The sequence below is a fragment of the Cupressus sempervirens genome, chromosome 10 (genome assembly GCF_028749045.1).
Source record: "Cupressus sempervirens isolate cs-2001-9-10 chromosome 10, ASM2874904v1, whole genome shotgun sequence".
NCBI classification, from domain to species: domain Eukaryota; kingdom Viridiplantae; phylum Streptophyta; class Pinopsida; order Cupressales; family Cupressaceae; genus Cupressus; species Cupressus sempervirens.
In genome coordinates, this window is record NC_143127.1 from 760,797,882 (window position 1) to 760,869,970 (window position 72,089).

A 72,089-nucleotide genomic window follows, 5' to 3' on the forward strand; every position below is an offset into this window, starting at 1 on the left:
CCTAATTAAAGACCTCTAACAAAAATGCAAACTTGTTGCATTTTTCAGCTCCACTTGATGTTGTATGCATATGAATTGAGATTGCATATTGAACTATGGCATGCCTCTGCATTGCCTAAAATTAAGAGATTCACACAGTTAGTTGTCATGCAATCATAGGTTAATATTGAGATTCACCTGGTTTTGAGAATAGTTTAATATTCTCTACTAATTAGGGCCAACCACATGAAGGTGGAAGCTCATTTTGCCCCACCCTCCCCCCAACATCTAAATACACCATTAACATATAAAATCTTTAAGAAAGGATCAATCTTTAAAGTACCTAGAAGTTGGGATACTCTCAGGGGAAGTCCATCTTCATTGCTCACGAGCAATTCATCACAATTCTTTAGTGTTCCCATACATCTAGCATGGGTGAATCCAAGAATGTCCTCATCACCTCCTACATAAAATGAATCCAATATTATAAAATGCCCCCTAAGAAATAATAGTTCAAGTGAAATAAACACATGAAAAATGAGAGAGAAATAGATGAATCTACTTACCAATGGGCATTGCCATTGCATCTGAGGCCATGCTACATGTTGCTGACATTGCAATCGACATTACCTCTTCAGTTGGGTTTCTTGTGGCTTAGGGACATAAAGAGAAGATATGGTGCAATGAAGGAAATGTCATAATTTTTGTTTCATTTATGCCTTATCATTTTGATTTTGTTCAAGGGAAGCCCGTCAATACTAATAGAAAACAACAATGCACTTTCTAAGAGTTTACAATTGTTCAACAAAATTAATGTTTTACAAGAAAATGCACTTTAAGAATAGTTAGCTCAAAATAAAGAACATGGTCTTGAAATAGTGCAGAAAGTGCTTGGCATGAGAGGTTCACAAGTGAGGGTGTTGACCAATCTTGAAAACTTGAATGTTGAAATGAAAGCTATCAAGGATCAAACACCTATGCCAAAGTAACAACACAATTTGAAGTTGATTTAAGATATGGTAGGGAAAATATTCAGAAGTTTGATCAAAATTTAAGGCACAAGAGAGAGTTGGTGGTAATTTACTAGAAGGAGAAGGAGAGACTTTAGAAAGAGACTGTACGATAGAAACAATAGCTAGAAAATATAGAGGATATTATGGGAGCACTAGATAGAATCCAAAAAAGTGTTGCAGTAGGTACTATGACATTGGAATCACTTGCAAGTGTCTTTGAGAATTTACAACCCAAATATCTGGAGGACTACAAGTTGTGCAATTTGTCATGTATTGCATCTGCATTTTCTATGCCATTGCTTATAAGAGTGTTTCAAGGTTGGGAACTACTTCAACATCCTTTGCATGGTTTAGAGGTAATGTCGTTATGGTAGAGGCTTCTGAAAAGGAATGACCCTCATGATTATGGCATTTACACTGAAGAAAAACTTGCTTCTTCAACTCCATACACTCAACTCTTCACTAAAGTTATTCTTATACTAGTGAGAATAATTGCTAGAAATTCCTAGGAGCCAAGGGATGTTGAACCTATGCTATGTTTTCTAGAGACATGGGAGAAGTTACTACTAGATTGAGTAATTCATAACATTTTGGATCATATAGTGATGCCCAAATTAATAGCAACAATAAATACTTGGGATCCTCGCAAGGAGACTGTACCACTACATGCATGGTTACATCGTTGACTTCCATTATTAGGCCAGCATATGGAGCCTTTATATCCAACCATTTGTTATAAGTTGGGGAATGTGCTTCATGTCTAGCATGCAAGTGATGCATCTACATATGCAATTTTATCACCTTGGAAAATTGCATTTGATCCTGCTAGCTGAGAACAAATGATTGTTCATTTTATTGTACCTAATCTGATGACTGTTCTACATGAATTTGTAATCAACTGAGCTAATCATCAACTAGAGAAATTCAATTGGGTTATGGCTTTTTTCTTTCTAAAAATATATGCTAAGATATGTTTTTGAAAAATTTATGGCAAACTCTGCCCATTTTTCCCAGTCTACATCATTTTGGTGTAGGATCTTGAGGTAAGTCACTTAGCATAGGTTGAGTGAGTTTTATCATTTTATTATTTGGATTATGGAATATGTATGCAGTTGCATCAATTCTTCTATTGTGTTAAGATGTAATAAGCACCTTAAAAAAATCTCTCTATATATATACATACATACATACATAGACACACACATATGTGTATGTGTGTATATATACATATACATATACATAAAGAGAAGCTTATCTAATCACTTACTGAGGGGATTTAAAGAGATACATGTTTAGAAGGAAAATAAAAGAACATTTACATAGGTACCTCTTCTCCCCTTGAAGAAAATTGTAGAGGCACAATACAACAATGAAATCATAGAGCAAGGACATGAAGATCACAAGGGCATGAAAATGAAATGTAGAGATCATAAGGGCATGACAATAGAATAAAATGATCACAAGGGCATGACAATGAAATCCTAGATCTCCATTGATCTCCACCAAGGGCACGACAATGAAATGCAAAGATCACAAGGGCATGACAATGAAATGCAACGATCACAAGGGCATGACAACAAAATCATATATCTCCACTAATCTCCACCAATGTTCAGAACTCTCCACTTTCATTTGGAGCTCTTCACCCTCTTTCATGCGTAACTCTCCACAATCGATCTAAAAAAATGTGGAATGATTAATGTCATGTTTTCTTTTCTATTTTTATAATCACGTTGACATTGCAGTTATGAAACCAACGTTAGTATAATGACATCGTCATACACAATTGCAAAAAAAACATAAAAATCACAAACAAATCACACCGCCATCACAAATTACCATCACAATTTGACCCCAAATATTGAAGTGAGTTCAAGCATATTTTCCACCTTGGGTTTCTTGCTTCTGGATGTCTCACCTAAGCATTTACTTATCATGTGATTTACTAGCACAATCACTAGAACTATACTCCTCTTTTTATTGGTTGATAGGTCAAACTAGTTGGGTGCAAAGGAATCACCTTTAGATGGTGGGGTTTGACTAATTGGAGTGTTTGAGCTTAGGGTATTTGCACCATCGATTGTCTATTGAGTGTTATAGTTTATAGTGTTTCTTGGAGTTTTAGCAGTGGATTCTATTATTGGCTCACTTTCACGTAGCTCCTTGTTGAGATTAATAATCACTATTTACTAAACCTTTTTCCTCTTGCTACATGAGTGAGTAACCCTAGATGAATTCTGAACTTGAATTGATCTCTAAATAGGAGGTTCAACTTCAGGTTTAGACTCTACATTACCTATAAGGTGACATGCGATAGTTTGATCAGTATAAGGAAGGGGTAGATTTGAACTAGAACTAGCAGAGCCTTTTTGAGGACTCTGCCCAATTCATCCTAATTTTGATTTCTTCTTCTTGGTGAGCAATTTTTTAGTCTTGTCAAAAATAGGAGAGACCTAGTCTACAAGTCATCTTGCTCTAGCCTATCCTTATCCAATTCAAGTATAGGGAAAGCTTCATCTTTTTTAGGAAATGATGGGTCAACAACTGGTGACATCCATTTGTAAATTGAATTCTTAAATATGCTTCAAGGTGAACCTAAACCACCACCTCTTCCTTACTTCATAGTCATCTTCACAGTCTACCCAAAAATCTTCTAATTGTGGCACATAAGAGAAATGATGATGTAGGTTGAATTGAACTTGTGGAAAACCCTTGCTATGAAACTTATCTCAAGCAACATAAGGAGACAAGTTCATAGTTTGTAGTTTGACTTCTAGGCCAAAAGAATCTTGGATACTTTTGCAACAATGGTGGCCAAGTTCTATTGGGAAAACATAGTCAGAACCTCTTCTTGCTTTACAAATTTTGTCCACCTCTTCTATTTATTTGCACACTTCAATTAGCATGTAACCGTCCAAACAATATATGGGCATCTTTAGGGGTTCACCTCTCTAACCTTTGACTCTTAGATATGTAAATTTATGGAACTGGGTGAAAAAGATACCATAGATTGCAATGAGTTGAACCACTTCTTCTGATAACCTATTATTTTCCTTACCCTATAATTCAAAGACTAATTTTGCTAATCAAGTATCTTGAACCCTCCTAAAATATTTAGGGTTCTTCTTCCTCTACAACAAGGGATAGTAGTCATAAATTTCCATATTACAAGTCTAGTCTTTGTGAGGCAAACCTTTCCATTATCTGGAACAAGCCAAGATGTAGAACAAATAGGAGGATATATAAAAGCCAACAATTCTAGATACTTGTGAAAGATTTTCATATAGTCTATCTTCTATGATTTCTGGCCAATCAATATATTTTCCTTCATCCAGAATGGTTTGAATGAAAAATTACACCAATTTTCCCAATGGATGACATGTTGGTTTCCTTTTATCATGTTGAGGAGAATGATGATGTCTCAAATCTCAGGGATCATATGATCTTGTGCTAAGAGTCATGGAATGCTTGAGTTTCCTCTCTCTGGTTTAGCCAACCAGTTCTTAGAAATAGTGTTGTTAAAGTCTTGGGTAGTGGTGGTGAACTAGGCATAGGATAGGTTGATGGTCCAGTCTTCATATACTTCATGAGGTGGGATTTTCTGGGCACCCATCACTGCCACTCAATTCATATAGACTAGGATTTCTCTACTATGTGTCCTAATACACCTTTCTATGCTATCATACTTGTCCATGCATTCCAAAACTAATTATGGATAGAGAATTGCTTTAGGAAAACCCCCAACATATACTAATCCACTCAAGGAAACTTTCTCAAAAATTGACCTAGGTTTAGCCTTAAATCTTTCCACTACTTTCTCAATCTCCTCTTTTGCAAGGGAAGTGTCTCCTAATTCTGGCAGGAAACTAGTTAAGAGTGATGGTTTGTTTTCTTTGGGCAGTTTGGGGCACAATGTAACCATACAATAACTACATGCTTTCAAACTTGCATACAATGAAAATAAGAAAGAAAAGAAACTAGACGAGTTATTTCACTGCTAGAGGAAAGAAAAAAAGTATCTCTTAGAGGAGTAAGAAAGAAGCTCACAATGCAGACTACACAGAAAATCCTCTACAGGAACACTAAATTGTTATTTCCTTTTATCTTTAGAAGAAAAAATAGCTCTTACCTCAAGTACTCATGGTGAGATAATCAAAAAAGGATTTTTGTAGGATTTTAAACCTAGAGAGCATGTTGTAGAATGATAGGGAAAGTGCTAATGTAACATGGTGTGTTTTACTCATTAATGAGTACTTCAATCTCGACATGTACCAAATCTTGCCCCGATGTCATTTTTACCAATGATTATTGAATGCATGTCCTTTTCCCACTTTTAGAAAGTAAATGAGTATCTGTACTACCACCCATCTTTAGCAACTAGCTTTATTTTAAGCTTACAAACCTTGAACTCTTGAACAATGAGCATTTGGTTCAAGGTTCAAGTTAAGTTTTTCGTGAATGTATTGGGATGAAATGCTCATGACTGACTAAAACCTGAGAAAAACTTGCTTAGTATTGAACTTTGAACCTAAACCAACATAAAAAATTGTTCAAGGTTCAACATTGAAAAGAGCATCGTGATCCACTAGACGTCACAGGACAAACCATGCTTAAGTAAAAGGTGGCATAGGCCTTTGAGCCTTGAACCTTTGAACCAAATGGTTCAAGGTTCAAGTTTAAGGTTTAGACAGACCATATGCGACCTAAACATCCAACAATAGGTAGATTGACTTTGAACCTTTTGAACTTTGAACTTGCTACTTCAGATTCAACTTCAAGACAATTTTCAAAGATGAGAAAAATTTAAAGGTTAATTCTAAAATGTGGGTAACACACACACACACAACCATATATATATATATATTCAAGATTATAATTTAAACTATTTAGTAATTGAAGTTTTAGAAATTCTAAATCTAACAAAGTAATTTCATTTTATTAGACTATACCATGGAGTTTCTTAATAGAGATGTGACAGGGACAAGTTTCATAGAAGAGACCAAGAGCTTAGGTGGGGATGCAACATTATTATACAAAATATGGCAAATTGAAATCTTAAAGGAAAAATCTACTATGACATCTATGCAAGTGAGACAAACTAGCTATCATGAAGTGTTGGCCCACACACATGTGAATATATTGGGGGGAAGGGTAGATCAGTATATCCTATATAACTTCAACTTTTCACACTTGTCCATCTTCACACTGGTCTATATATGTTAATGCTATTTATAACTTAACAGGCTAGGATTAAGAAAAAACAATAAAGACAAACACAACATGACATAACACATGCATTTATCTCGTGGCAATCCAACTAGGGTGAAAACAACAGCATGTGAGAGGATCCTCACAAAGTTTGCACTCTCTTGAAGTGTGCTCGGTCAAGATCGTATCTCTATTAGAAGATTACAAGAACACTATTAGGAGCCAATTTCTTAAGGGATTTAGATAAGACTTGTGAAATTCTTTCTTGGTTAAGAGCAGCCTGGTTAAAGGACTTCTAAACACAAAACTAATGTGCCACCCTAGGGGATTCAATATAAAGAACTTGTTGAAATCCACCCTTGACAACATTTATTGTTATAGTGTTTAGAAAAGAACTGGGGGATTGATCTAATCAAAATAGCTACTTTACTTAGCTTTTATATAGATCACTTTGATGCTCCTTGGATATTTCTACAACTTTTCTTTGGTATCCCTCATCTTTACAACTCAAACACGATCACTTACATGCTTGGCTTTGCTAGGTACTACACACTTTGTCACTTGTGTTGATTGGGCACATTGGCTTCTCCTCAACACACTATCTCTCTTGCTCTATTTGTGACTTCTCAATGTCACACTTGTCACCTTGAGATTATACTTAGCTCAACTCTATGGTTCTTTTGCTATTCACTCTACAATCCAATCTTTTTCCTTGAAGAAACATTCTTTTATATAGTCTTTATGTGCTTTGCTTTGAAACCCTAATCTACAAATCAAAAATTTGAATTTTTAAGCCTATACCTAGCTTGATCTCTTGTTAATTTTATTCGCCATTCTTGTCAAATGTATCATGTACAAACAAAGGTCATAGAATGTTCTATGACTATGATGACTTTCTCTACCATAAATATTTCAAATTTGAATTCTTTTATTTTTCCTCGATGTGATAACACCTTTACCATCAAATGCAATGATGAGTGTGTTCTACCTACTTCATGACACAGTAGTCATGGGTATCTTTCTATTAGATTCCTCTTGCTAACTAGGCTTAACCTTTCTGCATGACTACTAACCACACCACCTTACCTACATACTTGTCATCATTTTTCATATGCTTATTCACTTACATGACTTCGTCTAAGTGGTTGTCCTTTATTAGTACTTCTACTTGGCTTTTCCTTTTCATTCCTCTAATCACCCTTGTGAACTAGAGTCACACATTTGTGTTCAATGTGCTTTACCAGTGCTAGCTTCATACTGGTTGATGTCCCTTCTTCACCTTGATATCAATGACAACTTAGTCATAATTGAGCACACTAGTAACTCCATTGTTTAGTCTTTAGAGTTTAGACAATTATGCCAACAAAATGTCGTAATCAATTTATAGTTGTATGTGTCATATAACAAGTAAGATGACCCAACAACAACTACTTCACCAGTGTTGGTTTCCCTAGTTAACAAATAATGATGTTATGAGTTCTCTATGTATATGATTTTATTTATTGTTCAACATTATTGGTTTACTTTCTTATGCAAGTTATAAAGTAATTAACAATATCCAATTGTGGGAAAAAATTTGTAGAATGTTGATTCAACCCCCCTCTCAGTATTATCTATTTCTAACAATTGGTATTAGAGAAAAGTTACTCAAAAGGGGCTTAACAACTTGAGTAAGATCATTATGGATCTAGAACAGTTGAAGAGAAATCTTGAAGAAATTCTTGAGCAAATTGATTTTCTTACTAAAGAAAGAGATAACTTGAAAGATAGGTATGAAGATGCAAAAGTTTACATTGGAAAACTAAAAGACAAGATTGATGATCTGAGATCTAGGAAGGAATCAAAAGAACATATTAGTGACAATGATGAAATAGGGACTCTTAAGAAAGAAAATGAGATCTTGAAGCATGATTTGAAAATTGTTGAACTTAAGTTGAGTATGAAGAAAGATGACTCTAAGATTGAACCAGATCTAAAATCTGAGAATGTAGACCTAAGATCCCAGTTGTCTCAAGTAACATCTGAACTGGATTCTATTAAGATAGAGCATGTAGAATTAGAAAAGTACAATACTATTGTGAAAAGGAGAATTGACACAAGCTAAACAATAGTTAGAGAAGCTTTATTCCAGTAGTGAGAAAATTGATGAACAAATATTTTACCAAAGATCTTCTTATGATAAGATAGACCTTGGATACCTTATTGGAGAAAAGTTAGTCAAGAAAATTGAAGTTAGGACAAAACCATATCTAGTTGTTGAGACCCCTAAGCCTAAAGAAACTAACCAGAGTAGGATAGAATCAAGTGTATCCACAGAAGTACCAAAGGAATATAGCAAACCAATCTATTTGAGAATCAAGATGAACCTAAGAAAACATAACACTCGCCTAAGGAAGTTAGACATGAATTTAGAGGTAGATGTTTTATATGCAACGAAGTTGGTCATATAAAGAGATATTGCACAGGTAAGTTGTTTAAACTTATAACTAATTTCTATTGTTATAATTGTCATGGTTATGGTCATAAAGCAGTAGATTGTAAGAATCCTAAGTTTGATAGTAGTAATGGAAATAGTAGAATGTTTAGGAACACTAACCCTACAAGTAATGAAAGAGGGAAATCACAAATCAAATCCAATGATGATGAAAGACCTAATGGAGGAAGGAACTAGGTTGTATGTTACAAATAAAATAATACTGGACATATTGCAAGGAATTGCACAACACCTGATAGTCAGAATGGAACCAATTAGAGAAGGAATGCACTTGTATGTCAATTATGCAAGAATTTTGGACACACAACAAAGTTTTGTAGAATGGATAGAAGAAATTTCAACATGAATCCTAATTAAAGAAGGAACAATAATAGAAATGACAAAAGAAATGACAATGGCGGTGATAACAATACAAGAACTTTGATGGTAATCTAAAGTAGATTATGAAGATAAAGTGGATACGCATTTTATGCAAAGTTAAATTTGAAATGATTTAAGGATTGCAAACAAGATTGTTAGTACCATTTGTTCATGTAAAGAGTTTGGAGCATTTGTGAACGATTTGACAACAAATTGTGAGCGAATTGAAACATCTAAAAGTGTGAAGTTGCAGAAGCCCTAGTATGTGATAACTAAGGTATTTTACAAAGCTTTTAGTTGCAATTTTTAATATAAATAGTTAGCATTATGGAAACCCAATCAGTAAGTGATATTAGTGAGAGATCAATGTACAAGTTTAAGAAGCACCCGTTTGTTTCACTTATTGATGATCCTTTGGGAGAATTTTCTCAAATCTCACCTAATGTACTTCACATAGAAGATGTGAGAAGATACATTCATTATAAATTTGAGAGTATTGGTGATGAAGACATTCACAAGGATTTAGAAATTATGTACAATGGAGACCTAACCCTTAAACTTGAGTACGCATACTTGAATGAGATGAACCTAATCAAGTATATGTTTTATACAAAATTCGATAATCATGAGTGGAGTAGGATTTTCTTGAGTAGAGTACATGATGAAATATTCTAGGTAGGTGATATACCCATTGTAATTGACGATGACTTGATTCATAAGGTCACTGGACTAAGTATAAATGATAGAAATGTCAGGAAGATTGTTGAGACAAACTTAAAAACAAAGTTTGATGGAAGACATATGAAGGTTGACCTAATTGAAAACATTGGAGTTAGAGTGTTGAGCAATATTACTGGACATAAGCTCAATCATAGTTCAAGGCTAGATTTTATGCTGACAAGATTTCTACATGCAACATATGTGATGGTTGTTGATAAGGCAATAGTAAATATATGTGAAATTGTCAGAGTGCAGTTGTTGGACAACATTGCTAAGCTAAAGAAATCTAAGAATGCAATTTTTAGATTTGAATCTTTATTGACACATTTGTTTTTCTATGCAACCAAGCAATTTCCTAGAATGACAAATTGGGATAGTAATGAATGTACTATGAAGATGGTCACCCAATATTACAGGGCCAAACTTGAAGATGTCAGAGACAAAGACATTGATAGAATGATGAAGAATTTTCAAGTAGAAATGAAGAAGAGATACAAAATCCCTCCTGCTATTGTAAAAAAGTATAAGGATGAAATATGTTTTATCGTAGAAACTGATACAACCTATATGGAGGTAGTAGAACCAAGAGTAAAATTTATAGAACCTATGGGCTATGAAATGAGTGAAGAACTCATTGAAGGTTATACAAAGATAATATTGCAATCAAAGAGAGATATAGAATGTCCTACATGGGGGACACATGATGAAAAGATGAAGGAAGTTCACTTTGAACTTCATGGCAAATAAATCAAGAAGAATGTGGAGAAAAGGATAGAATCCATTCTCAAGGAATCAGGTGTGACAAGACAAGAATTTGATGAGATCAAAGGTATAGCTTTGGAAATTGAAGGCCAATGGACAATCAAAATTATTGGTAGCTACTCCTATTGCCATTGCAAGACCTTCTGAAGGAGTTACAGTAGTAGGATCTACTTCACAAATACCTACTACACCCTATGCAATAGTTGTGCAAGTTTAACCAGTCAAGGAGCATCTTGGACAACATAAGAGAAATTTGATGAACATGTGATAATAGTAACATCTGTGCAAAGGAAGTACGAGAGATTGGTAAAGGTAAAGCAAAAACCTACACCATCCCTTAGAAAGAGGACCAAGCAAACCACCAATGGTCTAGGAAAGAGAAGGAAAACATTGTAGATCAATGAGTCTAATGAATCTGAGGAAGAAACCTAAAGAAAAAGTCGTGGAATAGGTAGTTGGTGAAGGAAGAATACCATCTAGTAAGAAATCCTAGAAACCTAAGGTTGAAAATTTGAATATGTAGATTATTGAGATTGATAATTTTGTTTAGTTAAATAAGTATTACAGTTTGTACAGTAACATGGATAGAAGCCAGTTATAAAAAAATGCTAAACGGGAATATGATTCTAAAGAATAAAAGGTTTGATAACATTCAGAATAAAATTCCAAAAGACTTGTACAATAGACTACTTAATAAGAAAGGAAGAGTTATAGAGGAAGATATGATGTTAAGAACAAATATGATTAAGAGATTGTGTGATGTTAGCACTGATGAAGATATGGAAAGGATTTTGAACAATATTGAGCCTTTGTTGAGGAATAAAAGAAGAACAATTCTTCTTATGGGAGGAAATTATGAAGAAGTAAATAAGGGAACTGAGGGATCCATAGTTAGTTATATGAATTTTATGCCAAAAGCCACTAAAGAAAGTGTGCAGCTAGAAAGTGCAAGTCCTATGTACATTGAGGCCAATACACCTACTGATGATGAAGAAGAGGTCAAGGAATCTTAGAAAATTAACTCACCTCCACAGATAGTTATTAATACTGAATCCATGCAAGTGGATAGTACTCATATAACTGTAGATGCTAAAGAGAATCCTTTTGCAGAATATGAGACCAACATTGTTGACAATATTACTGCTTATTCCATCTCAGATGAAGAGGATGAAAGTGCAAAAAAGAAGAAGATAGAGGAAGTGAAAAGGAAGAAGGAAGACAAGAGAAAAGAAGAAGAAAGAAGGAAAGAGCAAGAAAGGAAGAAAGTAGAAGAGGAGAAAAAGAAAGATGAGGAAGAAAGAATGAAAGAAGAAGAGAAGGAGAAGAAAAGTCAAGAGGAATAGAAGAATTGAACTAAAAGTAGTCACATCCATTCCAACAACTACCCCAACAACAACTAATATATTTCCTATAGTATCTGATGAGGATGATGATCAAAAAGGTATAATGACCCCTTTAAGCAAGTTACTGAAGAAGAACAAGTTTGTGAAGACTTTAGAGAGAACATTAGTAGAAGCTTTGGAAAGAATGTAGAAGACACTACATATCACTGTCACAGAACCAGATATTCAGAGGAAGGCAAAATAGATGATGAGATCTTTTGATGCAAAATTCACCACTTTGTCTAATATTGCCTCAGTTCAAGCTTAGAATAAGCATGATGCATCATTGTTTGATATAGTATGCACTAATGTCAGGAATGACTTACAAACCCTGAATGTTTGCATAAAGGAGTTGAGGAAGAGCTTAGATGAAGGGAAGCAATTGTATGGACAATGCACATTGTCATACAATTACTTATCAGATTTTGATATCTAGATCAAAGGTAGAATGAGTGATCTTCAAACACTCACAATCAAATTATAGCAACCTAACGCAAGTATTGAAGGCATTCAAGCTGAAATGGAGATAGTTCACAATGCTATCAGAGGCGTTGAATTTGAAAAGAAGAAGGTAATAAAGAGATTCTCTATTCTTAGAGAATATGTGTCTCCTAAAGTTATGATTTTGTAGAGGCAATTGGAGGAATGTCTTGTAGCTAAGGCATCCTATGACAAATTTTCCTTTACTGACTTGAGTACAGTTGAAGTTGCATCTTATGCACTTTGCGCACTTATCAATATATTTGATACAATTAAAGAGAATTGGAAGAAGGATCTTGAAAAGATGAAACTTGGTTTTGCAGACTGTATATCAAGAATTTCAAGTTGATTAGAGGAAGGTAACACAATTTTGTCTTATTGTTTTGACACCTTTGTCATTGATGTCAAAGGGGGAGAAGAATGTAAAGGAAAATTGTATAGAAGATGCATATACATGTAAGGGGGAGCTTAGCTATGTATGTAGGAAATCATTGTAATGGAGTGATATGGAATGTAATGCTCAACCAAAACTTGAATAAAATTTTGAAGGTAAATTTTAGTAGTTAATTTTGTATTTATTGTTGTTTTGTATGACATCATTTTGGGACTTTGCAAATTTTCCCAAATGTTGCCATCAATGTCAAAGGGGGAGATTGTTGGCAATATGGCTAAGTAAAGTGTTAGAAAATTATCTAAGTATTGGATAGTTTGCAACAACACACAAAGAGATTTGATAAGTATGGATGACAAAGTTCAAGTTAGCCCATGCATAGTTAAGAATTGATAGACAACAGTATCATGATGACATATGTCAATACCTAGATCTGTACCGATAGTACAACGACAATTATAGAGGAATTACCAGTATAGGTATTTAACAAAACACAACAAAGCATGACAATATAACTAATTGTATGGCTTAAGGAATTATTTTGTTAACAAAATAATTACTTAGCCATGATGGGCCAACATCTTAGATGTTAACCACAGAGTTATTTTATATTGAGCCAAGCGTGTGGAAGCTTTAAGGCTAACTAATCAAGAGTCTTGTTAATTTGCAAGGTATAAGTAAAAATCATATCTTGCGTAGATAATGAGCAAGTAACATGTGATGCGAGCTATTTGTGAAGGAAGTTTATATGATATGTGAGATTTGGTGTATAATCAGAGGATTCACAAAGTGCAGCAGTATGATAATATTGTATGTATATCTACACTTGTGAAGAAACTCATTTGTATATTGCATGTTAAGGCAGTGGGCTATTCTTGCATACATTGTATTTGATCTACCAACTCCTAACAGGGTTGAGGCTTTTCACAAGGCCTAGTCCTCTAACAAGTACTCGATATGCTATATGTACTTGATAGACTCTTAACAGGAACAATATCCATAACAAGATTCTTTTATTTAGTGGATCATCTTGTGGGTATCATCCCCACCGGGGTTTTCCCTTGGCCAGGATTTCCCTAGTTAACAAATAATGGTGTTATGAGTTCTCTATGTGTATGGTTTTATTTATTGTTCAATATTATTGGTTTACTTTCTTATGCAAGTTATAAAGTAATTAACAATATCCAGTCATTAGCAAAAGTTTGTAGAATACATATTCACCCCACCTCTCAGTATTATCTATTTCTAGTAGGGAGGATATCTCCCTTAAACCTCCAACTCCCTAAATTGAGAAATACTCGTTAGAGACACCTTTTTAAAAAGAGAAACACCCAAAGATTTATAATTTAATAATTAGAATTTCTCTTAAATCCTAAGTATAATAATTTTATTTTATCTCCAAGATTTTAGTTTTAGAACTTTTAATAAGTAGGAGGTATTTTCCACAAGTCAAATTCTATCGGATCAACTTTGTAGTAATTTGAGTCAAACTCATTGACACATGTTTCATTAGTAGTGGCTTAGAAGAACCCATCTCTCATGAGAATGACATGAACACTCAACAGTCATTGCTCTAGGTGATGCTCACAAAGATGAAGCCCAAAAAGGTGAAGCATTGAGACTTTTCAAGGAGTACTCATTGACCCATTTTTCATAAGTAGTTTACAAGACCCATCTCTCACAAGAATGAATTGAACGCTTAACACTCATTGCATCTAAGTGACACTCACACATGTAAAATACTAAGACTTCTCGAGAAGTTGAGTTAAACTCATTGACCCATATTTCACAAGCAATGGTTTACAAGAACCCATCTCTAATGAGAATGAATTGAACACTTAGCACTCATTGTATCTAGCTGGTGCTCATAGAGAACATTTAACACTCATTATATCTAGGCGGTGCTCATAGAGGAGAAGCACCAAAACTTCATAGGAAGTTGATTCAAACTCATTAACCCATGCTTGATTCACAAGAGCCATCTCTCATAGGAATGAATTAAACACTTACACTCATTACATTTTTAGGGTCCATCTGGTTTGTGGAATTGTAAAAATCGAGATTTCTACAGTTCTTGATTTAGCCAAATCAAGGTTTTGCAAATCTTCATTCTTATTTTTTGGATTTTACTTGAACGGTTTGTTTCAATCGGAAGATGAGTGGGAAGACACATTTTTATGCGTAAGTTTGGAGTTGTAGGTAGACTCCAAAAAGTAGTCCAATTTATTAATTTTACACTCCTCAAAAAGTATAACCAGGTTTTGATTTTCAATTCCTACTTGCTAGTAGGAAGTCTGAAAACTTGGTTTTGAGACAAAATTAGAAGTCTAGTATTCTAATTCCACTTTCCAATTTTGAAATAAACGCAAAAAAATTGAAATCGAGATTTTGAAAAAGCCAATTCATATCGTCTTCCACAAACCAAAGGAACCCTTAAATTATGATTATAAATAAGAAGTACAACATACATAAATCAATAAGTTTGACTAAATTAGTGTATAGTTGAATGTTATTGACTTGATAGAAAACAATTTATGACTTTTTCAACTCTATAGAAGTTAACATTATGAGTTGACAAACCGTAGTCAAAGCATCCCAAAACTAAACGAGAAAAATGTGTGGTGTGCCGTTGCGTTCGACCACGCCCGAATCTTATAGTTCTCCCACCGAACAGGAGGACAATCTTAGTCAAAGACGTGGCCGGTGGAATCTCCAGTAAAATAGGAGTATATTAAGTTTGGACTGCCTACGCTCTAGCAAGCAAAAGCTTTGCAGACAGCTGATTTCCTAATATTGTCTTGCAATGGCAGGGTTACTAAAATCTCACTTTCTTGACACCAGAAGTCTTAAAACTTATTGTTTGGCCCCTCGAATTCCTTCCCGCCCAGTCTCTGTAAGATCCGAACAGGCCACTCCCCAGGTGAAATTCCCCGATGATTTAGTTGCAGAAAATAATGGAAGGCAGCGATATTATCCTGGCGGCGGTTCTGGGGTTTCAAGGGTTTCAGTCAGTAGTGATAATAATAAGGATGCAAAAATTATGTTACCGCCTCGTCTATGCACTCTCAGAGCTTTTGGAAAGAGCGCTGATGGCATGGTGAGGGCAGAGCCCGACAGTATGTCCAGCTTTTTTACGTCTCTTGCCGCCAGCATCGAGCATTCTAACAAAATTAAAGACTGGGAGATTCTTTCAGGTCGCATGGCAATGGTTAGTTAATTTGTTTTCCTTTTAGTATTTTTGGGCTACTTGGCAGAAATTCATAAGATTTTCCTTACTTTGTTTTGGTTTTTGAGTGTCGATTACCGAGATTCATTCAAATTTCCCATTTTTCTTTTGGTTGTAAGTGTCAATTTACCGTGATTCGTTCAAGTTTTCCTTCTTTTCTTTTGGTTGCTCGTATTAATTGATCGATACTCCTTCAAAAAAATTCCGCATTTTCTGGCTTTTTTATTTTTTATTTTTATATTTTTCTAAGAACTGCATATAAATTGTGTAAACCGCAAACTTGCTGGGCTCTAGAACATTTAGAAAGATAATTTGTTTAGGGATCTCAATATAAAGTCACACGATTTGTCTATGAAGTATATTTTTCGGAAAGTTCAGTCCATACATCTTTTTGGATCTTAGGCTTATATAGCTTTTACTTAGTAATAGCATCAGAAGCCATGCTACTATTTCAAATAGATAAGCGAAAAATAGAAATAATGGTAAAGCCTTACACAATCATTACCATTACAAGTCTTATTGCACTTTCAGGACAGATCATTTTCTTGAACTTTTTATTTTCCCTCGTAACTGCCTTTAGGCATTTCCCCCGAAAACTGCCATATAGAAGAATTTCCTTGATGCTTCTTGTTGATGCTGATTTCATTTGCACTAACTGCAAAACTCTAAGCGGGGACAGGAGCCAAATTGTGGTTGCTAATGTTTCTACCATTATTCCCCAGTAACATAAATATTCTCATTGTGTGGAAAACTCCTGCATTTGATGGTGAATTTTTTTCCAATTAGTGCTGTCGATCATGAAAACTGTAGCATCCATAGAGTAGCATGCTTAGGCTGGGGTCCCATGGATGCCAGCTTCCTTAAAAATAGAGTTGCACCCGCTGAAAATTTAGGAAAATTGTAATATGAGCGGTCCTATGAATTTTGTAGTGAGAAGTTTTAGCTTCTAAGTTTAAGGAAAACATTTCTAAATTTTATATATTGGTAATTTTTTTGTAAATTTTGATGAGAGTAAAGTGTATCATTTTTTGACAAGTTGCTTTCACACACTCAAAATAAGAGGCCTAAAAAAGTGGGGTTCCTATTTTGAAGGAAAAGATTCTAATTAATCCTGTAGCCCCCCAAAAATAATTCTTATGGGACTTCTGCGACCTAAAAAATAGACTTGTAGTCCCCCATCATGAGACCCCTGCCTTAGATATACACAATTACTCCAATACTCCTTATTGGAGTCAGGATTTGACTTGCTTTGGCAGGGTTCTTTTCTATTTGGTATATTCTTAGGAATCTTGGCTAGCTTGATTTTTGTAGCCTTCAAAGTGTTTATATTTTTTGAAGTCAATAGAGAATCTGTCGTGAATAGCATCAATCCTGTTGTGCTATACTATCTTCCCTCCTGTAAAATATGAGTATATTAAGGTTGGATTGCCTATGCTGCACCAAGCAAGTTTTGGAGACAGCTGATTTCTGGCTCTGTCTTGCAATGGCAGGGTTACTGAAATCTCAGCTTCTTACCACCAGAAACCGTAAATCTTATTGTTGCCCCCCTGAATTCCATCTGTGCCAGTCTCTGTAAGATTTGAACTGGGCACTCCTCAGATAAAATCTTCTGATGATTTAGCTGCAGATAATACTGGAAGGGCGTTGTATTATCCTGGTGGTGGTTCTAGTTTCTAGGGGTTCAGTCAGAAGTGATAATAAGAAGGATGTGAAAATTATGTTTCTGCATCATTTATGCACTCTCAGAGCTTTTGGTAAGATCGCTGACAGCATGGTGAGGGCAGAGCCTGGCATGTGTCCAGCTTTTTCACATTGCTGGCTGCCAGCACTGAGCATTCCAACAAAATCAAATATTGGGAGATTGTTTCAGCTTGAATTGCTATGGTCAGTTATTTTATTTTCCTTTTACCATTTTGCGTTACTTGGCAAAATTCATCAGAAATTCTTTCTTTTCTTTTGGTTTTAACTTTTAAGTGTCAATAAACTGAGATTCATTCAAGTTTTCCATTTTTTTTGGTTTTGGTTATAAGTTTCAATTTAAAGCTATCAGATTTCCTTCTCTTCTTTTGGTTGTTCATATCAATTTACCGACAGTCATTTTATGTTCTCATTTACTTGGTTTGTTATATTTTATTTTTTTCTAGGACCTGCTTTTAAATTGTGTAAACTGCATACTTCCTGCGATCTGGAATATTTAGAAAGATAATTTGTTTAAACATCTTAATATAGATTCATATAATTTAAAGTATATTTTTATATTTTGGAAAGTTGAGTCCATACATCATTTTAGATCTTAGGCTTATATGGCTTTGGCTTCGTAAAAGCATCAGAACCCATGTTATTATTTCAAATAGGTTAGTATATAAGAGAAATAATACTAAAGTCTTACACAATCATTACCATTACAAGTCTTATTGCACTTTCAGAGCAGATCATTTTCTTGAATTCTATATTTACTCTTGCAACTGCTTTTAGACATTCTCCCCAAAAAATGCAATATAGAAGAGTTTCCTTGATGCTTCTTGTCGATGCTGTTTTCATTTGTACTAGTTGCAATAATTCAAGTGGATACATGAGCTAAAATGTGGTAGCTAACATTTCTATCATTATTCGCGAGTAACACAAATACTTTCACTGTGTGAAAAACTGCTGTGTTTGATGGTGGAAAATATTTCAATGAGGGCTGTTGATCATAAAAACTGTAGCTACCACAGAGTAACATGCTTAGATATACATAGCTACTCCTTATTGGAGTCGGGGTTTGATATGGTTTATTTGTACAAACCTTGGGTGGGGTTTCTTCATCTGGTGTAATTTCAGTCAGCATTTTGTCCAGCTTGATTTGTGTTGCCTTTCAATTGTTTATGCTTTTTGAAGTCAATTGAGAATCAGTCATGAATTCCCACCCCAAGGTGACTAGCTAGGATAACCTCTTCCAATCCTCCTCGAAAGGCAGGGTGCACAAATCTTCAAGTGAGTGCACACCTCCAAGTCAATAAAAGAGGCAACAAACTAGGAGAAGATATCTCAATCGACTCTTACTGTGTCCAATGAAACCATGAAATTTACACCCAGAACCATGTTAATGGCCACCAACATCAAGCTGTTAGGCACCAAAAACACTGCCTTTAATCTCTGCTGCGTAATTTCCTCTGGTACCGCATTCGCACCCTGCAGCTCAGATTCAGGTCCAGATTAGCATTTGGGTTCGCTGCGGATCCGGGCAAGGTCCAGATTTCGGACTGTGGGTCGGTCCAGGCCTTTGGTGGCACGAACTTGGACAAACCCCGGAGGAGCCGCAGCAGTAGGGTCCAAAAAATGAAATAAAACAACTTAAGATAATGATTTTTAAAAATATTTTTAATGTAACCGTAGAAGGAGCCTAATAAAAAATATTTCACTCATCTAATCTCTCATTTACTCTCTCATTTTGGTGTGCCCATTTTCCAAGTTTTAAGAGAAGGTTGTAGAGATTGTTTGTTCCAATGATCAGGATCTAGATATAGTTGCAGCCGGGGATGAAGCCATTGATCCCTCATTGTTTGATGACCCATTTGACTCTTATACCGTGATCGTTGATGAACTATTAAACACTTGCCATTTATCATTATATTTCAAACTTTATTATTTGATGAACTACTCTTTGTTTTGAAATTTCATTTTGCAATTTAGTAATTCAATGTATGAGTTTCTTACAATCATGAACATAGATTAATGAATGGGTATTTAATGTTTATCTTTGACATTTGGAATTGATCAATGAGCAAGCACCATATATTCATACTATGAAATGACTAAGTTTTGCAGTAATGCACATTTCTCTTTTTTTTTTCTATATATAATGCAAACACACACACACACACACACACACACACACACACACACTCACGAACCCAAATGGGAATTGTTTTTTTTGCCCGAACCCATGAACCTGAACTCGAACCTGAATCCGTCCCCAAACCGGAATTGCTATCTTACGTAATTTCCCCCAAGAAGGACATCTACCACTTTAGGCACGTGAGCCTTATAGGCATATCAAGCTTGACCATGTTCACCCTCCAACATTGCATCATTTTGAAATGCCATTTTATTGTTTGGGCCATAGGATTTAAAGCCTCTCGATAGTGTCATTTTGCAGACTCAATGTACCTAGTTGGTACAATTTTGAGAATCAATGACAATCCATTAAAGTAAATTCACCTTGGGTGCTGTAATGGGCACCCCGGAATGTCCCAAAAACTAAATCAAATTGCTGAAAGGAATTATGTCAAACAGTTTGCATTCAACCTCTTATTTCTCCATTTAATGTTTTAAACCCCTTATAACTCCAGAAATCAAACGTTTATTTGTTTGTTGTGTTTTGTGCATGGAATTGGTATCATACAACATAAACAAGAAAGAAACTACAATAATATGCAAAGTGGAAATGAACTGCTGCCAATAAAATGTTATTTTCAGAATTCATAAAACCAAATACATGGCAGATTTATCAACTAACTAATTACTTCAGCATTATTGACATAATACTCCAGCGCATGCTTTCGAACTTGCTGCTATAGTACTTTGTCCTTCAATCAGTCCACTACCTTCGTAATATCATTCCCTCAAAGCGGCATAAGCGTCGACAAGTAGTGAAGAAGATATGAGCAAAATACCAAATCTGCCTGTAGCTGGAAATGCAACTAAACTGCCTGCTAATGAAGCCGATAACAAAGAATTCCAAAGGCCAAACCCCAAGGGAATGACGTCTAGAATGTTACAAGAGAGGATAAACGTCCTCAAATGCCAAGAACAGAGCTGCAACTCACACACCAATTTCTTCTCATATTCAACCTGTCTAATGAAGTCACAAATGCTTCCTTTTATTCTATTCCCAAGGGTCCGCTCAACTCATATGGGCAATGTGGGATAAAAGATGTGTAATATATAAAACATATATTAAAATACCCCTTATGTCTCCCTTGGGTACACATCACCATAAAATAAATATTAAAGTAACACTTTAATATTTTACAATTAAATTAGACATTACTTTAATAAAACTTTAGGCATTAAAATGTATTAGCAATCGGACTCCGAATAATGTGAGTGATAGCTCATCGGAAAGCTCACTGAGGAGTATCGAATCCAATCACCAAAATTGACCTGCACTGTGTCCTGCCGACTTACTAAAAATAGTAAGTATGCCTGAAACTGAGTAAATCAACTTCGTTTTGGCCCAAACTGGAAATGACTAGGCCAAAACACTCCAGGATCCCATTAAACCCTTCGTTAGCCCTCGGGATCATGTAGAACAAGGGTAACGCACACACACTTGGTCAACTGCTAAAATGGGGACATTACAGTCCGCCCCCCTTGAAATTGTTTGTCCTCAAGCAATCTCAGTCCAGCCTGTTGAATAACCTGCTCACTCTCCCATGTAGAATCTTCCTCCGGTAGGTCTTTCCATCTGACCAAATACTCCTTCACTATCCTGTTTCTAAGCTTCCTCTCTTTGGTGTCCAAAATAGCCTCGGGTACTAACACAAGCTTCCCCTCCTCATCCAAAGGGGGTAAATCTGCAGAAGGCACTACACTCTGACCAATGGCTTTCTTAAGCCTAGACACATGAAACACATTGTGCACTCGATTGCCCTCTGGAAGCTCAAGCTCATAGGCGACTTTGCCCACTTTGCGAATCACCCTGTAGGGACCATAAAATCTAGGTTTCAACTTTTCAGCTCCGCTCTTCTTGAGCGATGACTGTCTATATGGTTGTAGCCTCAAGTAAACCATATCCCCTACCTCGAAGCTACGCTCTATTCGGTGCTGATCAGCATACAATTTCTATTGATTCTGGGCCTGTTGTATATTCTCTTTGAGCACTTTCAGGATGTCCTGACTATCCTGCAATAAGTTTTTGGCTTTGGGCACTATACTATCCCCCAAAACTAAATCCATGAAGCTAGGTGCTTCATAACCATAGAGTGCCATGAAAGGAGTCATCTTGATGGACATATGATAAGTGGTGTTATAACAATACTCTCCCATATGCAACCATCTGATCCAAGCCTTTTGTTGTGTAGTTACATAGTTCCTCAAATATCCTTCCGCTCATTTATTCACAATCTCTGTTTGCCCATCTGTTTGCGGATGATAACTAGTGCTAGGTGTAAGATCTGTACCACACAACCTAAACAACTCTTGCCAAAAAACACTCATAAACTTACTATCCCGGTCGCTGACAATGAATCTGGGCAGCCCATGTAACCTGAATATCTCCCTAAAGAAAAGATCTGCCACCTGTGCTGCTGTGTAAGTGGACGGAATAGCAAAGAAGTGAGCAAACTTCGTCAAGCGGTCCACCGCCACATAGATGCAATCCCTTCCCTGCACTTGTGGTAAACCAGTGATGACCATCGAAATACTTTCCCATTTCCTATCAGGAATGGGCAAGGGCTGTAATAAACCTGCAGGAAATGTGTGCTCTCCCTTATTCTGTTGACAAACCACACACTCCCTGACATACCTCTGAACATCATCCTTTAGCCCTTTCCATGAAAGCCGCTCTCGGATCTGCCTGTAGGTCTTGAAGACCCCTGGATGTCCAGCTGTGGGTGCATCATGAAATGCCTTCACTATTGCCTCTCTCAAATGTGATGACGGAATCAAATAAACCCTGTCCTGAACTCTGATCAATCCATCTATCACCTCATAGCGATCATCCTATATGGCACCTGAAATCAATCCAGAAGCCCAAGCATCTCCCACATACTCTGCTATAATCCGATCTCTCCAATCTCCTGAAATCTCTGCCAGAGCATATAAGTGAGGTCTTCGAGATAAGGCATCAGCCACCACATTTTTCTTACCTTTGACAAACTCTATGTCAAAGTCATAAGCCTGCAATTTAGTCACCCATTTTTGTTGCTGGTCATTAAGATCACGCTGGCTCATGAAGTATTTAATACTGTTGTGATCAGTCTTGATCACAAAACGTCCACCTACCAAATATGATCGAAATTTGGCCAATGCATGCATTATGGCCAACATCTCCCGGTCATAGACAGAATAACTTTTCTCAACTCCCCGGAGCTTCCTACTCTCGAATGCAATGGGATGCTTCTCCTGCATCAATACTGCTCCAATCCCATCACCTGATGCATCACAATGAAGCTCAAAAGGCTTCGTGAAATCCGGTAGAGCTAGAACTGGACATGAGACATTACCTGCTTGAAATGCTCAAAACACCTCTGTGCTGCCCCTGTCCACACGAAGGCTCCTTTCCTGGTAAGATTTGTCAAGGGTGTAGCAATCTGTGAGAATCCCTTAACAAACCTCCTATAAAAACCACATAAACCAAAGAATCCCTTAAGCTGTGTAAGGTTTGTGGGAGTAGGCCACTCTACAATAGCTCTAATCTTTTCGGGATCAACCCGAACGCCATCTGCACTAATGATATGCCCAAGGTAAAGGAGCTCAGTCATGCCAAACTCACATTTAGATTCCTTGGCATACAATGACTCTCTCTCCAGAATAGATAACACCTCCTCCAGATGATGTAAGTGCTCCTCCCAGGTCTTACTGAAGACCAAGATGTCATCAAAGAAGATCAAGACAAATCTCCTCAGTTGCTTCCTAAATACCTGGTTCATACAACTCTGAAATGTAGCGGGTGCATTGGTTAGACCAAATGGCATAACCATGAACTCAAAGTGGCCATAGTGACATTGGAAGGCTGTTTTCTCAATGTCCTTTGCTCTCATCCTGATCTGATGGTATTCGGATCGCAAATCAATTTTGGTGAAGAAGCATGCCCCATGCAACTCATCAATCAACTCATCAATCCTAGGGATGGGATACCTGTTTTTAATTGTTTTCTTATTCAGTGCCCTGTAGTTGATGCACATGCGCATCGTCCCATCCTTCTTCTTTACCAATACTACTACTGAAGCAAAGGGGCTCTTACTGGGCCTGATATGCCCCATCTCCAACAAATCCTTAATCGCCTTCTCTATCTCATTCTTGTGTTTCTTAGGATGACGATAGGGAGTAATCATAACTGGTTTGGCTTCCTCCTCGAACTCAATAACATGTTCCGTCCTTTTGTCAGGAGGAACCCCATGAGGAATATCGCTAAATACTTTAGCGTGTCTATCAAGTATCTTCTGGACATCTGGTGGATGACTCTTTTCTTGTGGCTCTGGTGAAGTTGGCATAATGTGGCACTCTGCCGCCCACTCTATGTCATCATGACGAAAAAGTCTTTGCATTCTCCTCAAGGACACTACTCTGCAACCTCCATCTGAAAGCCCTCTAAGTACCACAGTTCTGCCCTCATGCTGGAATCTCATCTCCAATTTCGCTAGGTTGAGTGTGAACTCAACTAGTGAAGCCATCCATGTCATGCCGAGGATGACATCATAATCTCCCATGTCCACAACATAGAACTCATCCTCCAACTCATAGCCATCTCCAAACCTGATGCGAAGATTAGATATCTTCCGAGTGCATAATAATTTATCACCGTTAGCCACCATGACTCTAAATCCATCATGCTCCTCTGTTTGTAACCCTCTCCTAGCTACCAACTGTGCATCTATGAAGTTATGTGTAGCCCCAGTGTCAATAAGAGATATCACTTTCTGCCCTTGGATAGTACCCTTGACCTTAAATGTGATTGCCTTTTGGGCCCTTGTCAAGTGTGCCAACGATCTATCATCCTTAGGAATGCTGCTCTCCTCTATAGTGTTACCCTCATCTGAATCGGAGTGCTGACCCTCCCCCTCTGACTCTGACTCTTTTGCTGAAAAATACTCCATTTAATTTGTCTTAGCCTTGAGAGAACATTTATGAGATAAGTCCCAAGGCTCTCTACAATGGAAGCACAACTTCTTCTTTCGAAGTTCATTCAAGGTTTCATTGTCTAATCCTTTTGATCCTTCTTTGGGTTTGCTATACTTTTTCTGAAACGGTTTTTTGTCTTGGTCCTTGCGGTAGGAAGAATCTGTTGGATGGTTTTTTCCTTTGTATACCAAAGGGGCTAAATCTTGTGCCTTTTTAGTTGCTTCAGCTAAGGTGAGTGGATCATGTCCCTTCACCCAACCTCGTAATGGATCAGCAAGACCATCACAAAATAACACCACCAATCTCCTAGGAGAGATATCAGTAACAAGTACAGACAAGCGCTGAAACTCGGCAATGTAAGCATCCACAGAACTTGACTGTTTTAACTGTGCTAGCTCCTTGAAATGTAAATCGGGATCCCTAGTGTCAAATCTCTCAATCAATGTTTCGGTGATTTCCTCATAGGATGTAATCTGATTATGCCCCAAAGTCACCATGCCATGATGCCACCATTCATGTGCAACGCCATCCAAGTGCATGGCGGCATACTTGATAGCCTCCTCCTCAGGCATAGGATTTAGCGGCAAGTATGTATCTACCTTTTGCACCCAAGCTCGTGCAGTCATCTTCCTTGAAGCATCATAATAAGGTAAAGAAAGTTTTCCAACTTTCTTCCTCAGCTCAAAGTTTTGATTCCTCCCTCCTGCTCTAGGCATGTGTCTCATCCTCAAGTCCATATAATCTCTGAGGGAAATATCTGTCTGAAACTCCGGTCCACTAGCCTCCCAGTCCCTCCTGAACTGATCCTGTAACTCGGTAATCTGTGGTTCGTTTGCTGGTTGAACCGGATCTCTGGGTGGGAAAGTGGGTAGAAGAGGTCTCGAGCTCGCAGTCCGCGTTGGGCATGCAACGTGTCTAAAGTTATCAGCCTCATTCCCATTGTTGCCGTGTCCATTATTACCATTAATGTTATTCTCAGGACCATTGTTGTTGCCTTGGCCTCCATGGTTATTGTTTCCCCCGTTGTTATTGTTTCCCTCGTTGTTATTGTTTGTGTTGTTGGCATCACCTGGATTAATATTGACACCCATCTGTCTAGCCATGAGCTGCAACATCATGTCCATTCGCCTATTTTGCTCCTGCTGCATACGCTGCCCCTGCTCTAATGTATCCAGTAACTGTCTGAACAGTACCTCCCCCTGATCTGGCCAGCATTTCCGCCTCCGCCTAATCCTGTATTCCTGTCATCTCGATCACCCATATTATTGTCCCAACAACTAAACCTAGAGCAACAAATTATATTACATATTATATGGTTGTGCCCTGTATTTTGTCTTGATCTAGTATCGCGGAAATTATAAGACCCCTGTCGCATGCTCAAACATAAATGCTTAGCCTATGTTTTTTATTTATTTCTGATTTTAGTGTTTTGACATTTCGTCAAACACTTTTTCCCTCTATCCGGCTGTTCCGAATTCCCTATAAGACCTCCACAGGATGGCAGGACTTATAGCTCTGATACCACTGTAATGGGCACCCTAGAATGTCCCAAAAACTAAACCAAATTGCTGAAAGGAATTATGTCAAACAGTTTGCATTCAACCTCTTATTTCTCCGTTTAATGTTTTAAACCCTTTATAACTCCAGAAATCAAACCTTATTTGTTTGTTGTGTTTTGTGCATGGAATTGGTATCATATAACATAAACAAGAAAGAAACTACAATAATATGCATAGTGGAAATGAACTGCTGCTAATAAAATGTTATTTTCAGAATTCATAAAACCAAATACATGGCAGATTTATCAACTCACTAATTACTTCAGCATTATTGACATAATACTCCAGCGCATGCTTTCGAACTTGCTGCTACAGTACTTTGTCCTTCAATCAGTTTACTACCTTCGTAATATCATTCCCTCAAAGCGGCATAAGCGTCGGACAAGTAGTGAAGAAGATATGAGCAAAATACCAAATCTGCCTGTAGCCGGAAATGCAACTAAACTGCCTGATAATGAAGTCGATAACAAAGAATTCCAAAGGCCAAACCCCAAGGGAATGACGTCTAGAATGTTACAAGAGAGGATAAACGTCCTCAAATGCCAAGAACAGAGCTGCAACTCACACACCAATTTCTTCTCATATTCAACCTGTCTAATGAAGCCACAAATGCTTCCTTTTATTCTATTCCCAAGGGTCCACTCAACTCATATGGGCAATGTGGAATAAAAGATGTGTAATCTATAAAACATATATTAAAATACCCCTTTTGTCTCCCTTGGGTACACATCACCATAAAATAAATATTAAAGTAACACTTTAATATTTTACAATTAAATTAGACGTTACTTTAATAAAACTTTAGGCATTAAAATCTATTAGCAATTGGACTCCGAATAATGCGAGTGATAGCTCATTGGAAAGCTCTCACCGAGGAGTATTGAATCCAATCACCAAAATTGACCTACACTGTGTCCTGCCGACTTACTAAAAATAGTATGCCTGAAACTGAGTAAATCAACTTCGTTTTGGCCCAAACTGGAAATGACTAGGCCAAAACACTCCAGGATCCCATTAAACCCTTCGTTAGCACTCGAGATCATGTAGAACAAGGGTAACGCACACACACTTGGTCAACTGCTAAAATGGGGACATTACAGGTGCATTCTTTAAGTTGACTGTACTAACAATTTGTAGTCCTTCGGATGCTTGCAGTAATCAAATTCCACCTGTTCACATTGACGAGAATCACTCCCTTGAATGTGAGACGATTTCTTTTTATTGAAGTGGTGTGAGATGTAATCATTAGCCAGGTCTAATCATGGTAGGGCACAAGATGTTGTAAATGGTTTTTTCTATTGTTCCATTAGCAGCCAAGTTAGCCAACTGATCTGCGTCTATGTTGGCTTCACGATACATTTTCGATATTAAGAAATCAGAAAACCTGTGCCAAAATTCCAAGGCAACCTCCAATAATGTATTAAGTTGTCAACTTGATGTGGTCCGTTTGCGAAGTGCACTGACCACAATTTCTGAGTCCCCTCTAATCTCTAGTCTGCCAATCTTAAGTTGTGCTAGCTTTAGTCCCCTTAAAAGTACCTGAAGCTCAGCAAGGTTATTAGTCTGCTGTGGCAAAGGCATAGAGAGGTGTGCAATTTCATCACCTTTTGAATTTTGAATGCTGCATTCAGCACTAGATTGGCTAGGATTTTCCCTGGCATCTCCATCGAAACTAAGTTTATGCCACCTTTATTGTGGTGGCTGTCACCTTGCATTTTCTTTGCCGCACTGGGCTGCAATGCTAATGACCTCATTAACAGAGGGAATCATGCCAGCAATTTCGATTGTGTTTAGCGAGGGAGTCACCTGCCAGGGATCCTCGATATCCTACACAACACATTCAATAGAAGTACCTTTCTGAACCTGTACTTCTAGAAGTCCTTCATGATGGACTTTCACATTATCCTCAATGATCTTTGTACTCTACATATGAGATCTGATGAACTTCTTCAGAGCTGAATGGTGAAGGATAACACTCAAATGAAGTTTATGCCAGGGAGTCAGTTTGTTAAGGTCCTCTTGACCTTGAGAGATAGATACATTTAGTACCTCGTAAGTTAACTGGCTCAAATTGGAACTGAAGGTTCAAAAAATCTGTAACTAAATGCTTGGGAGCTCTAGAAGATTCCTCACCAATCTCAACCTTCTTTTCTGCCTTTGTTATCTTCTCCTCTACTTGATCCTTCTCTGGACTTATCCTTCTTCAGTGTCATTTCAGCAGATGTCTCCACATCTTTGTCTGTTTTCTTCTGATTTTGCAGAGCAGTTTCGAGACCAGTATCTCCACCTTTCTCCACATCTTTTTTACTACTGAAAGCTACTTCATCAATCTTTTTGCATATCTAGAGCTTTCTCTAGAGTAACTTCTTTTGCACCAACTGCATGAGAACTTATTTCAATCTCCAAAGGGGAGGTATCCGTCAGATCAACACCTGTATCCATTTGTTCATCCGGAATAGTATCAATATTTGTCTTTTTCAGAGGAGAAGATATTGTCTTCTTCAGCTCATCAGCCACCTCTACAGTTTCTTTGCCTGTTTGTTATACCAAACCTTTGGTAATCATCTGAACCCTCTCCCACGAAGGCATTTACTCTTTCTTTGGTTCAAAATTTGATGCAAAGATCTTGAACAATCTTTGCTTTTGTCTTCTCAGGATAAGGAACCACATACTTTTCCTAAAGCATATGTCTTGATTTTTGACACCCTGAGCGTAGCTTCTTTTCTTCTTTTGTTTAGGGGCTCCTTCAATTCCTTTGGCAATTTGTCAGCTAATATCATTGATATGAAAGTCATATGCTATTAGGTGCTGGAATACAACTTCCTCTGTTGTCATGTCCCCACTCTAGCTCAGTCTAGCAGAGACATGTGAGTCAGCTTATTATGGGGTCTTGTAGGCTGACAGGGTTGGATAGAGACCTAGTATGGTTATTCAGTGTTGGGGACTTGATGTTCTGGCAGTTATTGATCAGTTGGGAGACGTTCCTTGTTTTTAGGAGGTAGTTCCTACTTTTTAGGAGGTATGATCTTGCCCAGGGTTGGGTCTCCATGAGATTACTCTTTGGGTTCAGTTTCAGAGGGATAGGGCTTGTTTCCTAAATTTTAGGATCATCCCTAGATTTTAGGGATGAGACTGCCAGTGGATCCTTGATTTCCGACTTCAGTTATAGACAGGTGACAAGATGATTTTATGGTTAGTGATGTCAGTTGGGCATTTTGTGGCTATTTGGGTTATATTTTTAATATTTCCTAAGTTAGCATTTAATAATTAAATAAGGTTAAGTTTTAGCCATTTTGGAGTAATAAGGGGTTTTTTGGCCTCATATGGATGCACATCCTATGGTGTGATAGCTCGTTGGAAAGGTCTTGAAATTCTCTAAATCTTTCTCTTTGGTCTCAGGGCATTTCAATGAATGGAATTCTATCTATGAGGAAAAAGGTCATTTTCTAGTAACATGACCACTTTAAAATAAGAAATTATAACACTTTTGCTACACAACGCCACTTGGAGACACTTAGGGGCCGATTTGCAATTGAGAGGGGGTTATAAGGAGATGGAAGCTTCATTCTAAGATCATCTTTTGCAGATTGAAAAACTTGTTTTTGTGAATTGGCTCTGAGAGAGCAATTCTTCATTTGGAACGCAAACCTCAGGTTCTAGATTGGCTGGGACGTAGCCCTTAGCAGTTATTGGCATTGGATTCTTCAGACAGTGTGCGTTGCTATCAAGGATAGAGTACGCCATTCTTTATTGTGAATTCAGGTTGCAGATTTATGGTTTCAGCGTTGCAGATTGATTCTTTCAGCTGAGACGTGATCCTTGCAATCTTAGGGCCTCCATTTGTAGCAGGTACAACCCACGTGGAATATAGGGAATGCTTGTATTCAGCCTCAGATGTATCCTTGATTCATGTTCATTATTCACCCTCTAGTTTGGCATCATTGTTGGATGTAAGCTCCTTGGAACTGCATTGGATTTATTATTTGGCTTTATAAATCAGAAATCTGCCTGGTACGATTTATAGCAATTCTGATTTGGCTCTATGCTCTTATTTATTTTCAGTCTCCTTTCATGTTTATTGTTCATTATTCATTACTATTGTGAAAACTATCAAAAAAACACAAAACAAAAACAAAACCTTCTGCAACTCCTGTCTATTCTCAAAGACCATCAAAGAAATCACAGGAAAATATAGTTTATTAATTTAAAAACTACAGCAGATCAGCAAGCACATCCATCAGGGATCTTTCATGTCACCTTGTCTGTTGGAGGGACATCCTTGTATAGTCCTGTAGCCATCTTTAAAGAATCACATTGACAGATGGCATTGACTAAGCTGTTCAAATCAAGAGGTTGATCTCTTGTATCAAGTAGAGGAGTGTTTGATTTCCTCTCCCCCTTTTCCTTTACTTTTTCTTCTCTTTCCATTTCTTTGTTTTCCTTTTCTTCTGGTAGGGGTCTCTACAGAGAAACCTTTTACTCTGGATACAAGGGGAATTGCCCTCAGCATCCTCCACTTCTCTTTTTGTCCTCTTGGACCGCTTCTTTAGCATAGACTTCTCCATTTCCTTATCTGTGCTGCTGTTACTGCTTATCCATTCCTCAACAATGGGCTCTAGACCTGTTTTCTCCTTTGTGGCCTTCAGCTTTGGCCTCTTATAGGGGTCTTTGAGGAACCAATTTTCACTGGAGGGGGAATAGAGGTGGACTCAGTCCTGCTCTGAGTTTTCCTTGAGCTTCCTTCTCCTGGAGACAATCCAAAAGCCTCAGTCACGAGGGGCAGATTGATTTTCTTGTGTAGGTTTTCCATCTTCTTGGCATAATCCTTTTTTGATCTCTTCTGGATCATCTTATTCAAAATCACAGCAGCTATCTCGAATCAACCGAGACTTGCAACAAAACATCAATATTCTTCTCAACCTCTTCTGCCAATATCTCATTGGGCAACTCTTGCAGCCAGACAAACCTTGGTTGAACTACCTCAATATAGGGATATTGCTATCAGGATTTAACTTTGTAGTTTTTGAGTCAAACTCATTGATCCGTGTTTCATGAGTAGTGATTCACCTGAATCCATTTCTCATGAGAATAAATGTAACACTTAGCACTCATTGGATCTAGGTGATGCTCACAAAGGTGAAGCACCAGGACTTCCCGAGAGGACACCCATCCCAGTATTACTCATGAGAGATGGATTTGGGTGAATCACTACTCATGATCAATGAGTTTGACTCAAAAACTACACAATTAAATTCTGATAGCAATATCGCAATTTGATTTGCTGTGGAAAATATCTCCTACTTACCTCAATATAGCAATGGTCCTTGGTGACCAGAAATGTGATTTCATCCTTATGTTTATGGACCAATTCTCAAGGAAATCTCTCTTCCTCCTGCATTTTCCCTTGAACATTCTTGAACCATCCCCAATATAAATTGATGTATGCATTTGCATTCTTATTAAAGCTTTTAATGTGCTATTTTGTCTGAACTCGAATGGGATAAACTTATCCTGGACTTTAACCTTAATTCTCAAAAACTCATTCATGAACGTGAGTGCTAAGGAGATTGTCAACGATCCATACCTGAATTTCTATTTGGTGTTTTTGGTCTTTTCTGAATTGTCCATCAATGGCTGTCATAGAAGCTGATAGAGGTTGAAATTCTCTATGTTACCCCAGGTTTCCGGGACGAGGGGACGTGGGGACGGAGAAACAGGTTTCCGGGACGGATTCTTTTTTCTTGGAGCAGGGGATGGCAGGGGACGGCAGTGGAAACAGCTATATAAAAAGTAGGGAAAATTTAAAATATACAGGGAAATTTTAAATATTCATATAAAAACATGAATAACGCATGCTTATATAAATTATAGAACCTTAACATATAATGTTTGTGTTAAATAATTTAACTTTAGAGTTCACATGAGAGTGGAAATCAAACAAATTATCAAAACTGAAACATTAATTTTATGGGACAGCCAAGGGAAAGGTTTTCGGAAGTTTCCGAGTTTCTGGGACGGGAGGACGTGGGGACGGGGTCAATTTTTGCCGGAAACGCGTCCCCGGGTAACATAGGAAATTCTTGACTTCAATTACCAGCTGGAATGCAGGGTATATCACAATGAGTAGCCAAACCCTAATGGTTTTGATAGTAATTCTTGTATGCCAAACCCTTGGTTGCATACTTGACATGCAGATTGATGATGTCTTCATATCCTTTTGCATCCACCAACACCATATTACAATTGCAAAATGATGTGATTCAATGAACCGTGGTGCAGACCAAAATACTGAACCGTTTGACAGACTATTCACCGAAAGTCATTAATTTCTCCTGCATACACCTGAATACTTCAACATTTGGGAATAAACCTGAAACATTAGGATATATTATCTACAATCATTTCCAACAATCTCCATACATCAATGTCAACACATATGTAATACTGCTAACACTGCATCACTTCGGAACAAATTGGAACACTGCTGAACTGAATTTCTGGACCATAGTGGACATAAATGACAATATATAGCTCATTTTTGCAACAAGAAATGGAGTAGAAACAAATTGGAAAGATGTGGGGGATATATTATGTGAGCTTACTGAACTAGGTGGTCACGTTGCAGCTCTCATGTTATTGATGAAGGGATGATGGGTAAAGAGATGATGGTGGGCATTTGAGTCTTCCACATGGTAGATGGAGTTGCAATTACCCTCCAAACATCAATTTTTGTAAAGGTCTTCCCTTAGTGTCTAATGTTATTTTTCTCTCCTTCAGTTTCTGATTTTTCTGATTGTTTGTTTATGTGGGTGCTAGGGAGGTGTAAATGGTATAGACAAATCACAAATAAATAAACACAAATATAGATGACCATAACAAACGCATATGGAAAAGTAGTTTTCAATGCAAACATTAACTTATTCCAGTACTAACCAAAGTTACAGTAGAAAATAGGAATCTCAGATTTATGACAGAAAAATGTTATTTTGTTTACAATGTCAATGCCAACACCAAATATACATACCAAATCACTGAAAATACAGATAGTGCTGCCACTATCGACGAAGAGTGGTGGTGCCTGGCACCACCTCTTCTCCTCCCACTGATAGATAACAAGGTTGGTGCCTAAAAATATATAGGGCCTCGGGCGGGTGTTCATGTCGAAGGAGATAACAGGTGGTATTGGGCCTCGGATAAGACAACATAATTATTCCAACGTCGACCTAATTATGCCGATGCAGTGGGCCCTACCCCTGCATGCATACCCCCTACTATTGCCTAATCATCTAAAAAGGGGAGATAATTGGCCCCTTTTGGATAGATAATTGAAGGGAAGGCTGGCATAATTATTATCTCCCTTGAGAGATGCCCCTACCCCCATGATGTGTAAGGGTTGGCACTGGTATACTTTTATTCTGACACAAGAGATGGACCAACAGGTTTTTTTATTAACTCCAAATTCCTGCCGCAGCTCTCCCAGAATGACCAGTTTATGATTTGCATCAGGCCTGGTATGACTTTCCAATTACAAGTACAGCTCACTGTGAACAGTTACAACACCTTTAGGACACCCCTTTGCTTCTTCTAGACTTGTATGATCCAACTCTAGAGGCTTCCTGACTGGTAGTGTGTATTTTTTATGTCTGCAGACTAGTACAACCTGCTCTGTGAATTCCCAGATTTATTCGGTGCCCACAGATCACCCTCCAAATGATATGGCTCAATCACTGGGCTTCCTCAGTCCTGAATGGCAGATAATAACCTTCCCAATCTGCCATATAAATAACTCCACTAGCAGAATTTTGTTCTCAGCAAGATAATCACCAACACTTTTTAATCAATCCTCTCAAATAATTGGAAATGCATCAAATAAGTAGCAGCTATATTGCACATCAGAGTTTACCTCAAAGCTTGAACAAATCAAATATCCCGTTGACCATGTCTTCCAATAGAAAAGAAGATGTCATTCATGAGGAATTTTTGTCCTCACAAATCCTTGAAGAAGTATTCTTCAATATTTCATTAATTTTGTATTCAATCCAACATGCCTGAAAGAGAACTCTTCATTCTCTTTTATAACACTCTCATAGAGCTCATTCACTCACCTTGTCAATGTGGGATAAACATAATCAGTTTTTTGCCTTTTCCTATTTTCCAGAGATTTTGTTTTTCCCCTTATTTTCTCGCAATTGCATTCCCCCTCCCCCAATTTTATTGTGATCGCTTTTCCCTATAATATTTCCTCATGCCATTTAAAACGTTTTTTTGTCTCAAGGCCCCAAACATTTAATGTTTTCAATGTGTTATTAAATAACATAAATTCTAATATGCCTCTCTTAACTATAGTCCGTCATTAATGAAGTTAAACATTTATACTTAACTTCTTAGTTATTGAATTGGGTGTGGATGCGAATGTGAGAAGTAGGTGTATGGATGCACAATTTTTTTTTGGGGGGATGTGAATGCCTGTATATATAGATATATTTAATGTGTGTGTTATATGTATGCAAAGGAATGAAAGAAATATACAAAATTAAAACATTTGATAGTATGATACTTGTAACCACCAATACACATTCAAATTGAAATTCAAGTTTTCAATAAGATTATTAACCATATCATATACATGTATGTTAATGATTCCAATGCAAATCGGCAAATAATCACAATTACAGAATCAAAATATAGTTAGTGATCCAATGTTCATCAATTCAAATCCAAATCATATGGATTTGCAAAAAAATCCTCATCTCCAATTCCAATTGCTGCAAGTTCAAGATCATTCGTACCGAAAACGGTTCCACTTGTGCTAGGTGCACCATGTCTCATGATGTTATCGGCATCATCATCCTTGATTGTAGTAAGATCTTGAATCGTTGTATCCAAGTTTGTACACTCAGGTTCTACATTCCAAAGCGTGGTTGCCCCTTCCTTGAAGTGATCTTACTTACATGACAAAAGACACAAGTTGGTATGAATGTAAACCAACTCTTCATCTTCTTAAGAGCCCACCCAGTTATGCTTCACTAAGTGGATTGAGAAGTATGTACTCCAATTCTGTTCAGCAACAAAAGAATGATGTTCACAATTACAAAATTAATTATTAAAATAAAACATAAAACTGAAAAGCAATTTAGACAATTGTAGAATACAAATGGTAAACAAAAAACAAGTAAAACTTACTTGTGAGAGGATTTTGATTGCGAGAGGTTGTAGCTGCTTAAATGGTTGACCATAGAGGTACCACCATGTGATAGCTTCAATGCCACATTGGTCCTTTATTGCAAGTGGACTAAGTTTTTCTTCCGAAGCAAATAAGCCAAATTGTGTCCTAACTTTTTTGTGAATGTCATCATCTAGGAAGAGTCTTGCAAAAGATTTGTAGCACCCAGCAACAACTCCTTCATCCGCATATAGTGCTACTTTAACTAACATAGTAAGTACTTCTTCACTATAGTACCTTGGAGATAAGGCATATGCAAAGAGGTGCAATGGGGTAGTCATCTTTTCCAAACGATGAGTGATTGTTTCTAGTTCATTGCATAAGGCTTCACATTTTGTGGGGTCATTCACACGTGTTCGCATAGAATGTTTTACCTTCTCTACCATTGTATTCATTCCATCATAGACATCCCCCAAACAAGGCTGATTTGTATCAGCAAATGGAGCATAGTCATGATAGGGTCTATAAAGTCTAATACAGATTGCACACGAGCTCGCCAACTGTCATCCAAGATCAATACCTTGACCTTTTATGCCCTCTTTGAATTCGAAGCCTTCATATAAACCCACTAGCTAGAAATAACCATTTGGCTTAATGCCCCTTGCACCTTTGTCACATACCCTTTTCTTGGGTCTAAATTAACAACTAACGTTCTCAAAGGATTTATAGATAATACTTCATTTTCATACGAAGACAGTTAAATCAGTTTCATTCATATGAAAGAGATTGATAGTTAAAATCAGTTAAACAAAATTTCTTAACAAAGCGCTGAAAACACCATCAATGAAATTACTATAGAAGTTAAAATCCGCATATCATGAAATTTGAGATCGAAATCAAACTAGGGATACTTTTGCAACCACTCGGGTTACTTTACAAATACCACTATAACAATATCACATGACGACTACCATCTAAAAACCGCTATCTCAAAATCAAATGATGATTTTGATTAAATACCACTATATTTAAAATTAGGGTATCACATACCACTGTATCAATTAGGGCATCGATTATCGTTGGATCATTTAGGGCTTTCAGATACCATGGTATCACTTAGGGCTTTCAATTACCACTGGATCATTTAGGGCTCCAAATACCACTGAATCATTCCTTTCCTTTCGATTTCTCAATTGTGGTATTAACATAAAATTAGAAGATATGCTCATATTTGATATTCATATAAATGAAAAGAAATCCATAAATCTATCTTTTGCATCAAGTGTAAAATAACTGTAACAATGAAATAACTCAATTACTCTTACCTTCTCATATATAAAAGTGATAATACCTATTTTTCGATAAACAATTGAATGCATAGCTTATCTTTGTTTGACGCACGTCCAACATCTTGGGGAGAGGCAAAACATTGTCAGGGGCTTAACCACCCAACCTTAGACCATAACATATCCCCACACAATCTCTAACGAGAAAGGCCCTCCCTACTCGGAATTGGACTTGGAACATGTGTCATCTACTAAGCATCCTAGTATTTATCCACACCACAAGACTTGACTGCAGGAGTTACAATAATGGATCATGCATGAGCTATAAATATTTCATATTAAAAATGACAAATATTGTTATGTCATAACTGATACTATTTTCATGTTATTCAGATTCCTTTCTCACCTCTTCACCCTTTTCCTTGGCTACATAGTCGGGTGAGTCCCAGGTGTTTGAAATTCTCAGAACAACCGGTTCTGTCAATTATACAAGAAGATTACATGCATCCAGCATTTCACTACTTGTGGTTACATGATTATGTTCCTTAAAGATTCTAGAATTGATTGTTTAATTCTATATCCAGTGGGTTAATGATTTTTGGATCCATACTTTGGTTACTAGGTTATCACTTGCCATGAACAAGGCTAATTATAAGAAGTTCAATCAGCAAATTCAAACAAGATATCAATTTATCAATTTATGACAAATGGTTGCTTCTAGCATTTCACATTTTGTAATTTAGAACTTACCGAAACTCTTTGTATTTTAGCTTCCATCATTTTAATACTTTATGACTCCAAGACTTGGTACTTAACTACTAATCATAACAAGGTTTTCCTATGATTATACAAGATTAAATATAGCTTGCAATTCTATTGTTAAGGAAACAGAAAGACTTAACTGATTATGAAGGAAATAAATTTAACAATACAAAAAGACTGTTCATTCACATGACCCGGTACTCTAACTGGAGTTGCTAGAGCTTGCTGGACAGCAAATATTCATTCTTCTTCAATCAAATTCTCAGATTGTAATGGCAGCTTTGACTTCAAAAGGAAATAAATACGACAATATGCACGAAATGTCAAAACTTAATCTGTAGAGGCTCCAAGTTTGCCAAAGTTTTGATGGTATTGGAAACTTGAGCTCAGAGTATGGAACTAATATGTGGAAGGAGGAAAAGTCGGGTTTTAACAGGGTTTATTATGGAAAGATACCTCCCGCAATAAGGTTGTCGGGTATATGAATTACAACAACGACTTCCAGGCGTAACCATACAATATCAATCTCAGCATAGAGAAAGATCACTTACAACAGGGAATAGAGCCAGAAGGAAAAAGTGATAATAGATAGGAAGCTCAGGAATGTGTTCTCCTCCCGTATGACAGCAAGAGACTCCCCCACTCAGTATTCAATCCAAGCTCGGTTATAAAAGAACAAGAAGGCGAAAGCAAACGCAAGGTAGGAAGAAGTCAGGAGAAAAAATATGGTGCCCGACTCCTCTCACGGCTTCCATAAATGGAGAGCGAAATATGACTCCTTGGCTCTCACCGGTTACAAAAGATTATAATTGATTCAAATTCCAAATGATTAAATTTGAATACCAAATATTAAATCAATTAAAAAGAAAGAATATTAAAAAAGAAAGAAATAGAGTTGGAAGATTGTAATTTGAATATTATAATTCAAATGTTAATATGTTTCAAATATTATTATAATCTTATATTTATAAATGTACATGTAAATATATTAATAGGGTGACATCACTTTATTAAATTATTATAATATAATGGTGCCATCTCATTTTTATATCTATATGTACGTATATAAATATATCTATTATAATAATAAAGTGAAAGATCATATTAAATCCTTAAGAGGTACGTTTTATATTTTGACTCAATTATTTATGTTTCTCAAATTATTTATTTAAATAGCGCATTCAGGTCCCAGAGATGTATCCTATTTCAAGTCGCTAGATTCTCAACCCATCTTCCTAGTGATGGTGATGCTCCTGTGCCTAATTCTTTTTTGACAATGCTTCCACCTCTTCAACGTGTTTCCTGCGAGGAGATTCTTCGTAATTAAAACCTATTATCATAACAAGTTATAAATAATCATAATGGTTAACCGCCCATTCAATTTCATGAATTCGTGATAAATAATTATAACGACTAACCATCTTATCATTTCACAGGGTTATAACCAATTTATCTATCAACTAACTTCATGTGAACCTCAACGGCTATATTTTAAATTAGGTCAAAAATTGGGATGTAGCAACCTTGACAAGTCGTCTCATAACAATAGTATGAGATGCAAAGCGGATTTCAGCCACGTAAGTTAATCATAAAAATATGTCAATAATTAATAATCGAAGTTATACACAATTTGATAATTGAGCACGACATAAAATATTTTCAAATTAAATAAATAAATTAAATTTAATAATTACAATTTACCTTCAACAACTCCTATTTGGAAATTGATCTAAATGTCAATTATGACATGTTATGGTTTGTCACAAACATTTGCATCTCCTATCCCTCTTGGTAAATTTGCTTCACCCAATCTATTTGAGCGCCAATTTGTTGCATGACCAATTTTAGGGAGTGCATGGTGCATGGTGTCCAAAAAATATGATCAGCCCTCAATCAAAGCACCTATACCCCTACAATTTTTTGCATTATCTATAATCACTTGGACTACATTCTCACTACCCACCATCTCCATGGCCTTAATGAGAATTTTGGAAATGAACTATGAATCTTTCACTTCCCCTTCACAATCAACTACCTTAAAAAAACATTGCCCCTTTGGGTGACACTGCAATCACACTAATCAATGATCGGTTTCACATATCTTTCCATCCATGAAACAATAGAAACATTGGAAGTTTTCCATGAATTTCTAATTGGTTGAGTAGCTTTTTCTACACAAGCTTGTGGTACACACCTTTTCATACACGAGACTTGTGTAATCAGCCAATGCTTTATTTATGGCCCTTCCAATGTGGTGATCTCACCAAGTTGAAAGGAAGACCATTGGCATTGAGGCAACATGCACTAGCTTGATCAAAAGCTCTCTTGCCTCCATTTTAAATGCGGTGTCCAATGGACCCCTTTTATAGGTGGTAGTTTCTACTTCTTCCTCGTCCCCTCTTGGTACAAGTATTTGCAAGAGTGGATGTTTGGAGGATACAATTGGTTCAATGGGTAATTTCATTTTTTGTTTCCGAATAGAGGTTGATAAAAACTTTGTTTTGATCTTTTAACCAACTTATCAACAACTTCTTGTTCTATTACAAATAAAACTACTTGTGCATTAGACATCCCCTTCCCATCTGTGCCTTTTCACATTGCAAATCCTTTACTAGCAGGGCCCATAAAATGAAGCTTGACCCAGGATAATGAGCTATTGAATGCTTTGCCTTTGTTACTTTGACAATAATTACACTTTCAAACATATGAGCCACCTCTGGAAACCTGTGAGATTCTTGTGATTTGTCTCCACAAAGGAGATCCTACATCAATTTTAAAAATATCGGCTCCTTCCCCTCCCACTGAACTTTGACTACTGGTGGCAGACATTCTTGCACAATACAATCTAATTTCTTGCTATGCCTATAATAAGAAATTAAAGAAATTTAAATTAGACAAAAACTATGAACATCAAGCATACAAGTGAACAAATGAAAACTACTAAAATAGATAGTCAAACTTGTTTCTTTATTTCTTTTAAAAAAAATTGAAAATATTATTCACAAACTAGAAAAATTTCTTCCAAATCTAAAATAAATAAATCGTTAAACAACTCAAGAATGGGATCAAATGCTTACCTTAGATGCTTAAAACTCTTTTGTGGAAGCTATCTCTTTCCCTACAAACTACCCTTTTCGAAAATTTGCCTTCAAAATGCCAAAATGGAGACCAAATGAGAAGAGAGTCTAGCTGCAAACAAAATGAGACGAAGAATGGTTGAATGGTCTCTTTTAGGGCCATATTAGGGTTTAGAAGCAAAACATAGGTTGAAAATGTCTTTTTTGCATGTTTTAAATACAATTTTAAGTGGCAAAAAACAATAAAAGAAGACATTTTATGGGCTTGGGCTTGTGAAGGCTTCTAGAGGTGCTCAGAGGCCTGTCCACAAATTGCCTCCCAGTGGAAGCCAGTGACAGGCTTCCACTTGCCTCTGGATGCCTGGGAGGTGCTTCCGAGTGCCTTCCACAGGCATCCACCTCAGAATCCACCTCTAAAGGCATCCGCTTCCGCCTTCACAGCCAGGATGCCCGCTTTGGCTTCTCAACTTAACTTTATAAGCCAACTGTAAATCAGATCAATGACAACAGGATCTTTTTTTGATATTAAATATTTACCCTCAATATAACATCATCACTGAAGGTCCTAACCATGCTAAAATAACTTACTATAAATTGTAAGTATGCCCAAAACTGCATCCAAACGCCTCAGCATGATTTGCAACTGAAATTGTCTTAGGCCAAATGGCTTCAAAGTCCCTTAAATGTCCTGGTCAGCCTACAGGAGCATGGGGTAATAGGCTAATGATAAAATCATGCTGTAGGTGCTAGATATGGGACATTACTTTTTTAAATAAAACACATAAAGAATGAGACATTCCACATTTCACAATTTTAAGAGACTGTAAAGAGGACTCTGAAGGCATGTTTATGGGTAAAAGATTGTATAGGGAGGGGAGATGGAAAGGGTGTGATAAACAAAGGTCTATGGGCCTATTCAGTTCTACCCCTAAAATTTGCCAAGTCATCTGCAACTTTTTTCTTTCTCTTTTGATCTGGTTGCAGGAGAGGCAGAGACTTCCCTTTTCCAATCAATTAGACAAATTTCTGGAACTGCCAATGGTGGCATTCCACTTAGCTGACTGTATTAATTATCAATAGAGTCTCCTTTAATCAAAATCCTTGATCAGCCTCTCTTTTCTTCATTGTGAGCCCCTCCACAGAACTTTCATGTAGAAGATCAGAACTACATTATCTTTATGATTTCAGATAATTTTGCTTGGTTGAGTACTACTTGGGCTACCTTAGAAGAACAGTTTACGATTAATTTCAAGGTGCCAATTAAGAGAGCAGCCAAGCTTAGTTTTTCTTCTTTTCCTTGACTTTTTCCTACGTCTTTGGTGGGGATCTTCTCTGTGTTCTAGTTGTCCTTTCTATCATGTGCCAGTAATTCAGATTCTTCTTTATTTATTTATTTTGGTTCTCTTTATCAATTGACAGATATTCATTTAGATTCTTGTTCTTTGCTGTTGGTTTCTTGTGTTAGTGAGCAATTGACATATATATTCAGACTCAGTTTTTGGTGAATTGACAACAATATATATTGTTAGTGCTCTTTCCTTTTGTTTCTGTTTACAGTTAGCAAGCAGGAATTTTATTGGGACCTCTATTTTTATTTTTTTTTGGTTTTAAAAATTTTTGCCCTCACCTCATGAAAGCTTGTTTGGACTCTGCTCTTAGACAGAAATTTATACAGATGCTCATGAAGTTGATTGTTTTGCAGATTGTTTTTGCTGCAGCCATCAATGTGGAGCTGTTGACAGGAAATTCTCTATTTCAAAAGATGGATGTGCAGAAGATCTGTGAATTTGGAGGAGTGTGCTTGGCTTCCATTTTCTGTGCTGCCGGACTTGCATGGGCGTCCCGTGCTAAGTCACAGGTGGCAAACATTTTTTCTGCAAGATGTAATGAATTTGTGGACACTGTCATTGATCAATTAGTGGATGGACTTTTTTATGAAGAAGAGCAGGACTGATTAACAGAATCAGTTCTTTGACTGGAGTGGCAAACAAGAGTTATGATACATCTGTAAATATGATGAGATTTAGGGTAAGTTTGTGTATGTATATTTACTGGAGATTGATCTGTAATAATTTCCCATAGTTCTGGTTAACAGATGACATCAACCCCATGAATTATGTGATGTATAATTTATAAAAATATGAAGTTAGAATATGTATTGGGGTAATCTGATGATGTTGGGTATTTGATTTACAGCACATCTACTTAGAATATTCAAAGGGCAACCTCTAGCTTTTTCAGGTAATTGATTGGTTGCTTTCCCAAGCAGTTTACACAATGGACTTCTGATGCAAGTAGTGTTTATGAGAATTACATAATTTTTAATAGGTACAATGCGAAGTTGCCCTTTCCTGATTTAATATTTCTGCCTCACCTGTGAAGTTTGAAAGAAATTTTCTTGGTTTTGGCCATAGTTCCAAGATTCTCTGCAAGTCAGGCGAGTATCCCAGGTCTGGTACAGTGAGCCGGGTCAGCCCTGGCGGTTCAATATATGATAGGGTGAAGGCAAGGGTAAATCTTTATAACAATTTCAAGGGTTTTGTCGCTTTGCCGAGTCAGGGCTGAGTCCGAGCTGGTTCACGAGTCAAGTTACACCTTGCCGAGTCAAGGCCGGGTCCGAGTCTGGGAACTTTGGTTTTGGCAACACATTTGTATTTCTGTGCCACATTTATAACATACAAAGTATTTTTTTAACAGAAGAATCTTGTACATGCTTAAGGGGACTTTTTTTTAATAAGGTGGAATACCTAGTTGGAATGCATTTCATTATTGAATGCGCTGTGTTCTCTGCTGGTAAATTGATGAGAATCTAGCACCTGGTGGATCAGGATAGACGGTGTCTCACACTTGTCAGATCATCATAGATGTTAGACCATAGTTACAAGACTTGGACTTCACTCGGTGTTTTTTGTAACTTAAATTTGGACATGGCCAAAATGAAAATCCATGAAATATTAAGATTAATTACAAATTTAAAGCTTTTACAGAACACTTTTCAATAAATGAACTTTGAAGATCTGATAAACTTATTAATTAGAAGTTACTATGATCACATACATGAGTATATACTGATCAGATAAATACAAAATGCCAAAAAGAGATTTGAGTTGACGGAAATGGCATTTTTTAGTACATGAACATTTTCAAGTGTTTCAGGTGTGCAAAACCCATGGATTATGATATTCATGGCATAAAAACAAAAACAAAAACATATAGTCATGGAGTATAGGAGAATGGATCTTGTATCACTCAACACAACATCACTAATGTTTTGTTGGTATTGTGCTTGTATCTCAGACAAGTCTATAATACTACTGTAGCCAGAAAAACATTAATTAGGAATTGACTCAGCAAACCAAAAGTATAAGTTAATTCAATACTTGGGATTTAATTGGCAAAAAGTTGAATGAATATTAAAAAATGCCACTTTTCAATTTGGCATGATCCAATATGGTTTTTAATTTTTCTCCTTTTAAAATTAGGGCAAGGGTTTGGAGGCAGCAGCTCTCAATGGGGTCATGAAGCAGTTTCCCTCATGGGGGTTCGAGGACAATGATTCCCTTTGCAAGGTCAAGGACATGGTTTGGCATGCCCCTTGTTTTGATATGAGGCAGGGTTGAGGGGTGGAACCTCCAACACCAAACCCAATTTAAAAACCTTTGAAGTTATATAGACCTTAATGCGGCATACCATTTTTCATAATTTTATTGCTTTCGACCAAGCTCCAAGTGTCCTCCAAAGCCCTTAGAAAACATGTCAAAGCCACAGAGCAAGTGTTTTTATTTTTTCAATTTTTTTTTTTTCCTACTTGGTTATAATTCATAGACGAGTTTTCTGGAAATGACTTGAAATGTTTTTGGGGTGGTGCAAGGCAGGGTTGATGGGTGGGGCCTTCAGCACCAAACCCAAATTAAAAACCATTGAAGCTATATAGACCTTAATGTGGCATGCTTTTCTTTCATAATTTTATTGCTTTCGAACAAGCTCCAAGTGTCCTCCAAAACCCTTACAAAACGTGTCAAAGCTACAGAGCAAGTGTTTTTATTTTTTCTACTTGGCTATAATTCACGGACGAGTTTTCTAGAGAAGACTTGAGATGTTGACCTGACTTGTTGGTTCAGTGTTTTTGTGTCTTAAGGTGCCTTGGTTTGACTAGTTTTCATAGGGAGTTGCTGAGTCTAACCAAGTCTTGTAGCTACGGGGCAGACAGTGGATGCCCAGCTGAGAAACATAACTTCACCTGACAAAAAATAAGGGAAGTATTCTTGTTCTTGTATTACATTTATAAGTTATTTTGTCAAAGATTAAGGGTGAAAATATTGTTTCTATTTTATGTGCAATCTGTTCTATGGATTGATATCAGCTGTGAGTCTTACCGAATACAATTTTGAATTGTGTTTTTGATTGAAGTATGTTTTCAAGTCTAACATATACACGTCTCATCTTAGTAGATCTCATTAAGTTCCTAAAACAACTGCTTAGATCGCTATGGATTACTTCCTTTTTACATATCCCTATAGCATAAGCACACATCAATATGCACAGTATTTAATGAACTTGAAAAATTTAACTGGACCAAAGTACCCAAAATCAGTTGTTGATCACATGTCTCTTTTCCACTTCCTCCTTGTTGGACATAGATACAAAGCATATATAGATCAGAAAAAACCTTTTCAGAACATAATTCCAAATGTCTTGAAAATGGACAGATTACAATCTTAGGCAGTAATTTCTATCTTACAAGCACTCCATTAGCAAATACCCGCAAGCTTTATATTGTGTTTCCAAGTCATTGAATATTTGGCTATAGGTAATTTTCTATCTAATAGAGGTTTATTGCGATGGGCTGTTCAAGTGATCAAGCGCGCCGTAAACAAATGTACGTAAACTTTGTATTATGTTTCCAAGTCATTGAAAATTTGGCTATGGGTAAATTCTCTCTTAGGAAGGTTTATTGTGATGGGCCAGGGTTGGGTGCCTTCTAATGGATAATCAAGTGATCCAGCCTTTATTTCATTCAAAGGCCATAATCATTATAACTTCTAGCTCATTCTGGAATTTTATGATTTTACTGAGCATCTATATGCTTTGAGGGGTTGTTTTATTGCTACCAAAATGCCAAGATCACTCCAGTACTTCCAATGGAGTGCAATCTTGAAGATATATATGTTTCTTAACAGATCTTAGGGGATGTTAGATACCGCTTTTAACAAAATGCAGCTTGATCACTATTGAGAATCATTACATATTCACTCCCCACATGTCCACGAGAATTATTAGCCTCCTTATTGTGCTGAGGGGGATTTGAACTTGCGTTCCTCTCTTTTGACTATTCCCGAATCCCAATCACTATTACACCACAGCTCACTGTATTCGATCTGGAAGGCATTGCATTGGTCATGAAATCTGGACTTGATTTCACAAGCTTGTAAGATATTCTATCTTTTTAGTTAATGTTTTACATTCACCTGCCATCAGATGAATTTGTGAAGTTTCTAAAGAGTATCTTTTGTCTTTGATTTCAACTTTCACTATCGAGGAAAGCTATTACATTTCTATTAATCCTTCTTGAAAAGTTGATTTCACCTATCTTGTATATTAAAAGGATTCTCAGAAATTTAAGCCTCGTCTATATTTACCTACAGACAATGTCAATGGAATCATTTCAGTTCGTCAGATTCCTTAATTAGAGGTTAATACTATAAATACCAATGTGATTAGAAACTATCATCTGCCTTAAATTTTTTTAAATGGGCAACATGATGAAAGCAAAGTGTGCCCAAGTGTTAGGTGCAAACTCAGCAGTGGAGCGTGACTCTTTTGCACAAACATAAATAGGGTGGGAAGAATCAAGAAAAGTGTCTCGCTATGACATCCAGTCTTCCAGTTGTGATTACTCTAGCTGTAGAATTCAAATAATTTTCCTCCTCGTCATCTAGTTATTACTTTGATTTACCCAATTGGAGAAATACCTCATTATTGCAGGATCTTTGGCCTATAAAAAATCCATTTGATTGATGTGCGTATGCAAACTACTGTTTTGCTGCAATTATTATTTTTGCTACGATGGACTGTTGTTTCATGTCCCTTTAACTTTTGACTTAACTAGTTCACAATAGCTTGTCTTAAATGTTCACTTGATTGCTAGCTTTTCCAGAATGTTTTCTTCTGATAGCCTTATTTTGTTAAAAAACCTTTCATGTTATGGCTGAATTATTTGCCTTGTATGTTACTTCATACTACACACATGTAGATTTTATTTGCAGCGAGTGAATTTTCATAGTGGCCCATTTGGTATGAAACGTGCACAAGTGTTGTGCTAAAACTGTTTAGATTGTAAGGTTTTTACACTCGATAAATTGTTTGTAGAGTCATAGACTCGCCGAAAAAACCATGTAGATGTTATACATCACTGTTTGTGATCGCACAGTGATCAAGTATCAGAATGTAAAAAGATAGGATAGAATTGTGGAAGTAGCTCCTCTATTATTAGTGCCATGTCGCCTAAAATGGTCCACATATGGAAATAGGGAAAATCTAAATTTAGCGCACAAGCTGATATACTATTTTATTATAAAAAATATTAATAATATTAACCACTAATTTCAAAATTAAGAAACTGCTAAAACTGTCTTATAATTTTTTTTTGATGAATAGTCCCTTCTCTATTAATTAGATATTAAAGTTGCATATTTACCAAAAAGGGGCTGGGGGATAGAAGATCACCCCGTGAGAGTTCAAATGACAGAGCTAGAAACATTACCAACTATTCATTAGAACACATTAAAACAACTCTCAGTTAGCTAAAACAATACCAGTCGAGGGAGGTGGACCCTGTTGAATATGAAACCCCCATGCATCGGCAGGGTTGGAGGTTGGCTTAGGAGGAGCCCACTCGTCATCAACAACAACATCTTGTTCTTTTTCCTCTCCCTTTGCCCTGGGAGGCGAAATTGCTAGGTCCTGGTGGGGGAATGACCATTTGGGGTCAATAACCGGTGTAGGCCAACCAGGAGCAGCAGGAGGAGCATTCAGGGACCGTCTCGAGCCATGTTGCGAAGAGGCAAAGCGGGGGTGGTGAACATCCCAAACATTGGGAGAGTGACGAGGGGCCTGGGAACCAGAAATAAATTTAGTGGTGAATATTCGCCAATTGGTGAATTTCACTCATTGGGGACCCCAAATTTGGCAAAATAAATTGAACTTTCAGGGTGACCATGTTGCCCACACTTTATGAAAATCAAGTAGCATGCTTCGGCTAATAGCCATTAATGATACATAATTATTTTTATTTTAGCGATGACTTCACCAATAGAATCTAATATTTTCCCATGACAAATTAAATATTTTTCCATACAATTTCCAAGGCTTGCCTCAATCGATGGTCATATTTGCCAACATGTGGTAGAGATGAAAGTTCAGATATAGGCTAAGTACATATATTTGATAGGTGTTTCTATTCCGAGGATTTTCCATGGAACTTTTTATCATTTATCACTTTGGCTTGAAATAGATTTCATTATGGACAAGTCTTTATTTCGGGAACTTTCTCTAAAACTTGGTGTCCTTCAAAGGTTTTGCTTTAAATAGGATTTGGGCCATTGATTAAGAACCATCCAATGGTTATAACAATATGGTTTCTATATGTTATAAGATGTAATATTAAATTAGGACATGTTGATAAAATATTAAATGTTATTTGAGCTTTCGGGGGTGCTACCCCTAAAAACCCCCATGGGGTAGTTGCCCCTCAACCCTGCCCTATACTGCGATAGGGAGAGCACCATATTCACCAACATTTTATAGAATTTCAATATGATTGAAAAAAATCACCAGTAGAATTAAATTTTTTTGACTTTGAGAAAAAAAATTGCCAATAAAAACTAAATCCCCCCCTTGAAATAATGTTAGATTTGCCAAAATTTTATACGTTTTTACAAAGGGGGGTTTCTTAAAGTTATTCAATGTTTAGGAGTGGTGGGCTGAGGAGCTATGCCCTTGGCGACGACCACGGGGTGGAGTATGATCCACTGAAGCGAAATTTGATGACACTTGGGCAACTGTACACGAAGCATTTACCAAATTATTGAGAAGCTCCTGTAGGTGGACCACCTCCAGAGCCATTTTGTTGGCTTGTATTTGAATCTGTAGCATTACATTATTACATATGCAAACCTTAGTATAGATAACAACATTTATATCTAGAAAATTATGTAAAAAACATGACATTTCTATCTTTCCAAAGAGTGAAAAAAATCTTTAGCTTGAAACCATGCCAAATATGGGAGATTTTAAAAGGTATTTCAGTAGTCCCTGAGCAAAATCATATGCCAAGAAAACGGTTCTTGCCTAAAAGGCCTGACAAAATCATGTATACAGAGCCATTACTGTTGTGCTCTGTGACATAACCAAAAGATGGGCAAGAAAGACTCAGGTTGCCCACAAAATAGATGTGAGTTAGGAATACCCAAATGCTTGAGCCAAGGACCCAGAGGCAACCCTGGAAGAGGACACACTAAACAAATTGTGCAATCTTTGGTTCAGTAATGACTTTCTAGATAGTGTTAAACTTGTATCTCCAATTTTGTTGTGTGGACTAGAGGTGCCAACACTGGTTCAGAGACTCAATCATAGACAAATGAGTCACCAACCACAAATATCCCATTTTTGACTTATAATTGACAATAGGAGTACATAGATAGCATTTCCACTCCTTCCACCAAGGTTTCATTGGTTGAATGCCCAGCTTATGAAGCAAGTGAGGAGGCTAGAAGTAGAGACTAGAAGGTCAAAAGTCTGCCGATTTGGGCGAGTTAGGTGATACTGGGCCCACGTATCTTCCCAAGATCTCATATCCATGGAGACTTTAGAAAATAGATCTTTGGACATCCTGATGCCACATTTGAAAAAATGCAACACATTGGCACCTTGAACCTTGGTAAGTGGCATGCCCTCAATAGTGAACAAGGGCGACTCCCATCTTTGAAACCATTACCAGCCCATCGAGTCCACAACTTGACGGCCTCCCACACTCTCCAATTGCTCTTAACAACAAAAGAGCCTTGGATTTGCACTAGTTTGAGGTGATGAGAATGGTTTGAAATCCGATCCCCTTCCACACCGACTTGTTAGCTAGAAAACTAAAGGAGATACAATGTCTGAGAAGAATCTTCTAGGCCTCATCCCTAGAAAGAGCTCTGATAACCCACTTAGCACACATGGCAATACTTGGCTTTTGAGTGGAAATAAGGCCAAGGCCACCAGATTCCTTGGGCAAGCAACAATACTCCCAAGTGACTCTATGGAAGCCATGATGCTAAGAATCCGAAGCCTAGAGGAAATCTCTGAGAAGCTTCTCCAATTTGGAATAAGCGGCTTTGGATGGAGCTTAGCAGGAGGAATAATACACATGGGTAGAAGCCAAAACCTTGGAGCAAATTTGGAATTTACCAGCCAAAGAGAGAGGCACGGTGATCCAATAATGCAACTTTTTGGAGATTTTGTCAAGCACGACATTCCAAAGGTCCACTGCAGAAGATTGAAAAGCAAAAAGGGATACCCAAAAAATGGAAGATTTCATTGTATACATTTATCAAAAAGGTATTCTATAGACTCTGCTTGATATGAAACACACACCAGTAGAGTTTCTTAGATAGAGAATGGTGCTATAGGAACTGGAAAGGGTCCGCATTAAACTTAAACTATGGTGTTTTCTACAAATTATGTTCGTTGTGTTTATTTTGTAGAGCATGAATATTTAGGCTATTTCTTATAAATTGTAACCATATTAATTTATTAATCAAATAGCATGTAAATGTGATGAGAATTTGGTTCTCAGAAATTGTTATTTAAAACAAAAAAAAATGTGATATTAAAATATATAGAAAGGCTAACTTTACATTCATTCCCTTCCCTTGATTGTAATATATCGTTTAATGATGGGAAAGTTGTGACTATTGGTAAGGTACGCTGTACTCCCAACCTTGGGATATGGTATATTTATAAACAAGGAGTAAATCATCTTTCCTATTACTAAACAAGCTTACAATGAAAAAAAACTTAACATATCTCCTAATGCGCATTCCAAATTTATATATTAGAATGTAACAAACTTGACACACAAGTTGCTTGGAGAAAACCCAACATAGCGTGAAAAAAGAGCATCTGCTCTTTGTTCCACTACCTAAAAGGTTGATTATAGATTAAGAATTGCTTACACAACATCAATGAGCTCGAACAACAATTTTGAAGCTCCTATGACAACTTCAGTGCATTCTCACCTGACATCAACTTGCAACACACTTGAATTGACCTTGAAGATGGACTAACCACCATACAAGGAGGGCCAACCATTTCCTTACTATAGGAAAGTTGTAATGCCCCGCTCGGGAACCCAAGAGAAATTAACACAGTATGTTGTAATATTTTACAGAACCTTTTATTTAAAAAGTTCATACAACGAAAGATAACAATACAGAAGCAATATATACATACACATCAAGTACACAAGCAATTATAAATACAATTTGCATTTCTCAAGGGTTCCTTCATGTTGACTCACATTTAAGATAAATTTATTAATTAGATTTAACCTTAAAGTATAATATCAATAATTATAAAATACTAAAATATACATAATCTCATAGGGAAATACACAAATACAACTAATATGACAAGTAACATCTAGATAAAAACATCCACTACATATGTCAAAGAGTATGTAATAATAAATACAAGTACAAAGTAGTACAATACATCATCTTGTAGGACCTCATGATTACATATATGCAAATACTGAATAGAAAATCTCAACAATAAGAATAAGAATGATAATGGTACAACTACATCAATGGATATCCAACATTGATGCCAATTTGAGGGGAACCTAAATGGTAAGAAGTCACTACCTTCCGACTATGTGGTCACCTAGTTAGGCTCCCACTCTCACCGTGCAAGGGAGATAATGTACGATCCACACATGAATAATCAAACCACAAAATCAACAATAGAAAACCTAGGCAAGGATCCTAATGAATCTCTACAACAAGTGTTGCTACTCATATGAAAAGATGATCCAAGAGGCAACCCAAACAAAAATGAAAACTTAAATAAAAATAGGAAACCTAAGATGCATATGGAAAAGTATCATCACATGAATCAACTCTAAGGTTAGCCTAGTAGTCTCTCTAGCCTTTGCCCCCTGAGTGACTCCATACGACATTAGTAATCCTTTCGTACAGATAAAAAACTAACTATGCAATATTGGAATCAAGCATCTTCTCCCACTCCCATCTTAGCCTGTACTAGCGCTCAAGGCATGAGCGGGGAACACTTATAATCTTTTTGATTCATTAAAAAACCCTCCATGTAATGTGTCACTTAATTAAGTTACAATGAGTTACCCTGGCAGCCACTTAGGGCCTCAGTTCCCATTGTAAGCCACTTCCCCTCTATACATCTAGATAACCTACCTTAATGCCCCATTCAAAATAATCCCAATAATATAAAAAAATTCTCATAAACCATAATCATGAAAGTCACCAAAGAAAAATAATGGAGCATAGGAAAGAACATCACATCTGCACAAGGATTCATGATTCATCTCAATATAACAACTCAAAGAATCATCGATCTCATAATCATAGTATTAGTCCATAAAATCTCATAATCATGAGAACAATAAACCAATATTAATAACATCTATCTCCATCATAGGGTACATCTCATATAAAGATAACCGTTCAAATTATAAAATAAATCATAAGACAGCATAATCCACAACACAACCATCTAGGATATACCTCAACATAAATGATAACATAAGGTGACCAGGTAAATTAGATTTAATAAAACAATGGTCGTCACCCTTTTTGGTTAAAACACATAATGATCGAATCAAGAATGCTTATTCACACTTACACTGCAAACCATACATATACTAATTGAGACATAATAATGGTTATGTCATTTCACATTAAAATAAAATTCCATAGCCTTTGGTGGACAACACTAATTGGCCAACTACATAACCCACAAAGCATCATAAACGAAAATACAACAAAGCCATATACTAAGAAATCATAATAATAATACGAGTTTAGTTTTCCAACTAAATAATTTATATTCTAAAGTTTGATTTGGCTTAAAAATTTTTGTTCAAAAACATGAATGAAACCTATGGTATAAGTGTAAATAGATTCTTCATCTATATTAAATTAGCACGATTAATCAACCTTATAGTAATATTATTTCATACAATTTATTGAATAATTTAATATTCAAATTATGTATCATGCTTTATTAATTTAAATGATCTTAAATTATAAATAGCAATGAAAATCGAAAGATGTTTCATGATTCATCAAATCATGCAGCCACAGAAAGTGTGCTCACATGAGACAAAATGCTATGTAAGAACAATAGTGATCTTTTCTCCAATTCGTCACAATAACAAAATTTGTTAACATAAGGTAAACACTAGAATTACAATATCACACAATTATAACAATGCAATAAAACCATTAGCTCCATTATCATACATGAACATGAATTCAAAAAAAATAATGCACTTTGACAAGATTACTACACTCAGAATGAGAGCACCAATAACATTTATTATTACATCAAATTATCAGCCTCGAGTACATATTACATCCATGTATTTAAAAGAAATCATCTCCTTTTGTGTTAGGAGTGACAACTATTCTAACACAATCTCATGCTAAAAAACTAAAAAAATAAAACTAATTACATAAGATAAGATAAGATAAGATAATATTAATATCCAACAAGAAACCACAACACAGGTCTATGGGACTGGAAGCTTACAACCAAGAAGATAGCACCAAATGGTGTCAATAAAAGAGTAAGCACAAAACCTAAAAAGGAGGATGAAGAAGAGAGCAAGAGTCACCCTAAACATGAATAGGATTTAGGGATTCTTCCCGAGAGGGAAGAAGGACAACAATGAATGAGAAGGACGAGGGCGACTAGGGGCTTTGTTCTATCATTGAGTGTTGCAGAAGGATTGTCGCTGGCAGAGAGGAATGCTACGAGGTTTCACTAATCTGAGCCAACGACTCATACTTATCACGTACCACCCGGTGGTAATTACTTATCTCTATCCTAGTATCTACAAAACCTTCCAATTTGGAACCTAACTCTAATAATGCTTCTTATGTCTTGAAGATCCCTCTAACATCATCTTCAGACGAAGCGGCCTTGAATAATGCTTTACACACTCACCTCCAACCTGGGAGGTGCACCTGCACACATATGCATGTGCACACCCTCTGAGGTGTGCACCCCTGAGCACCCCGTCTATAAATAAGAACCCCCCTTCTTACTATTCACTTGTTCACATATCTGCTCTAGTTTGACACCTTCACACCCCCAGGGTTTGCATATATGCAAGTTTGCACTTTCGCACTAGCAACCCAACCTTTTTCAAGGGTAAATTTGAGGTGCACACATGCACATGTCGCAAGCATGAGCTTGATGTGTAATGGCTAAAAAACCTTTCCTCTACACATCCATAGTGCACATGTTGCACACATGCACACTTATTTTCATCACATTTTAGTAACCTTGAAAGGTGTGTATTACACACCTTGCATAGATGCACAATGTGCGCATATACACATTTCAGGCACTGCTAGGGTTTTCATCTATTTTTTCTTAGTTTTCTACTAATAGGGTCACTTTTCTAAAGGTCGTATTAGTTTTTTGTCATTAATAATACTGATATTTCTCTTTTGTGCAGATAAAATGACATTATCTTCATCCTCTATGATGGTGGAGATTGCACTAAAACCAATTGCCTTCAAATATCAAGGAGCGCCCAAGAAATTCTGATTTGGAGATAAGCATTCAAAAATTTGAGACAAAGCTTAGACATATCGACTAGAACACCTTCCTACTACTATGTAACAAGCCTAAGGAGAGATTAGCTATGGTATCTATGTTGATCAGAAGTAGACTAGTGAATGCAACCTCTCATTCGGTACCAATCCATTCATCAGAATTGATTATGACTCTAGCACACCACTGTATACTGGAAGAGAAAGTGGTTAAAAGTGTGATCGAGAAAATCATCTTAGACATCTGACCTCAAGACATCGAGAAGGTGTTCCATCTATCATGGGTATATCAATATGTACAAATCTCTTATGACATGACAGATAGATGATATAGAGAAAATGAGTCTGAAGTGAAAGAATTGGTACAAGGAAAGTACCTCATTGAAAGGACACCATTGAACCAGAGAAGTGGAAAGGTTGATATGACCCAAGGTTACATGATAGATGATATTGGCTACTCTATAGTCTTTCTAAGAAGAGCCACAGGCCTCCTTGCAATTGGCCACTTAGAAACATGGATGATGCACATCATAGAGACTATCAGAATGGGGAAGATGCCTATTGATTGGGCTACTACCCTCAGTGACAATATGAATGAGTAGCTAATTTTAGTAAACAAAGACCCTCGCTTCTACATGACCTCTTACATTGTATATCTTCTAGCAGACCAACATATTACCCAAGGTTGGTTAGGAAGGGGAGTATGCAGGATGCAAACATATGACCGTACATAGTCTATACTCAACTTGTGAAGAAGAAGTCACCCTTCAAGAGCCCTAAATACAGGCTGGTCAATGATGGATTCATCTTCACTATCATTCGGTTTATAGAAGGAGACTATGCCAAGAGAATATCAATAGAAGCAACAACACAAATAGCTCAGATTGGAGCTTATTTAATCTAGTTCAACACATTTTCTTATATTTGGGTAGCTAGTACTCTCTTGTGCCTGAAGAAGCTCCCACAATACCCATCAGATAGACTACTAGTATTAGAGATAGAAAGGCAATTGGCCTCTGCTGATGATAGGGTGAGAAAATAGCATAAGAAGATATGAGCTTGGCCAATCACAATTGGGGCTTTTGAGGTCAAACAGAAGAAGGACATTGCCACTTTTGACTTAGAATGAGACCAATATCATTTGGAGGATTATCAATCACCTCATCCATAACTCAACAACATTGGAATGGTAAAACACTTGGTAGGGAAAATTTTTGTACCTAAGATAACACTTGAAGATCATTGGATGAATTGTGTAGATGACTATGATGTCCGAATTAGGGATTATTGTAGAATGAGTCTACAAATTGCGGAAAGGTGCTTAATCTAGCAATACCCCTCAAAGTATGGAACAAGTATACCTCTGAGGTGTCTGATCCCTTATACAATAGGGATAAGATATATGAGTGGCCCATGATGAATGCATAAATTAGGCGAGAAGAGAATGATGATATTCATTATAGGACTCAACATGTTATAGAGTTAACAAGGGAAAGAGTTAGGAAACCTTTTTGTTTGGACCCAATTCCTCAAGCCCCAACCCTACGAGCCACCACTCAACCCGAGAAAGGATAAGGAACAAAGGTCACAATTCCTACATACCCTGCTAAGTCATTGGTAAGGCTAGAAATGGTGCATCAACATGAATGAGAGGTAGAATAATTTCAAATAGAAACGGTGAAGAGGAACAAGAGAAAGTGGATCACTCGAGTGAGAGACCAACAAGAGAAAGCCCAAGCAGAGCTGACTACACAAGAAGAGGTTCAAGTAGGGCATGAAGAGGCTCAACCCACAAAAGAAGAGATACTAGTACAAGAAGACCCTACAATCCCAACAGAGGCCACCCTGTCAGTACCTAAAAGAGCTTAGATTGAGATGACGGTGGTAGGTGAGAAGAGAGAAAGTTAAAAAAGAAACACACTCCATTACCTTAGGTTCTAGAAACCATCCCCAAGGTACAAGACAAGGAAGAGGGTGAGAAAATCTAATATGTCCCACTTAATAAGAGGACCTAGTTAGTGAGGGCTATAAAAGAAGAAAGAAGGAGGAGTTTGAATCAAACACCACCTTTTATTCCCGAAGAGCCCATCCATGTAGAGGCCTCAGACAAAGAACAAGAGGGATGGACAACATAGATGGGAGGCAAAGGAACTGATGTCTTTGAAATTTCAGACTTTGGTTTCATGCTAGTAGGTATGGAGATAGAAGGGGAGAGGATACAAGATACCCCTCAGAATGAGTCATTAGGAGGGGATTGGGAGAAATTACCTCCTTTACCTAAAGGGCCCCTCTATATCAAACCCCTACCATCAGAGGACCTTCCATCTGTACCTCTTTAGTTGGAGAAAGAATCGGTTTCTTTACCTCCTCTAATAGTAAAGCCTAAAAGTCACACCTTAGAGGAAGTGGAGTATTTCCAGTGACATACTAAAGAAATATTAGAAGGACAAATTGTTGAGGAAGGGGAACAAGTTAGTCTTAGAACAGATACTAGGTCTTTAGCTCACATAGATACAAAAGCTTAGTTTGTTGTCCTCCCTCAACACAAGAGAACTCCAAAATGAGGTGATAAAGGGAAAGGACCAATATCAAAACCTACGTCTTCTGTGCAATATATGTCACCTATGGGAATGACTCCAACATAGTTGAAAAAAGGAGGTTTTAATTTGACAAAGAAGACATGTGGAGCTTCTTGAAGAAGAGGGTATGACAAAATTAATAAAAGTGGTCAGAAAGCCTGAATTGCCCAAGGGTGATGCTAAGACATTAGATTTTATCATGAAGAATCAAAGTGAAGATATTTTGGCACACATTGCCATTCTGCCTCCTCATGATGATACAAAAGAATTGGCTTCAAAAGAATATCATATGAAAGAGATAGTGCTAGGCAAATCCATAGTGGATACAACTAAGGTTTTAATCACCACATGCCTTAAGAAAGTATTTTTGCACCTAGATAAAGGTGAGTTAGAGATCTTGGTTTTGAGAAAGAAAAATGAGCTACTTAGGGGATACTTGAATGAGATAGTGGGTCCAATAGATCCTGATCATCCAAAGATTTCTCTAGGGGCTTCTTTAGAGAGAAAAGAGACCTGACAAGTCTCAGAAGAAACTGACTCTTTTTTGGATGCTTGCAAAAGGTGGCATCACATTTTTGAAGATAGAGGGGTATAGATTATAGAAGATAATTTGAACCTTCTCCACATCATTCAGAATAATGCCAATAAATTGGTTACAATAATAAACTAAGATTTTGGGCTAATGGATGAAGTGCATAGCTGGGCCAATGATCTGCAAGCACTAAAAGCTATCAAAGCACGGAGGTACCAGATGTTGATGGAAATATATATGTTAGAAGAGTTGGATAAGATATATGATTGGATAGAGAAGGTATTAGTGGCTAATAAATTTATGGAAGGATTATACGAGGATATTCAAGAAATAACGAATAAAGTTTGGGGGTAGTTTTTGGAGGTAGATAAATATTATAATACTGCTATCCTAGAGATTTTTGAGGACAAGTCAAGGACTAAAATTTCTTCAATACAAACAGTCGTGCAAAAATTCAAAGCATTATTTGAGCTTGCTTCATCTAAAGATGATGTTAAATGGATCTTCAAGACATAAGAAGCATTTTTGGAGTTAGATTCCAAATTGGAAGATTTTGTGGATACCAAGATAGAGATAAGTAATTACTGCCACGTGGTATGTGACAAGTATGATCCATTGAATTTAATAGAATCTAAGGAAATCATGACGATTATTGAAAAGTTCAAGAACAAACATCCAAACATCATTTGGGTCTAAAGGGGAAAAAACCCAGATGCTGAAAATTGAATTTTGATACTTAGAATTTTTTTGGTATTTTTAAATCTTTTTAGAAGGTTCTCTTTTCACAAGGTGTGCCAAATTAAGGGGTGCACCAATAATTTTGAAGATGAATTAGTGTGTCGATAGTTAATTGCCAATTGCTATTTTAAGCATTCCATGCATTGGAAATGTGTTTTGACGATAGTTTAACTCCTAGAAACATCTACATAAAGCCAAGCTTGCATTTTTAGAAGTCCTAGTGACTCTCAACTCATCTCATGGCTTCTCTCTTCTTATCTTCTTCTTCTTTTATTGTTTTAAGTCATGTAAAGGCTCATGCACCCATTAATTGACATAAAAAGGGTGGATACCTAATTAGCACCATTTAGACAGTAAGTTTGCATGTAATTCATTTTATTTTATTAGTTTTTTAGCATGAGTTTGAATTAGAATAACTCCCACCCCTAACAAGAAAGGAGGAGAGAATTTCTTTTAAAGACATGGATGTAATATGTACTCTAGGCTGATATTTTGATGCAATAATAAATTTTATTGGTGCTCTCATTCTGAGTGTAGTAAATCTTGCCGAAGTGTGTTATTTTTTGTGAATTCATGTTCATGAATGATAATGGAGATAATGGTTTTATTCTATTTTTATAATTGTGTGATCTTTTAATTCTGGTTTTTGCTTTATGTTAACAAATTCCGCTGTTGTTACCGAGCAAAAAAAAGAAATTCCACTATTGTGAGGAATTGGAGAAAGGGTCACTATTGTTCTTACATAATGTTTTGTCTCATGTGAGTGCAGTTTCCATGGCCACATGATTTGATGAATAGTGAAACATCTTTCCGTTTTCATTAAAAGTTCCCATCAACAGTTGCATTAGTGGAGTTAAGGAAGCACTGCTCCTAATTTCATTGTTTTCCTACTAGATCCTTTTGATGATTTATTTTATAGATGTGCTGTTACTTTGGTTTCTATCTGTTAGGAATTTCCCTTTTAGTAATTTGTTTTAATCTCTTGTTACTCTATCTTCGTTATTTTCTTTTCCAAAACACTTGGTTAAAATAAGAATTCATATAGTTGCATTAATTAAAAATTGCATTCCTTATAAAATAGATTTTTTTTTTTGTGGTTACGTTTTAGCAAAGTTGTGCATAATTGGTAGATAACAACAAATGCCTCCTTGTGAACATTCACATTTATCTTCAATTGGGTTTCCCAATAGATTGAATAACAACCATCCAAAACCTTGGAGGTTGTCAATGATAAGATTTTCAAGAGAGATTCAAGATAATTTCTTTCATTAGCATCATGCAAAAAGATTGCTCAATAGAAGTGACACCAGAAGGAGGGCCAAAAAACCATTATGCACCAAAAACTAAGTTGTTGTTTGATAGTTATACACTTTTTGAAGTTATGTATTTTTTGAAGTTTGTCACTGTTAGAAGGTGAACTTTTCAGAAGGTGCATGTTTCAAAAGGTGTTCTTTTCACAAGGTGTACTTTTTACAAGGTGCACTTTTTAAAATAAACACAAACTAGAAGATTTTGACCCACCATCTCCATTTTAGTGAGCATTAAGGTCTTCACCCAATGGACACGAGTTCCTAGAAATCAGTTACTTTTGCAAGCCTCACAGTGATAAGGAGATACCTAGAATCCAAGCACTCACATTTCAAATCCTATCATCTTCATCTATTCCACATTCAAACTTACCCCCATCTACTGTTCCACTGAACCCTCAATCCATGGCTTTCTTTGCAAACGTAATAGATTCACCAATCAATTTGCAAGGTCAACTCAATGACCTTCCAAAGAACCTTGAGAAATTTTGTCCAAGGTTCATCTACAAAGAAACATAGGCTGGTGAAGATCACATCAAGGTTTTCAAATAAATATGCAATTGAAAAGAAATTCAAGAAGAAAATGTGGTCCTTCGTTTGTTCCCATATACATTGGGAGAGGTTGCATTTAATTGGTACACAAATATGTAGCTAGGGTCTATTCTAAACTAGACAATTTTTGAAAAGCCATTATTGGATAAATTCAAAACATTCATCAATCTGGCCATGATACACCACCAATTGATATCTATCAAGAGGGATCCAACAAAGACTATCTCACATTTCAATCATCATTTTCACATGGCATACTGCAAGTTGGAAACCCCTTACACCATACTAGTGGGGGCTACAATTTAGATCTATTTAAATGCTATGGACCACCTCACTGCTATCTTTCTAAGAAGGTTGTCTGCTACAAATATTGACACCCTAGAAAAGGTCTTTGAAGAAGTTGTCACCTTTATTAAATAGGATAATCCCAATGGAGGAGGTATGATGGTTCCATGATGTAGGAGCATCTTGCATCAGAAAATAAAGGGGAAATAATTTTTGTTTTTGTTTTTCTTTCAAAAAAAAAAAGAGAAATTAAAAAAAAAAAATTGTGGAGAGAAAAAGTGATGAAAATTAGAATAAAAATAAAAAAATGGAGAAAAAAGGTAAAAAGACATTTAATAAGTGGCATTATTAAATGTAACTTGTGGCTTGAGGGTTTATTTAATATAACTTGCTAGGCCGACTTGAGGCTTATGCATATATTTAATGTAAGGGTTTATTTGAATTTGTAATGGGCTAGATCGACTTATGGCTTAGTTGGGTATAAGTAGGGGGTCTTGTGGAGTCTTTTAGGCATTCATTTAGTGGAGTGAGTCATAGAGAGTGTGGGATCCAAGTTGGAGAATAAAATGGAAGATGGAGTAGTTGAGTGAGCGAAGTTTTCCTAAGTGTATGGATAGAGCGCCAAATGTGAGGCAATTTACATGTAGATCTTGGGTAAAGTTTGAGAAGGGATAGTTGCCGAGGCTTGGGAAATAAGGAGATTTCTTGGTGGACTTGTGAGAACAAGTTGAGATCTTCGTTGGAGGTTTCTACTAGAGTGTGGATCTAGACTAGCTAGAGTTGGGATTGGATCTTGAGGGATCTTGCAGAACTATTACTTGCTTTGTATTTGGCTGTAACTGGGAAGGCCTTACAACCTGACACATTGCATGCAATCAGTTATTTTATGAATAAAGAGTTGTGATTTGGTATTAGATCTTGAATTGTTGTTGTGTTTCCACTGTGTGGTTATTTTTTGGGGGCTAGGACATCTCCTTCAGGGATTCTCTTACCTTGCACTATGCCAAATGGTATCAGAGAACAATTGTTCCTAAGCATGTAGACAAATTACCAAAGTTGAGGCAATTTGCAATAGGACCTTGGATTGAGAGGAGTTGATCTGAGAAGGTCTTGATGTGGTGGTGGATTTTTCTTTCTGGAGTCCTAGATCTCTTTGTTGTGAGGTGGAAAATCGTGGTTCTGACTTACAATTGTAGAGGACATGCAAATGGATCTATGGTTGCAAAGATGGAAGGTTGATCTTGTTTAAGAATATTGATTTTTTGGTGATTTGTTGTAGAGGGTTTGCAAAGATCTTGGAAGATGCTTTTGAGAAGATTGGACCTTGGGATGATTGCCAATATTTGTAATATAGTGGAGATAAGGATTAATGAGATGATTGCTCGGTTGGATGCTATTGTAGATGCTACTTTTTCTAAAATATTTGAGGAACCAAAGAAGAAAGTTGTATGCTATTGGAGTTGGAGTCTACCAATCTAGAAGAGAGTTGTCTGGTTGGTTAGAAGACTTGTTTAAAAGATGGCATAGCAAGGTCGAGGTTGAAGAGGTTGGTTTTGTTGATCAATTTGTGGAGTTTGATGTAGAACTTGCAGAGAAACTTGAGGCTGTTGTTGAGGATATTTCGAACCTTGTTGATGTTGGGATGAAGATTGGTTTTCACGATCATTTGGTTGAGTCTTACAAGAAAATTGTAGAGTGCTTGATCGTGGATAATTAGGTTGTTGGTGATGAGTTGTGTTTTACAAAGCATCTTGTTGTGAGCAATGAGATTGCTGGTATTGTGAGTTTGGCATATGTTGCCGAGGAGTTACATATTGCCGTTGATGTGGATTTGATCTTGTATGTACATGTTGTGATTAGGGATGTGGAGTTGGATGCACTTGTTGCTGATATGAATGGATGTAATAAGTTGTGTGCTGATTGGTTACTGGTGATTCATATGCTTTTGATGTTTGGATGGATGAAGCAGATCTGGATGATGTGCAAATTGGTTTTATTGTCCCTGATGGAGTGGAAGCCTTTGGTGAAGATGAAGATGGTTGTAGATATTTCTTTTGGCGTAAAAGTTCGGGACACACTTTTTTATCTACCTGGGGAGTCTGATGTAGGAGCATCTCACATCATAAAATAAAGGGGGAAATAATTTTGGTTTTTTTTTTAAAAAAAAAACAAAAGACAAAAAAATAAATTATGGAGGAGAGAGAAAGTGAAGAAAATTAAAAGAAAAATAAAAAAATAAAAAAAATAAATAAAAATGGATAAAAAAGGTAAAAAGACATTTACTAGGTGGCATTATTAAATGTAACTTGTCGCTTAAGGGTTTATTTAATGTAACTTGCTAGGCTGACTTGTGGCTTATGCATATATTTAATGTAAGGGTTTATTTGAATTTGTAATGGGCTAGACCAACTTGTGGCTTAGTTAGGTATAAGTAGGGGGTCTTGCAAAGTCTTTTATGTTGATCTCAGTTTGGTTTTGAAAATTGAGTGTCAACACACATAAGATATTTACTAAGTTCACGCTGAGCTAGTAACACATGTCGAGTATAATATGTATAGATGCCAAGTTGCAATGAGTGCCGAGTGAATAGTTAGTGTCAAGCATCAGTATTATCAAGTGTCGAGTAACACAGAATGGACCTAGTTGTTTGTGATGGCACAAACAACTATGTAAACCATTTTTATGCTGACTTATGGATAGATCTCAAACCTTTGAAGATAAGATCAAATCTATTTAGTTTTGCTATGCAATCAACATGCAACCAATCAGAAAATTGGAAGGGATTAAGCGGGAAAATGAATGAATCTCAGTTGTAGATTCATACCTACCCTAAGCCACCAAAGTCTTTTTAAGGAAGATGAAGCCTCATAATTCAATGTATGTGTGTGTATGCAAGGAAGTGATGCAAGTGAAGAATTGAAGGAAGTGAAAGGGGTGAATTGATCATAAAGCATTCAAGGTGACTTAGAAGTGTGAAAGAATTGCAAAATTAGTTTGCAGAATAGAGGAGAAGCTATACAACATTGTTATAATAGATCAAGAGGATCAAGATGGACAAAATTGTGATTTGAATTCAACAAGGCAAAGTTGTAATTTATCAGATCAAACATTCTACTGTTACTTTCTAACAACTATATCAGCATAGTGAAATCCTTTGGACTAAGGTTGATTTAATAGTCATTGTAAAATCCTTTAACAGGGTGACATTCCAAGTGAGTGTTTTAAAGTCCTTTAACCAGACACCCTTCTAACAGGGTGTTAAAATCCTTTATTAGGGTAGGATCTAACAATCCTTTGTAAGCCTTTAACATGGTAGGCCTTTCATAGGGCAGATCATGAAAATGGTCAAACTATGTAACCTTAACAGGTGATACTTTATTGCTGCAGTAGTGAAGAATTGTGGGTGTCATTCCCACCCCAGTTTTACCTTCTCATTTGGACGGTTTCTGGGTAATCATATTAGGTGTCAAGTGTGTGTATGATTATATGTTTGATGCATTTTCTTTACATTTCATTTCAATTTTTGCATGCATCTAATGAATGGTAAAAAATGGTTTAAGTATTAAAGATTGAAATTTTGATTCACCCCCCTCTAAGAAGTGTATTTTTCCCATTTGTAATTCAAATAATTCATATCAGAGATGAGTTCTCATTAGGAGAATCCTTACAGCTTGGAGAAAAGATCTTGAAACAGAAGTTTACAAGTTGGGAAAGACCATTGAAAACTAGGAGATTGAGATACATCTCATACTACAATAATTGAATGAGGGTAGAGATGCTTTGAGGAGTTTGCTAAAGAGAAGGAAAGAGATTGCTATGGCAGAAAATGACACACAATATAAAGAGATTGACACCACAAAGTTATTTGCAGATGGTAACTTCAGTGAATTTGATGCAACAATTGTAGATTTGATGGAAAAGAATAGAGCACAAGCTGAATAAATCAGAAATCTCAAGTTGGAACAAGAATCACAAGCTATATTGCTATGTGGGGTGGCTGAACAAAAGAAGAAAGCTATAGAAGACAAGGCCATGATTGAAGAAGATAAAAGAATTTTGACAAACAGATTGGAGGAAAATTCAGTAGAGCTATCTAGGATCTCAAACATGTAATTGGATACCCTAAGTTAGATGATGAATGCTCATCATGAGTTGAATGTTAAAGACATTGAGATAACTACATTGAAGTTATAGAATGAACAACTGCATAATGACCTAAAAAGAGAAGGATTTTGTTGAAAGTTTCAACAAGCTAAATGAATCCATCAAGTACTTTGACCAACTACTAAAATCCCTTAGATCCAATAAAGATACATCAAAATTGGGCTACATAAGCACTGGAGAAGGAGAATCATCCAAAGCTGCTGAGGAAAGGAACAATAAAGGTAAGAACTATAAACCTACTTGTCATCATTGTGGTAAGAAAGGACATACATCCAATGTTTACAGAAGTAAGAATGCTAGTTAGAATGCTAAGCCAAAGAAGATGACTCATTGTCACAAGTGCAACAAATAAGGTCATCAGGCACATGAATGTAGAACCATAACCATGCATGCACCAAAATTTGAAGGACACTGTTACAATTGTTAGAAGTTTGGACATAGAGCCTTTGAATGCAGATCCAAGTCCACATGGTCATCAAGCAAGTCAACCAAGGTAAGAAGCTATGAAAACTCCTATAACTGGGATTACAATACAATACCTAGCTGTTATTATTGTCAAGAATATGGACACATCCTTGAGAATTGCATAAGAACACACTTCATTAGTGACTACAACAGATGGTTGAGTCAAACTACATGCTTTAGCTATTTGAAGACTGGTTATATTAGCAAGCATTGCCCAACAAAGGAAAAGGAAAAGATAAGGTAGATGTTGAACACACCAGAGGAGAGATGAACAAAACATGGAAGAAGAAAGATGGATGCAACACATCAAATGAAGCGATCACTTCACCTGATAGGTCAAGTGGTCACACCTCATCAAGTTAAGCTAAAAGGAGGTATAAGGGACTGCTATTTAAAATGTTTTATCTTACATTAGTTCCAAAAGAAGTTAGTATTGAATAAGATATATTAGCATGAAGAAAGATGCAAGATAATGAGGAAATTCCAAGGTCAAATCTTTAAGTTTTCACGAAAAGGCACCTAATTTAGAGTTCAACAAAGGAAAAGATAAGGTAGATGTTGAACACACCAGAGGAGAGATGAACAAAACATGGAAGAAGAAAGATGGATGCAACACATCAAATGAAGGGATCACTTCACCTGATAGGTCAAGTGGTCACACCTCATCAAGTTAAGCTAAAAGGAGGTATAAGGGACTACTATTTAAAATGTTTTATCTTACATTAGTTCCAAAAGAAGTTAGTATTGAATAAGATATATTAGCATGAAGAAAGATGCAAGATAATGAGGAAATTCCAAGGTCAAATCTTTAAGTTTTCACATTACTGCCGAGTGTGAAAAGTTCTCTTCAGTTGCCAAGTAAAATACTAGTATGTGCCAAGATCTCATCCAAAGTTAGTTGAAGCCGAGTCAGTAGTAGCTGCCAAGTGAGGGAAATTTCTATAGGTGTTGAGTAAAGATAATTCTAGTAGCTGCAGAGTGATGGTAAAATAAATGGATGCAAAGTAAAATAGAAATTGTATTGAACCCGAGGTTACAACTGTACATGTACCATGCAATAAATGCAATATTTTGAAAAGGTATAAGGTCAAATTTCACATATTTTTTTGTTATTACAAATTTAGAGAAAGAGCAAGCAGAATGAAGAAGTGATTCACAAGTGAGATCGAAGCATGCATGGATCATAATGAAGATCAAGCATTAGTTCATTGATTTCAAAGGTATTTTTCATTTGCCGAGCTACGCAGTTTCATATTTGTTAAACCCTAGCTTGCATGATAGCCTCAAGTTTAAAGAATGTAAAGGAGAAAGAAATGTTTGACTTTTAATTAGTTAGCAATGAGGTCAAACAACTAGATTTCAAGGCTATACCAAAAGTTGCTTATAAAAATGACCTAGCAAGCATGTTATCTATCATTCCACCTAAGGTTGTAATGGTCCAAAATGTGAGGAAGTGTTATAATTGCAAGGTAGGAGGCATTGGAGTTATGGAAATCAGACAAGTAGATGACAAATTATGTAAAAATAGGGTGTTGAAAGAGGAATTTAAAATTGTAGAAAGGAAGGGCTTAACCCATGTCGTAGATTTCCCAATAGTTTTCAAAACTAAATGAATCAAAATTGTTCTGAGTAGAATACATGATGGATGTCTATGGTTAGAAGGAGGACCCATCAAAATTTAAAAGAGAATTGTACATAAGGTTACTAGATATGCAACCCTAGATTAGCCCAAGACATTGAGAAGCGATTCTAAAGAGGTAATTGAGAGAAACATAGGGGCTAAGTGGAACAAGTGTGGAATAACTATTGACACTATCATAGATCCACTTCTTGACTTTGCCATTAGGGTCATTTCACATAAATTCTATCAGCCAAGTAGACTAAATAGTGTTCCCTGTATAGCAGTTGATGTAGGCTATAAGATTGTCAAGAAAGATCATGCCTATGATCTTGCAAAACTCTAGTTGTAGTAGATAATGGAGAACCTAGGAGTAATAAGAAAGTCAAAGAGTGCTCAATGTAAATTTGGATCAATATTGGTATGTATATTTTTCTATATACAAAATGAGTTCCCATTGTTTGGTAAATTAGGATGGAAGACCAATAGGTTAGTTGCTGTAAAAATCAATGAGTATATTGAGCAAATGGGAGAAAATTTTGATTCAATAATGAAAATTTATTTTGAAGACTTTAAGAAGTCTATGAAACAGAGGTTGAGGATTCCTATTTCCCAGTTGAGCAATACTACAATGATATTTGTTTCCTTGTAGACATTGACTACATTTTCATCTAGGCTATTGTACCTAGAGTTAGATGGTTAATGCCTCTAGGATATGAAATTAATATTGTTGAAGCCTCAGCTATTATCACTGCACTACTTGCTGAAGAAGTTGATAAGACTGCCAATTTTTTTGGTAATTATGATGTTATAAAGTCAAAGTTTGAGATGGAATTGAAGACAACCTCAACTTTGAAAAAGAAAGATAAAATGGTGAGAAAAATAAAAGCTAAGTTTGGGGAAGGTGCAAGAGATAATGATGAAGAAGATGATGAATAAGATGAAGAGGAAGAAGAGGTACAAGGTCAAGAACCTCTTGCTTTGACCCAAGGCACAGGTGAAGATTAGGAAGAAGAAGATGCTAAGGGAGAAGAAGTCGAGGAAGCACCACCAAAGCCAGAACCAAAGAAAAGAAAAAGCAAGACACAACCTGTTGCACAACCAAAGGCAAAGAAGACTACAAAACCAAGTGCAAAAAAGCCTACAACTCTAGAAACAAGAGCCACGACAAGGGCAGCTACTCAAAAAGCCAAGGAGCAAGCAAAAGAAAAAACTAAGGCTACTGAACAAACTAGTCTAGTGCAGAAGAAATCAAGAAGAAAATACATAGCACATCTAGAGAGAAATGATGAGAAGATAGAGTTTGAGGACACAAGTCAGTTTAGAATGGTAAGTCATTGGTGCAGGAGCACCTAGGCTAACCTCTACTAGTTAGTCAAGTTTGGCTTGTACTTGACTCTAGCCAAGTCAAGAAGTTAGTGTAATTTGGTTGAGGACCTTAGAAGGTCTTGTTTTATGTTGGTTAGGTGAATTAGTCACTAGGACTAAGGTCACTAATTAACCTTTGTTTGTTGTTATTTCAATTTCCTAGTGTTAGGAGCTTAGCTTAAGTTGGAGTCTTAAATGTGTTCTAAATACATAATGGTTGTTGTAAAGATTCCATAAGGTCATAAATGGCTTTGGATCCATGAAAAATAGGTGGTTATGAGTCCTAGAATATAGGATTGAGGCACATGACAAAGTTGCCAAGTGTTGAGAAGAAGTTGTCTTCAATTTTGCAATTATTGCAAAAGAGTGCATGCCATTCAGGTATCTTTGGATTCCCTAAGTTATAGGATGGTTATGCTGCATCCAATAGGCCCTAAAAATGAAGGAAATGGCATCTAATGAGACCTAATACTCGAACACAAAGTATGATGGAAGTATTGTAATAGTTAGAGAAAGTTTAGAGAGCTCTGCAAGCATTTTTAACAGATTTTTATTGGTGTTTGTGTTGACAGTTATATTTAATGGATTGAAAGACTAAATATAATTCTTGATTAGTGTTCTATAGGTTGTTTATGAACTTTTTCATTTGGATATCAGGTCATTTTGAGTTCATCTAAGTACTGGTTTTGGGCGTTTTAGTTCAGGCAGTCTATTTTCAGCTTATTTTGAGTAGTTTAGAGAGTCATGAATCCTCCATGAAATCTAACCATGGATAATCATTCATGATAGATGGAAATGGTAGATGAGTCATTTTTGTACATATTTTTAGGAGTTAGGAGTTGTGAAAGCATGAAGAACTATATATTATGCTAGGCCCTAGGCGAGTTTGTGCAACCCGGTTAGAGGTTTAGAGGTGAAAAGAGTGAAGAAACATTGTATGGTTGTACGTATCCGTACTGCTCCAGGAATTTTTCATGAAGATAAACATCATATATATCCATTCTATGCATATAGGAGTCATACCAGTCATTTAGGATTTACTTTGAGCAAGTTTGCTATCAAAACCACAGTTCAGTCCTAGAAATCAGGCCTATTAGGCATCTTGTCCTTATTTATAGGAACCCCCTGTACGATCACTTTCAGACCCAGAACCCTTAATGAAAGTTTTAAAACTTCCAAAAGGGTATCCAAATAAAGTTTTAGTTTTTTGAGTTGTTTGGAAAAAAATTACTAAAAAGGGGAAAAACGGACTGGTGAAGACTACAAGGAAATAAACCTATTTTAAGGTCTCTACATGATGAATTGCTGAAGCTGATTGGAAGATGATTCAAGATCCTTCCAAAATAGTTCAAATGGGAAATATTATGATTTTTTACATGATGGAGAAGACCCCTGTAATGTTGGAGCATGTTTATAGAGATTTGGCACTTAGAGCCTTCTAAGGGAGTTTGGAGAAGTGAATCAAAATTAGGGTGTTGATCATTCAAGGTGAAGTTTTCAGAGATTGACTCTTATAGAAGAGTTTGAATAGGTCTTAGTTAATGATCTAATCCTATTGGAAGATCCTATAGAGAAATAGGATACTAGGAGGCAAGTGAAGTCTCTTGGAGGGTGTGAAAACAAGCCTTGGAGTTTTATCTTACACCATATTGGTATCAGAGATAGGTTGATCAAGCTTGTGGTCAATGCATCAATCTTCTGAATCGGTAGGAGAGAATACACCAGCCCAAGCCATGGTGACTAATGCTGAACTAGCAAAGAAGGTTGAGGAACAAGAAGAGGATAACAATTTGTTAAGACAAAGAATAGCTCAAATGGAGTAGCTCTTGGGTGAAGTCCAAGACAAAGCTGATAGGGTCAAAGAAAAGATTGACCTTAAAGAAGAAGCTGAAGCAAAGGAGAAGGAAGTAGAGTTGGAGGAAGAAGCACTAGCTCCTGATCCTGTTCTTCCTGAAGAGCCATTCTTGAAAGCATTGAAGGCATTGAGTGGCAAGGCTTTAGAAGGTGTTCCACTTTTTAGCAAACAAATGGATCCAGATTCAGTTGTGGATTGGATAGACAGCATTGAGAACCATTTTCAATGTGATGGTATCTCTGAAGCACAAAAGGTAATGGTGGCCAAGTCTAGACTAAGAGGTTCAGCTCTTACTTGGTGGAAGTTTGTGCAAATCGAGAGGGAAAAGGATGGTAAAGGTCCTATTGTGACATGGAAGGGTATGGTATCCAAAGTCAAGCAAACATATCTTCCTGATGACTATGAAGTCCAAATGCATAAAAGGAGACAAAATCTCAGGCAAAAAGATTTGGATGTCCAAGCATATACCGAGGAGTTTCAAAAACTGTGCTTGAGGTCCAAGGTAGTTGAGGATGAGAGCATCAAGCTAGCAATTTAGTTGAATGGTCTCAAATGGTCTATTCAAGAAGAGATGAGCCTAGTGAACTTCAAATCCATTAGGCAATGCTATCAAATGGCCTTGAAGATAGAGGAGAAGAGCAAGAGAAAGCAAGATAGCTCCAAAGGTAAAGGCAAAGGAAAAGATACAAAAGTCAAAGAGGTGGCTATGGTGGAAGAAGTTCTGATTCTAGAGCTCAAGGTGAGGTAAAATTCAATGAGCAGCAAGAAGGAAGCTCAAGTAGAGGTGGTAGAGGAAGGAATTCTAACTCTAACTTTAGAGGAAGAAGTGGTGGTTCTTCACAAAGTGGAAGAGGCAATTATTTGCCAATATGAAGTGCTACCATTGCAATCAAATGGGGCACCCTGCCTATAGATGCCCTGAGAAAGGTGGCTCATCACAAGGAGGTGATAAGAGAGCTAACCTTGTTCATGAAGACACTAATGCAGCAGCTAAACATTCTGAGATTCCATTAAATTCAGAGGAAGGGGAGAACCTCATGATGAGGAGAACTCTAATCAAGGAACCGGTGAAGGAGGAGCCAAGCCAAAGAAGATCTTTGTTTAGAATCAAATGCAAGATAATGGGAAAAGTATATAGGGTCATTATTGATTCAGGCTCTACTGATAATATAGTGTCAGAAGAAGCAGTCAGCAAGCTCAAATTGAAAAGGATATCCCATACCAATCCTTACAAGGTCACTTGGCTCAATAAGGGTCAACATGTGTTAGTAAATGAACAAGCATGGGTGGAGTTCTCCATTGGAAGGTACAAAGACAAAGTTTTATGTGATGTGTTGCCTATGGATGCATGTCATTTGCTCCTAGGTAGACCTTGGCAATTTGACCGTCAAACCATACATGATGGAGGAAAGAATTCCTATTCTTTCAAGAAGGATAATACTACCTTCGAAATTCAGTCATTGTTGGAGGATGCTGAAGTAAAGACAATAGGTCCAAATGTTCTTATGGTAGGTGAAAAAGAGTTCCTACAAACCATGGAAGAAGGTGAAGGCATAGGGTATGCATTGATGTTGAAACCAAGAGAAGGAGATGAAGACAAGGTGACTAAGAAGACTAGATTACCAAAGGAGATTCAAGGTATGTTGCAGACTTACCAAGGCATTGTAAGTGATGGTCAACCTTCAACCTTACCCCCTCAAAGAGCCATAAGTCATAGGATAGATCTTATCCCAGGACCTACCCTACCTAACAAAGCAGCCTATAAGATGACCCCTCAACAAAATGAGGAAATAGCAAGGCAAATACAAGAGCTCTTAGACCAAGGCCTAATTAGAAAGAGTATTAGTCCATGTGCTGTACCCACCGTACTTGCACCTAAGAAGGGAGGAAATTGGAGGCTATGTACTGATTCAAGGGCTATCAATAGGATAACCACAAGGTATAGGTTCCCTATCCCTAGGATTGAAGACTTAATGGATTGTTTAAGTGAAGCAAAGTACTATATCAAGATAGACTTGAAGAGTGGCTATCACCAAATAAGAATCCATGAAGGAGATGAGTGGAAGAAAGCCTTCAAGA

At 36.7% G+C, this 72,089-nt stretch overlaps 1 protein-coding gene and 1 long non-coding RNA gene across 2 annotated transcripts; both read left to right on the top strand.

Annotated features, from left to right (window-relative positions):
• Positions 1-15,547: 15,547 nt before the first annotated feature.
• On the top strand, positions 15,548-42,842 carry SEP2 (stress enhanced protein 2). Its single transcript, XM_089805216.1, has 2 exons — positions 15,548-15,997; positions 42,391-42,842. Exons 1-2 carry the CDS (start codon positions 15,593-15,595, stop codon positions 42,640-42,642), a joined length of 657 nt encoding a protein of 218 aa, XP_089661342.1. The 5' UTR covers positions 15,548-15,592; the 3' UTR covers positions 42,643-42,842.
• A 41-nt stretch (positions 42,843-42,883) lies between these two features.
• Positions 42,884-43,677, top strand: LOC149536092 (uncharacterized). Its single transcript, XR_016357206.1, has 2 exons — positions 42,884-42,929; positions 43,103-43,677. It is a non-coding gene; the product is annotated as an uncharacterized LOC149536092 (long non-coding RNA).
• Positions 43,678-72,089: the final 28,412 nt, after the last annotated feature.

Excerpts from the sequence above, each read along its gene's own strand:
- SEP2 (XM_089805216.1), top strand. The coding sequence starts at position 15,593 with ATGGCAGGGTTACTAAAATCTCACTTTCTTGACACCAGAAGTCTTAAA. Across the intron at positions 15,998-42,390 it reads TTTCAGGTCGCATGGCAATG|ATTGTTTTTGCTGCAGCCAT; the intron begins GTTAGTTAATTT and ends ATTGTTTTGCAG.